This window comes from Pongo abelii, chromosome 3 (assembly GCF_028885655.2).
Source record: "Pongo abelii isolate AG06213 chromosome 3, NHGRI_mPonAbe1-v2.0_pri, whole genome shotgun sequence".
Lineage (NCBI taxonomy): Eukaryota > Metazoa > Chordata > Mammalia > Primates > Hominidae > Pongo > Pongo abelii.
Window position 1 is genome coordinate 54,192,805 of NC_071988.2, and position 72,089 is coordinate 54,264,893.

Here is a 72,089-nt window from a genome sequence, read left to right on the forward strand (position 1 = left end):
TCTGGAAGAAAAAACACATCTTATCAAATGTAATATAATAAAAGTTATGCAAAACATACACTTAGAACACAATGGAATTATAGTATAAATCAATAACAGGAAAAGAGCTGAAAAATTCATGTATTTGGAACATAAATAATACATTGCAAAAAAAATTCATAATGAAAAAAGAGTCTCAAAAAAATCTAAAAATTGTTTGAACTAAATGAAAATTAAACTACAACTGATCAAAGTTTCCAGGAAAATTAATAGCTTTAAATCCATATATTAGAAAAAAAGAATGATATATTTACTATTAATTAAATATGCTTCTGCCACAGGAAACTAAAAAAGAAGAGGAGTAGGAGCAGAAATCAATAAAATTGAAAGCTAATATAGTTTGGGTGTGTTCCCACCCAAATCTCACCTTGAATTGTAGTTCCCATAATTCCCACATGTCATGGGAGGGAGCTGGTGGGAGGTAATTGAATCATGGAGGTGGTTTCTCCCACGCTGTTCTTATGATAGTAAGTGAGTTATGATGAAATCTGATGATTTTATAAATGCCTGGCATTTTCCCTGCTGGCACTCATTCTCTCTCTTGCTGGCCTGTGAAGAGGTGCGTTCTGCCATGATTGTAAGTTATCTGAAACTTCCCCAGCCATGCAGAACTGTGAGCCATTTAAACCTTTATTTTTAAAAATTACCCAGTCTCAGATATTTCTTTATAGCAGTATGAGAATGGACTAATACAGTAAATTAGTACCAAAGAGTGAGGCACTGCTATAAGGATACCTGAAAATGTGGAAGTGACTATGGAACTGGGTAGCAGAGGCTGGAACAGTTTGGAGTGCTCAGAAGAAGACAAGGAAAGATTTGGGAAAAGTCTCAGAAGAAGACAAAGAAGAAATATGGGAAAGTCTGGAGCCTCCTAGATACTTAGAGGGAACAGAAGACAGGAAGATTTGGGGTGTTTGGAACTCCCTAGGGACTTGTTGAATGGCTTGACCAAAATGCTTATAGTGATATGGAAATGAGGTACAGGCTGAGGTGGTCTCAGATGGAGATGGGGAACTTGTTGGAAACTGGAGTAAAGGTCACTCTTGTTATGCAAAGAGACTGGTGGCATTTTGTCCCTACCCTAGAGATCTGTGGAACATTGAACTTGAGAGAGATGATTTAGGGTATCTGGCAGAAGTAATTTCTAAGTGGCAAAGCATTCAAGAAGACACAAAGCATAAAAGTTTTGAAAATTTGCAGCCTGATAATGCAACAGAAAAGAAAACCAATTTTCTGAAGAGAAATTCAAGCCACTCCAGAAATTTGCATAAGTAACAAGAAGCCCAATGCTAATCACCAAGACAATAGGGAAATGTCTCTAGGGCATGTCAGAGACCTTCATGGTAGCCCCTCTCATCACAGGCCTGGAGGCCTAGAAGGAAAAAATGGTTTCCTGGGCCAAGTCCTGGCCTCCCTGCTGTGGGCAGCTTGGACTTGGTGCCCTGCATCCCAGCTGCTCCAGCCATGGCTAAAAGGAGCCAAGGTACAGTTCAGGTCTACTTCAGAGGGTACAAGCCACAAGTCTTGGCAGCTTCCACATGATGTTGGGCCTGCAGGTGCACAGAAGACAAGAATTGAGGTTAGGAACTTCCACCTAGATTTCAGAGGATGTATGGGAAAACCTGGATGTCCAGACAGAAATTTGCTGCAGAGTTGGAGCCCTCATGGAGAACCTCTGCTAGACCAGTGCAGAAGGGAAATGTGGAGTTGTAGCCCCCACACAGAGTGTCCACTGGGGCACTGCCTAGTGGAGCTGTGAGAAGAGGGCCACCATCCTCCAGCCCCCAGAATGGTAGATCCACTGACACCTTGCACCATGCACCTGGAAAAGCCACATACACTCAATTACAGCTGTGAAACCAGCAGGTCAGGGGGCTGTGCCTTGCAAAGCCATGAGGGCAGAGCTGTCCAAGATCCTGGGAGTCCGCCTCTTGCAATTGTGTGCCCTGGATGTGAGACATGGATTCAAAGAGATCATTTTGGAACTTTAACCTTTAATGACTGCCCTATTAGATTTCAGAACTGCATGGGGCCTGTGGCCACTTTGTTTCACCCAATTTCTTCCATTTGGAATGGTTGTAGTTGTCCAATGCCTGTACCCCTGTTGTATCTAGAAAATAACTAAGTTTCTTTTGATTTCACAGGCTCATATGTGCAAGTGACTTGTCTTATCTCAGATGCGACCCTGGACTTGGACTTTTGGGTTAAAACTGGAATGAATTTACACTTTGGGGGACTGTTGGGAAGGCATGATCGTGTTTTGAAATATGAGGACATGAGAATTAGAAGGGGCCAGGGGTGGAATAATATGATTTGTCTGAGTCCCCACCCAAATCTCATCTTTCATTGTAATTTTCATAATCCCCATTTATCATGGGATCTGGAGGGAGGTGGTTGAATCATGAAGGTGGTTTCCCCCATGCTGTTCTCATGATAGTGAGTGAATTCTCAGGAGATTGGATGGTTTTTTAAGCATCTAGCATTTCCCCTGCTGGCACTCATTCTCTCTCTTGCTGACCTATGAGGAGGTTACTTCCACCATGATTGTAAGTTACCTGAGGCCTCCCTGGCTATGCAGAACTGTGAGTCAATTAAACCTCTACCCTTTATAAATTATCCAGTCACAGGTATTTCTTCATAGCAGCATGAGAATGGACTAATACAAAAGCAGTAAAGCAATAGAAAAAGATAATGAAACTAAGAGTTGGTTCTTTGAAAAGATCAAAATTGACAAATCTGTGGCCAAGCTAATCAAGAAAAAATGAGAAAACACAAATTATAAATATTACAAATGAATAGCCATTATCACTACGTATCTCATAAACATCAAAAGATAATAAAAAATGCTATGAACATTTATATGCCTATATTATGTAACTTAGATAACAACTAACCAATTCTTTTAAAGAAACCAACTACCAAAACTCACACAATTAAAATAATCTGAAAAGTCCAATAGTTGTTTAAGATTGACTCAATAATTAAATTAATAAGCTTTTCTCAAAAAAAACAAAAAATGCTAGGCCCAAAGGATTTCATTGATGAATTTCATCAAGCATTTAAGGAAGAAATAATATGCATGTTGTTTAATCTCTTTTCTAAAATAGAAGCAGAGGAAATATTTCCTAATTCAATCTATATTGAATATTTCCTAATTCAATCTATATTGACAGCAATATAGATTGCTGTCAATAAAACCAAATAAAGATACTACAAGAATGGAAAAGTAGAAACTAATATCTCTTATAAACATAGACGCAAAAATTTCCAACAAAATATTAGCAAATAAAATCTAACAACAAATTTAAAAATTATATAGCATGACCAAACAGTATTGATTCCAGATATTCAGACAAATTTGGCATTCAAACATTTAGTGTTATAATTCACCACATCAACAGGCTAAAGGAAAAAAAACATATAACCATGTCAGTTGATGAAGACAAAAGCCTTTAACAAAACCCCACACCCATTCATGACATTATGTACTTTACAAAACTCACTGAAATTTTCAACACAAATGGTTAAACTTGACGTGTACAGATTTATTCTCTATATATAAATGAATATGAATTTGGTGGATCCCAGAAAGAAATACACACTGTGATGTGAGAATCTAACTGTATTGCAACTATGAAGCTACCTCATTGAAGGGAATGGAGGGAAAAATTGTTGACCTAAATACTTTTGGAAATGAGATCAGTCTGTAAGACTAAAGGCAAAAGGAGCTGAGCGATATAGTCTACTTGGAAAAGTTGTTTTCCAAGAGGTACAGGGATATGAATTAATAATTCTGTGACAGCTGTACATGTACACTGGAATTAAACAATCAATAAATGAACAGTGGATTGTGGAAGCCATATTTCTTACTGTTGGAGAATAGAAACAGATAACCAAGGGGAAGAGGATGGAATTAACCATGTGGTAATTGACTAGATTTGGCAAGATCAGTATCAAGTAACGTTTCGGCTTAGTTCAATATAAATGCTTACATATAGAAATGTACATATGTGTATATACACATGTTAGTATATACATATATTGTCTTCCTTTGTCAGATGAGAGTGTCTGAAAGAAACAACATCCCAGTAGCAATAATTAAAATCTGGCACCCAGGTCTTTGTTTCTAATACCATTCTCCGACAAAAAATTTAGAGCTCTTTGGAGAAAAGGTTAATTCTAGGGCTGGGCTGGGAACTATACAAAATAAACCTCAACTATGTTGTAGTGCCAGAGAGTAAGGAAATGATAAAAAAAAACAATTTGTAGGGGGATGTCAAAGGAACACTGGGGTCAACTGAAAATGTTTCCAGTGGCCAAAGAGAGAACAATTTAAGCAAAATGAAAAAGAAAAAAAGAAAGAAGAAAGAAGGAAAAGAAGGAAGGAGTGAGGGAAGGAAGAGAGGAAGGGAGAGAGGAAGGAAGCAAGAGAAATTTATATTATAACCCAAAGTACAAAACAAATATCCATCAGTTCATACCAATATAAATAAATGATTTAGTAAATTAATAAATGGGAAGAAACAAATGTCCCATGTTAATAATTTAAATAAATTATATCCACTCCTCCATAAATGAGGAAGAATATAACTACTCTCTCTTTAAGTGTGAGCTACAGTGATTTTCTTCCAAAGATTGCAACATGGAAAGAAAAAATAACTTTACTCAAGCTTTGTAACTAAAATTAACTTTACCTTGAAAAACCTGAAAAGCACAACTTTACCCAGGTATTAAAGTCAATGTCAGTAGTCATAAATCATATTAACAATATGTGCTCTTGATATGATGTGTTGAAAATGGCTTTTTACCTCAGTGGTCTTGTTCCCCTAAACCTATAACCTCAGTCTAATTATAAGAAACTTCAGAAAAATTTCAATATAAAGGTAACCTATAAAACATCGAAATAGTAAAGCTTAAAATTGCCAAGGGCAACAAAACCAACAAAACCAACAAAACTTTTGAGAAATGTTGCAGCCCAGAAAAGCCTAAGTAGACATGACAACTAAATGTAATTGCTTCTTTGGATGGAATTCCTGTATAGAAAAGGACATTAGGTAAAAGCTAAAGAAATCTGAAGAAAAATATGGACTTTAATTAATAATAATGCTTCAATATGAGTTTATTACCTGTAAGAACGCACATAGTAATATATTGTGGTAACAATAGGAAAACTGAATGTAGTTTATATAGGATCTCTCTATACTATTTTCTAAAATTTCCTTTGTATTTGAAACTAAAAAATAAAGGCCATTAAAAATGAAATTGTGTGTAATAAGAATTTACCTATTTATTCATTTAAAATTCAAGATAGGTTAACTTATTTCATAAGGTAACACAAAGAGTTAAGTATTAAGAAGTATATTAATGTAATAAACACATAGGGCTATTGCCATAACTATTATTATGTCTGCTGTTTTATCTTTTTCACAGTTAATTTCAAATTAGACCATCCTCTATTTCATAATCACTTCAGTAACATAATCCATATAGGTGCAAAACACAATATAGAATGTCATGGAAATAACATTCAATATGCAGTGACACAGACATGACTTAAATTCTACCTCTTTATTAGTTGTCACATCATTTAGTAACATCATCTGGTGTATCTAGCCCTTTGTTTTGTAAAATGCTTCCATGTCCTATTGTTCCTATTATGTATTAAATGCAATCAGAATACTTGCCTTAAATAATATTTGAATTTTGTAGTGTGAAAGAAAAATAGAATCTCAAGACCTGAAATTCACTATACCAAAGGGAAAGTTAAATTTGGGAACTGAATCATGGCCAAACTGCCTTCCTTTTGTTTCCAGATAGCTGTAATTTCACATCCTTACTTTATCTTGTATAAAATGTATATTTACTGAGCAAAGATGAATGCATAATTTGCTTTCCCTTCTACTCCTTTTCACAGGTAAAATACAGATTCACTGAATGCTAATCAAAGCCTCACAAGAATGTAACTATTTGCCTTATTGCCTACCCACATACCTTTTTCCTTCCCCTCCTGTCTGCTCTTTTCCCTTTCAGTACTGAATTTCCCAAAACCCTATTTGGAAAAATCACAGTCCATAGATTTTACTGTAACTTGTATTTCTTTTTCCCAGGCATCTCCTCAACCTTGGCAAAATAATTGAGATCTGCTTCAGTCATTTTTTGATTTATGTACAAATGTAAAGCAAAATTTTACATTTGTATTAGATAGATACATAATAAAATTTTTTACTTTCATCTCATTTTCCATTTGCCCTAAGAATGCTCACTGGCAGCACTTGCAGCTGCAGCATTTACCCCAAGATAACTTTGTCATGAACTATCTCGCTTTTATTCTTATTTTTGCATTGGTCTAGTATATCAACTTTGGAAACAGAAGACATCATTCTATTTATAGCGTTATGTTTTCAATAGTGGTATTTTCATTAAAATATAGTAATTCTCAATTGCTGAAAATGTTAAATCCTAAAAAACATAGCATTCTTATGCGTGGTGTTAACATTGTTCTCCAATAGTAGTTGGCTGAAGAGAAATTTGATTAATTTGATTTTTCCAAAATAGAAGATTCTGATGATTCAGACAATTCTGATGTTAGTTCTGTTTAGACATAACTCCAAGAACAGTTTGTATATTTTATTTTCACATTGAAAGACAGATTTGCTTCAGACAGATTTCCTTCAGCCTCAAAGAGCATATTTATGTAAAATTAAATGAGCACTGGCAGTGAGCTGCATTTTTTTTTTCTAAATGGGAAAGAGGTTAAAATAATGTTTTAGTTATTTTTATGATATATTGAATTCACAATGACATGAAAATATGGCAAATATTTTCATTTAAATGTATAATCATGCTATTGTATTAGTGAAAGAAAAACATAATATATAACTTATTAAAGTTACAAAGGGAATAATAGAGCATTAAAATTGTTTGACAATATGATGTTAAAATTATATTTTATAAAGCAAAATCAGTAAAATGATTATATTTGGATCTTTTCTACACAGGTCCATTGACTTTTCTTCTTAAAATGACTGGCTAATAGATGAATGACTCCATCAAATTACTAGTTATATTAATTTGCCAAAGAATTGTCTGATTGCTTAATTCAAATTGCCAATTGCTTTTATGTTATAGTAATGTCATATAACTTATAGTAATGTAATATTATATTAAGATATATGTATATGTAATCTTAATATATTAAGACATCTAAGTTTATTTTATGCAGCATAGACAGACAGAACATGTATACTTTTCTGGACTTTAAATATAGATTTCTAATATTAAAAAATTAACAAAATAATTAAATTTCTTAATAAAGAGAAACATTCACAAGAAAGATGCTAAGAAATCAACTCTGAACAATATTAGTATCAGATAATGTTAAATACAATGTTTTGAAAATATTTATAAGCGATTAAAATTATATTTATATCAATAAAATGTAAAATTCAAAAAACAAGTCAACAAGCACTTATCAACCTAGAAATTTGGCTCTAAAAATACAGAACATGATTTTAGAGTAACATAGCTAACATTTATTATCATATACTTTTATTAATCCTCAATGAATTATATTATACATTTATTATATATACACATCTGTATTTATATGTATAAACACTAGATACAGATGTGAATACAGATATCTTCATATAGATAACCTCTTCATTAATAGAAACTCCCTTCTCCAGTGCTCAGAACAACTGTATCGCATCAGCACTATTAATATTACCATTTTATATATGGAAACTGAGAAACACAGAGGTAAGTTTCATAGAATTTTTAAGATAGAATATACAGTAGCCAGACTACAGAGGCTTTGAAATTAACCACTACATTAATGTGTCTGAAAAAGTAATAAAATAAAGTATAAGAAATCTTTCAGAAACTAATAGATCAAGGTTAAAACAAATAAGTCTTTCCGGAATTTGTACACCAAAATTAACTAATTTCATTCAACGAGAGAGAATGACAATTTGTACCCAAGAAACAAATTACATATATTTTTCAAAATACAGGGAAAATGACTTAAATGTTTATGGGTTAGGCATTAATGAAAGTTTCAAGGAATTCTGTAATGTAGAAATCATTCAGATCATGGCCTCAATGAGGAGGTGCTGTTCATGTTATGGGAAGAAAGGAGTTGTTCACTCAAGAGCTGCAAGTCCCCGTTAGTATGCGCCAGCTGGAATCAGCAGGACGCGCCTGGGGCTTTAGAATGGAAAGAGCGGGTAAGGTGTCAGAATATAAGACAGAAGACCATACACAGAGCTTTCTTTAAAAAAAAATCTAGAGGACACTCTCAAAAATCAGGATTTAATAACCTGGCAAGGTCATCTTCTGTCAGTTCTAATATGCTACTAGAATAGTTCTTCAGAACTTAGGAAAAAAATACAAATTACATGGAGATTCTGGAAGTTCCTTGCTACAGAACAAACCATTTTAAAAGTTCAGGCAGATTGGCATGTTAAGTGGTAAAACCAAAAATAACACCATCTGACTATGTTTCTAAGGAAAGCAGAGATCACACCCACTTCACTACAATGATAGGAATATGGTAATGAGGAGAGCAAAAGCATTCTTGAAAATCTTGTCCTCCGTGAACCAGTATTGATTATAGGCGAAACTGCTATGAAATTTGGCTCCCGTACTGGAGAAAACAGGATTTGTAGAGTCTTGGTGGACTCATGTGACATGGGGTTTTGTGTCAGTGGTTAATAGACTACTGTCTCTCGAAATGAGATATTAATAGATAGGATGGGATTAAGTATGTTTCTTAACGTTTATAAGCAAAATATTAAGAGTGATTAGACAGAGGCAATGTCAATTGTAGCAGTGGAAAAATAAACTGTAGCTTAGTTTCCAGACAAAGGCAAATTCTCCAAGACAATAGCTATTGAGATATAAAAAATTTAAAAAAATATTTCCCTCACTTCCAGGAAAAGACTGACAGCCTTATAGCCAGTGAATATTAAAAATGGTTTTAATAAGTAAGCACCAGGATGGGTAAACTGGTGTGATCAATGACAACTTGCTTCCACAAGCATACTAGCCAATTAGCATACTAGCCAATTAGTACACTGAACTAATAGTAGCCTCACACTGAACACCAGCCAGAGTGCAGACACTCCAGGGAACACACTTTCTAGACTGAATGTCAGCCTACTCTTGCTTTAAACCAACATTAAACATACTTTTCTAGACAACATAAATCATGAGTTTTTGACTGATTTCAACCACTGTAATATTCATAACCAACACAATCCAAAATAATTTTCCCCAAAACCTTATGCAAGATCAGTTTATTTTTCTTAATGAATTCACATCTGACCAGCTCTCTTGTATTTAAGTAAGCAGTAAATCCATCTTCATGATTTTATGTATTGAGAGACGTTCTCATTCCTTGACAATTTTGGCTATTCAGTCAATATTATATTAAATAAACTTGCTTGGTATCATTTGATGGTAACCTCAGGTGAACAAAAAATAGACATATTAACAGCACCCTGTACTCAAATTCCTTTTGTCTTTACAGTTTACTGTCAAGTAACTTGATCTCAGACATAATCTAAACTCTGGTTTGATACGTAGAGTTCGTGGTATTTAGTTTATTTTGTTATGCTGGAAACTATTACTAATTAGCATATTTTAAAAATTGCTTTTGTTAAAATGGTCTGACTTTTCCTTTGGAGGTACATCACAGTTAAATAATTAGATCTGGGTCTTTATACGAGGTTATTAGAACTTTATATTTGTTGGTATAATGTTTGGTAAATATTTCTGTATTAACCTGATTAGTCAAACATTGTTGATCTAGATCTTGATTTTGCATGACTATTTGTACAGTCTTCCTGTGCTTTAGTCTTGCCTTAAATTTTTGTTGTCTAGAATTTTTTTTCTTGAGTGCCTTTGTTCTATAGAGAACAGACAGAGGCCTAAAATCATAACATCTGTAATTCAAGCTGGCCCTGAGAACTAATACTTGAAGGTCCACTAGACTAGCAAACAATTCATGCGAAGGTGCTAAGTCAATTTTGGCTTTGAGTCCCTTACATACTATCGTAAAGATATTCCTATTTAACAAATTTTGAAAGAATATGGCTTTATTTAATCCACCTTTCAGAATCAACAATATCTAGGTCAACTATCACATTGCTCTTTTTGAGATTTTCTTTGGTGAGGGAATCTGAAAGAATCTTCACAATCATCAATTTTGACAGACACTAGTGTCCTCTTTCCTTTTCGTTAAACGTTTTTTCTATGTCAAATCTGCATTTCACTCCTAGCATAAATCTTTATTTCTAGACAAATTTTTAATAAAATAAAATTCTTGCACTTATCTTGGAAAATGTCAAAGTTACATTTTATTTGAATAGCAATGATCCTCTGGAAAAAGGTTGATAAGTCAAAATTAACATATTTTTAAAATATTATAAGAATCTGGAAAAATCATTTTAAAAAATTAGTTGTGTCTAAAACTATCAGTAATCTGAATTGTTGGAATGATGAGCATACACTTTTTTGTCTAATTAGTGATTTTAGGTTGAAACATTCAGTTTTTCTTTATTAAATGTGTTTTTATCTGTAGGAATTTTCATAGATGCTGTTTATCAAGTTGAGGAAGGTTCTGTTTCTAGTTTTCTGAGAGTGTTTATCAAGAATGGATGTTGGATTTTATCATTTTTTCTGCTTCATTTGTTGTGATCATATCTTTTTTTATTCTTTACACTTGATATGTTGGGTTAAACTGGCTAACTTTTAAATGTTGAATCAACCTCATATACTTGCCACTTGATAACAGATCATAGCTCTTTTTTTTTCCGTGATTATTATGACTTTATTGGCCCTACCATGGATGTACAGTAAGTATGACCTTGTGCCTGGTTTCTCCATGTGTAAATAACGAAGATAGATGCTTCCCATCTTCCTAGCATAGTGAGAGTTTGAAAAGAAGCAAAGATAAGAAAGAGACAAGGAAGAACAATGCCTCGGACACCCAGTTTGCTTCTATTATTACTATGATTACCATGATCATTGTTTGGCTCTTGTGCTACTTCTATAGCTGAGTCCTGCCCTGAGAGTCCGCCGTGTACTCTGGCCCTTGATCCTGCAGCAGGCTCTCAGGTATACTAGGGGAACGTGAGATGGCGCTTGCTGCCTGCTTCTGCAGCCCTTAGCACTCACAGAAATTCAGGCTTACCTGCACTGCCCAGCCTCCAGCAGCACAAATAGTAGTGGAGGGGAGGCCAAGAAAGCCGAGTGAGTTGATCTTATACCTTCCCACCCCCATCCCTGCATGGCCCTGGTCCCCTAACAATGGAGAGGGAACACTTTTATCTCTCTGATAATGTGAGATAAATAAGATGGGCCGGGGATGATGGAGAGGGATCATAGCTCTTTTTATAAATGGTTGGATCTGTTTGCTCATATTTTGTTGAGAAATTTTGCCTGTAAATTTGAGAAATACTGATCAGTTTTCTTTCTTTTCTTGTACTAAGCTTGATTTTGATATTAGTATATTACTATTCTTATAAAATAAATTGAGAATATTTTCTGGAAGATAAAGTGTAATGTTTTTAAATATTTAGTAGAATTTTCCAGTGAAATTTGGGCATGGAGATTTATTTCTTGAGAGCTTTTAAGTTATTTACTCAGTTTCTTTAGTGATATAATTCTTTCTAGATTGTCTATTTAACTAAATTGAGTTTTGATACTGTATTAGTTCTCTATTGCTAATGTAACAAATTATCTCAAAATTAGTGGCTTCAAAATACCACAAATTTGTTATATTTAAAGTTCTGGATGTCAGAAGTCCTAAATGCAAGACACCAGCAAGGCATCATTCCTTTGGGAAACTCTAGGGAAGAGTCCTTTTCTTTGCCTTTTCCAGCTTTTAGAAGTCATCTAAATTCCTAGGTTCATGGCCTCTTCCACTTTCTTCAATGTCAGCAGTATAGTATCTTTAAATCTCTCTTTCTATGACTTCTGCTTCTGCTGTCACATATTTTCTGAATTTCACACTCCTACCTTCTTCTTGTAATCCTTTGTGATTGCATTGTTCCTACTGAAATAATCCAGTGTAATACTCCTTATCTCAAGAGTCTTAATTTAATCAGATCTGCTAATTTCCTTTTACTATATAAGGTAACATATTGACAGGCTTCAGGTATTAGAAGAAAGATAAACTGGGGAAGGGGTATTTTTCTGCCCACCGCGGGTAGTTTGTGGTTTTCAATGAATTTATTTATTTTTACAAAATTGTCAATTTTATGGACATAAAGTTGTTTGTAGATCTCTTTATTATCCTCTTAATGACTGCAGGATCTGCAGTGATATCATCTTTTTATTCCTGATATTGGTGATTTGTATCTTTTGATTTTTGCCAGTCTCACCAGAAATTTGTCTATTTTAACAGTTTTTAAGGAACTTTTTGTATCACCGATTTGTCTACTCTTTTTCTGATTTAATTTCTTCAATTTCTGCTCTTGTCTTTATTTTTCTTTGTTTTTAATTGCTCTTTGCTAGTTTCTTGAGGCAGGAATTTTAGATTATTGACCTGAGATATTTCTTCTTTTCTAATGAAAGCATGCCTTTCTCTCAGTACTGCTTTATCTCTGCCTCATGTAATTTGATGTGTTGCATTTTTATTTTCATTTATTTCTGTATATTTCTTTGATATTTCCTCTTTGACCTATGAATTATTTATAAGTGTGTTGTTTAATTTTTTCATGTCTGGAGATTTTCCTGTTATATTTTTCTTATTTATTTCTAGATTGATTTTATTCTGGTCCATTATGGTATTATTATATTCTCTTAATTTTTGACATCTCCTTCATGGTTCCATATACAGTTTATCTTTGTAGAAGATGAACATAAAAAAAATTCTAAGGCCTGAAAGATTGGTGAAATGCTTAGAGGTCTAGTGGTCTGAGTCATACTAAGATATCCTTTCTAAGAGAGAGAACAATTTATTGTGCCTTGCACCTACCATTTTTTAGAAAAGTGGTGCAACTTTTGGTTGGCATATTAAGATTTTGACCACAGTGCATACCACACCTGAGTCTGTTCTTCTAACCATATTTACCAGGAGACTCACAAGGCTACCAATTTTAGTGTGGGTCATTATATCCAATGACTGTTCAGAGGGTTTAGGCTGTAATATAAATAGCCCTGCTCTTGGGCCATGAGACCTGGTAGATTCAATAGTGCTATAGATTTCTTTACTGGATGAAAACACACTGTGAAGAATACTCAGAGGAGCAATTAAGCTTATACCTATTGGGTTTTAGAATAAGTTCTTACCTTCTGCAGAAAAGAAATATTCAGCACTCAAAAAGCTGCTCCTGAATGCCATTGCACCATATTGGAAACTAAGCATTAGATCATGGGCTATGATATAACTACGTAACCAGTGCTGCACTCAAAATCTGCATCATGTGAACCCCACAAATCATTATTTGGGGCAGACACAATAGTAATCTATCATACAACAGAATCTGGTCTTAGTACACACAGAAGGGAGATATAGTACATACATGCATTTCTGAACAATAGCAAATACCTTAGGTAGTTGGTAGAAGGTCTGTAGGCGGTAAGTAAGAAGTGTGGAGACAAAGAACTTTAGAAATAGGAATGGACTGGGTACTAAACTATCCATATCTTTGTATCTTATATCAGAATCCATAAAAGGACATGCACTGCTAAGGACACATAGATTAACCAAATTAAAAAATATATATATAAAAAAAACAAGCCTCTCTTTTTACTGACTCAGGTGTTTACACAATTAGTTTGTACAGCTATTTCGGTAGGAATGGACACATATAATGAGGCCATTAGTAGCTATTTTGATAAGAATGGACACATAACATGAGGCCAATAGTAAGAAGACTATTTCACCAGGGCTGATTTATCTACTGCTGAGACTAAATGTTCAACCCGTTAGCAGCACAGCAAAGACTAAAGCAATAATCACAGCCAAGATTATGCTACCATGGTAATGCTGTTGTATTTTGGCTCATGATTATACCATGGGAGTTGTCAGTAGTACTGAAATAATATAACTTAAAGATTATTACTCAAGTATACCACCCTCTCTCCCAAATATGCCTGGCCCTCCTAGGTGGTTATGTGGTGCTCAGAATGTGATGCTTCACAGAGAAGTTGCATATATTTCTTCAGCAAATCATAATGACATGAATCTGTCTCACAAATAGTATTTCAGTAGTCCTGGTATGTTGCTAATTTTTTGGCATGACACTTGTGGATGCCACTATAGTAATTTTTTTTATTTGCAACTATATAAAGTCCTAACTGATACAGATGACCTAATATAAGATCAAGGCATAATATGAACTCCTATCTTATAAAACAGCAATATCTAATTAACAAATATAATTTATACATACTGGTTTACAATAACAATTTAAAATCAAAACATTTACAAAGAATAAAATTAATCAAATGTTTGACATCTGGTTAAAGTATGGCCTATGAAATTTTATTAGACTTAACATATTTGTATGTGTATATACGTGTTTGTGTTTATATTCTTATCTTTTAAAGAATTAAATCTACTGAAATGAACCTATAAATGGAATGAAATTCTTTCAAATGACATTATGTTTTATGTAACTTGGTAGAAGATCCTCAGGTTCATTTGAAAGAGACTGTTTGAAGAGCAGACACTGTTTTTTAGAGAATTATATTTTCACTTAGCAAAGCTTAGTATTTAGCCAGAATGGTACTAGCATAAAAATGGAAACTATTTAGATCTATATAAAAGTTTACAGGATCTAGAAACTGATCCTATGTCAATTTAAAAATATACTGTCCTATCCTATAAAATATTTTTCTATAAGGATGGCATTTAGCTCAGTAGAAAATGAAGATTTTTTTATTAATTGCTTGGAGACAATTGTCATTCTATGTGGAAATAATAAAGTCTCAATTTACACCTCACACTCTTTAGAAATAACGAATTATAAGTAGATTGAAAACTCAATATTATAAAAAACAAACTACAAAATTGCGGCAGTACATATTTTATAAATTGAGTTTGGCCTTCCTACAAAAGACAGAAAGTGAAAAAGTTATTAAAGATAGATGACAGATAGATGAACAGATGGGCAATCATACGCATATATGTGTACAGACATAAATAGATACAGTGGTCATTCTGATACCATATATTACATATGTTCCTAAACAGCCTTGAATTCCAAAAACTCATACATTAAATTTCAGGGCTTAAGAGAAATCACACACACACACACACACACACACGTGAATTTATATATACATATACACATACACACACACACAACCCAAATACTATGCAATTTTATAACAAAAGTGATGCAAAAATGCTTATGCTTACTTTAAAAAAAATAAAAAAATAGCAATAGTATTTGAGAAGATAATTGGACTACCCAAGAAAGCGGGAAACTGCCACTGTAGGTGTTGAAAATAAAACAGTAGAGTGAATATTCTTACCATCCTTTAACTCAAGCAGGGTAGATTCTAAGGCAAGACTGGTAGGGCTGACCCCTAAAACAGTGGGGTCATCTTTAAGGTAGGCAAGGCTGGCGTCATAATTTCCCATGAATCCAAAGCTTTTTGTGTCTTCATATAAATGTCTATGAGGGAGGATTTCTGGAGACAGGCATGTGTTTGTAATTTTATTTAAATGTAGCACAACAGTCTGTACCACCAGTGCAGCAGTCAAGCTGTTTTTTGTTTGTTTGCTTGCTTGTTTTTATTTTCTATAGAATAGTATAATGCAATTTCTGCTATTCTGGCAGCGATTGCCCATGAAAAAGCACATATGGAAAATAGTAACTCTGCTTATATGACATGTTTTTCATATTTTCTAATCACATGTGAGCTAATTCACATTGCAGAGGTATCTATTGTATATGGAAAAGACTGAGAAAAGCAGTAAAGATACAGACATAGAGATAAAGAAAGAGACAGAGGCCGTGTACAGTGGCTCACGCCTGTAATCCTAAATTTTTGGGAGGCTAAGGTGGGTGGATCATTTTGAGGTCAGGAGTTCAAGACCAGCATGGCCAACATGGTGAAACCCCATCTCTATTTAAAATACAAAAATTAGCTGGGCATGCTGGCAGGCACCTGTAGTCTCAGCTACTCGGGAGGCTGATGCCGGAGAATTGCTTGAACCTGGGAGGTGGAGGTTTTAGTGAGCCAAGATCATATCACTGCACTCCAGCCTGGGTGACAGAGCGAGACCCTGTCTGAGAAAAAAAAAATTGAATATAAATAGGTGTAGGTGTGTAATCTACTTATGTAAGAGTCCCTGCAGGGAACAGATGACACAACAGAATGGTGTAATTGAGGATAACATAATTGAAAGACCATTTTTAAAAATATAGGAAGATTTGGGGAAAGGACAAAAAAGGGGACAGTAACATGGTCACTAAGAGATTTTCCCATTAGAACTCTTAAAAAGAACAATATACAAAGAGGAAATCATCACAAAAATCATGGAGATTTTCACAGAGGGAATGAGGCAAATCTTGTCCACCCAGCAGAGAAGGAGCAGGGAATATAAAACTCACCTCACCCTCTTTCTACTCTCTGATAGCCAGTAGCAGAATGCCAGTAACTGATATAATTTATGTCACTCTCATGGGTTAGAGAACAGAGTGTAGACAGATGAACAGGCCATCATATTTGTAAGGAAAATATCAACATGTATGGGGAGTGTGTGCATGTGTGTGTGATAAAATTCTTTAAGGGTAACAGTTATATATTTGAATCTGAGAGAGTTCACTTGCAAAAGAGAACTTTGCCTCTATACTCTCTATTGCATTGCATAATTGAAATTTTTATTAAAAAAGTAAATTTGTTCAACATTTAAATATATGAATGGCTCTTTAAAAAACAACTTGCATAGTGCTACTGAAATATTTTATATATTCTTGTCGTTATTTCTTCGTATTGCAGTTTTTAGGGTTCGTTAACTCTTAAAGAATAAACCATCTTTACACTAAGGCCTTTAGGAAAAAGCCTTTAAATAGAACAGGGAAAAGTTTTATATACATTATCTGAATTTGCTTTCCAAAGCTAGGAGAGAAATAATTGCATTTTTTAAGAGAGGAAGTTACTGTCTTTGTATGGTTTTACAGCTACTTGAATGAAAAAGAAAATCTGTAATTTTACTGTTTATATTTTCAGGAGTAAATGCACATTGAAGAAACTCTTTCAGTAGAAAGGGAAGCTATAAAAATCTGTCTTACATCAGAGAAATACAGTATGTACATCTGCCAGACTCTGACTTTCCCCAGCTCTCAGACAATAATTGTTCTAAGCACAATTATTTCTAGTAGTGACACCAACAATAGATAAATTTGCGCCCTTTAAAATAACATCTTGGTGTTTTATTATTTCTCCAAAAGCAAAAACAGAAATACTAACTCACTATTATTCTTACAAGTCCATTTGTTATCATGATATGACAAGTCCATTTGTTCCAAAGGTGTTTACCCAGAATCACAAAGAAATTGTTTCCCACCAAATTATCAAAATTGTGCCATATTTTTAGCTATTTTATTTAAGAATACTGTGAGAGACAAAAGACATGTATATCCTGAAAAATAATTGCATTTATATGTAGTTTATTCAATCTAGTTTACAAGATGAAAAAAGTCAATTTTATGAACACAAGTTTTTATGGAATTATATTATTTAATTTATATCGCAATTTTCAGCTTTATACAACTTCTCAAGAGGATAATAATGATTACACTATTGCAATTCCTTATGGAGTACCCCTAAGCTACACACTAGCACTCATGTAGAAAATAAGAAAATATAGATTTATTTTATTTTGTGTGTGTGTGTGTGTGTGTGTTTTCTGAAACCTTTTTTAAAGTTCATGGGTACATGTGCAGGTTTGTTACATAAGTAAACTTGTGTTATGGGGTTTGTTGTACAGATTTTTCATCACCCAAGTATTAAGCCTAGTACTCATTAGATATTTTTCCTGATCCTCTCCCTCATCCCACCATCCACCCTCTAATAGGCCCCAGTGTGTGTTGTTTCCCTCTATGTGTCCATGTGTTCTCATCATTTAGCTCCCACTTATAAGTGAGAACATTTGGTACTTGGTTTTCTGTTTCTGCATTAGTTTGCTAAGAATAATTGCCTTCAGCTCCATCCATGTACCTACAAAGGACATGATCTCATTCTTTTTTATGGCTGCATAGTGTTCCATGGTGTACATATGCCACATTTTCTTTATCCAGTCTATCATTGATGGGCATTTAGGTTGATTTCGTGTCTTTGCTAGAAAATAAGCAAATGTAGTTTATGTAATAAACATGTACTAAATTTAGATAATGAAAACATCTATGAATCTACAACTACATTTTTCATTAAAACTGTCATGGACATGTTACTGCGTTCAAAAAATTCAAACTGAAACAAAAGTAAAATGTAATTTCTAAACAAATATATTGGTTTGGTGAATATTTAAAACATTTATAAAATATAGATGACGATTTTTGGAAAGAAGCACTTTAATTCATTTTCACTGAATATAATAATAGTCAAATATGAAAATAATTTTATTATATTTTAAATTTAATTTTCCTAGCACATGAGAAACTCAAATAATGAAAAAGCAACATTGTTTTATATCTAACTATAATAGGATATATTGAGGCTATTTTTAGAGTTTTATTATTATGCATGGTGTTTAATATGTATTATGTGTATATGTATATGTACATGCGAACACACTCGTATATATTGTTTATCAGAGATATTACTAGCTGTGTTATATACTAAGATTTCTTACCAAAAACTGATTGTATATTTAACAATAATTTTGGCATTTATGAAGATGTTACCTTTTGTCATTTTGACTATTAAAACTGTACATTGTGATTTGTAACCTAAATGATTTATATTGAGACATAAATGTATATAATTTGCTTATTAATACTAAAATAATATCTATAATATTGATACAGGCATTCATAATTTGCTTGATGTTTGGTCAAAAGTATACTATTTTAATATACTACTGGAGTTAATTTGCCAATCTTTTTATTACTTAAGCAGCTATAGTCAAGTGAGAAGAATCTTTTTCCATATTAATGACATTTTCATATCAAATATAAAAAATAGAAATGTGTAATCTCTGATATGGAAAATATAAAAAACATGGACTTTCTGTGAATGAATATTCTAAAAATAATTCACAAAACACTCTGAGCAAGATTATTTTTTCACAAGGTCCTCATTGCATATTAATAGGATTCTCTATTTTTTCCATGGCTATCAGTCTGGATTCCTATTGTATCTTGACTCAAATTTAATGCTTCATATTACCCAAGAAAGAAATTACTTTTACTCAGGTATTTAAATACATTAATATAAAATTGTGCAGCAATAAATTAAAATTAAGTATACAACATACATATGGCTATTTGATCTTTCTTATTTCCCTTTGAGCATATATATGTGGAATTGTTGTATTTTGTTTATGTGCTTGTCTTTTATTTAGGGCTTTTTAGCAATGTCTTGTTATCTTTATTTCTTTATCAAGTGTCTTACTGAATACTTATTGATTTTTTTAAGAAATTGCTCTAATTTCTCAATATTTAAGGGAATTTTGTTTCCATATTTATTCCTTTTCTCTGCCTTCCTTTTGTTTGAATATTGATTGGATTTGGATGAGATATTTTAATCCCTAAGGATATAATTACAAAACAGGACTTATTCTTATACCTGATCATGACTGGAGCAGATCATCACCATCTGCCCCCAAAACAGTCACAAAGGTGAGGAAAGGAACTCCCAAGAGAATATGTTTGAAGGTCAGCTAAGGAAAAATAAGATTGTTTTGTGTGTAGTCACAGAGAAAATACTCGATAAACTTCACATAATGAGGAAAAATGACATAAGACCCTTACTCTCATTGCAGTTACAGTCTGATTTTTAAAAGATAGAAAAAGATTGTTAAATTTCTGTAACATCTGATGCATGCTACGGCAGAGAAAATTCATGGTTCTAGGGCAACTCCTAAAAGTTGCATCTAATCAAAACATAAAGAGCTTGAGAAAACTTTCTGAAAGTGATATCTAAATTGAGAGCTGAAAAATAAGTCAGCATTACATAGGTAAAAAGTGACAGAAAAATAAATATATATATAAGAAAAGAAATAACACATTTCATGACAGAGAGACAACATAACGTAGTATATGTGATCAATACAAATAAGTTCCACACATTTGGAACATAGATTTTGGGTGCTGGAATTTATCTAAAGAGCTTGGAAGTGAGAGAGTCTTCAAAATTACAGTAAACACTTTGAAATCTATCATGAAGATAATTTGAAGTAAAAATTTTTTTTAATATGAGAATGTAATAGTGCTACTTTAATTTTATAATGGCCTAGAGTTAAAAGAGGAAGAGAGACGATTTAGGGTGCTGTTATAATTTAGACAAAAGTCCTCTGGATTAAGGTAGGGTCACTGGAGATGATGAGAAGTAAGTGAATTCAAAGTATTTGGAGGATTTGGTGAATTATTGGGTATAAATTGGGTAAAATAATGAAGTAGACTGTTATGGATTTAATTGCAGTCCCCTAAAGTTCATATGTTGCGATCCCAACCACCAACACCTCAGGATGTAACCTGGTTTGGCTATAGGGACATTGCAGATATAGTTAGTTAAGACAAAGTTATTACGATGGGCCTTAATCCGGTATGATTGATATCCTTATAAAAAGAAGATATTTGGACAAAGGTACCTGCACATAGGGGGAACACCATGTGACACCATAGATCAGGGGTGATGCTTCTACAAGCCAAGTAATGCCAAAGATTGCCAGTAAACCCCCAGAAACAGAAAGAGACACTGAAAAGATTCCTCCTCACAGTTCCTAGAAGGAACCAAATCTGGTGTTACTTTCATCGTGGACTTCCAGCCTCTAGAGCTGTGAGACAATAAATGCTTTTGTTTATGCCACCCAGTTCATGCTACTTTGTTATGACATCCTCGGCAAACTATTTCATACACAGAAAGCTTGAATATAATAGCCATCTTTCTGGCTTGGGAAACTGTATGAATAATGGTGCCTTTCACTTAAAGGGAATATTGAGGGGGTGAAATAAGTTCGAGGGAGGTTAAGTGTTGAGTTTGATGTGTCTGTTGGTAAATCAGTTGGAAATAACACTGTGCTTTTATATATATTGGAGAATTATCAACATGTAGATGTATACTGATTTCTTGGAAGTGGCTAAGGAGAATGTATGGAATTAAAAGGGGAGAATATTCAGGATTGATTTCTTATCAACACCAAGGAACATGTTAGGCATATAAAATAAAGAGGATTATTCTGTGAATTCCAGACAAACAGATTATAAAGGCATACATACAGGAAAATTAGACATTAAGGAAAACACTTTCAAATAAAGTTTTAAAAAATGGTTGAGGATATATATATATACACACATACACATAGTTTCAATAACATTAATAACTATACATTAAACCTTTGACCCAATAATCTTCTATGAAGAAGATTTAGATCAGCCCTGTTTTTTTAAATCACAAACACACACACACACACACACACAAATAGGTAATAATATTGCAGACCTTTTTAAAGTTACAAAATAAATTTATAAAGGGAAACTATTTATAATCATAAATCTAAGACCTCAAATCATATTTCAGTATAATTTCACAGGATATATTATATTAATAAAGTCAATATTTTTATAAAATTGGTAAAGCTCTCCATATACCGATTAATTCATAATTTTACTTTATAATTTGATTACTTTTCCAATTATTATATAAATTGGACATTATTATGATTTTTAGTTGTGTAATACTCCATTATTTGGATATTCAGAAGTTATATAATCATTCTGTGCTTATAAGGTTGAGTGCAGGTTTTACATTTTATAAAAAAAGTGATAAATATATTTTATTACCATTAATATGCAATGCTTTTTATTAAAACAAAAGTTAAAAAAGGTTTTCAAGATCAAATAATTGTGTAAGGCCTATTACATAAACACAGCAATCCACAGTCTCACCTCCCTGCACTTTTGTCCCATTCTACTGAATTAACCTGTCCCAAATCTTTTTACTGTGTTTTTGCCTTGTTTTCTTTTTAAGTGTAAGTTTAAACAACATAATGACACCGCTCCATTTTGATCTTTCATCTTGATAAATCATCTAAATATTTCTAATTTTTTTCAGGGAAATATAACTTGTAATAAGCAATCTCAAAATCTCAATGGCTTAACAATATTTTAAAGATTATTTGCTGTGTTGTGCTAAGCAGGATTTTCCAAAAAATGATCCTTGGGGCTCACTGTTGATTGGTTAGACAAAGACCCAACTGGGATTTGGGGCTCTACTCTTCTTGTTGTAGAGTACTCAACTTCTTATGGGAAGGAACACTGGCTAATTTTCCATGGTAGAACAGGCTGCAAAATCCACAGGCCTCCAAGTCTTCCCAAAATGAAGCAGCTGGATAAGAGCTTCAACTCCCAATAGGAGCTGGTATCTTAACCCAGACAGCTTGGATTCACATGGTCTATTTGTACCGCCAAATGAATGCTGTGCTCCTATACTTTTTCATAAAGAAGCTAGAGCAAAAACAAAAAAAAAAAAAAATGGAAAAAGTGAGGGAACAGGCAAAGACCCTTCACTTACCAAACATCATTCAGGTTGCCAAACCATTCTATTTCTGAGAGGCATCTTCAGCTCTAGCACACCTCTCTGTAAAATGGTATGGGTTGGGGAACTCACATCTCTTCTTGTTGACTCTTGCTTGATATATACTCATCACCACCAAAAACAAACAAACAATAATGTATTCTGTAACCCATAACATCCAAAGTATTGCAGCATATCACCTGGAGGCACACATAATCATACTCGTGCATAATCCAATCATATAATCCTAGATGAATAGGTCTCAAGGTTGATTCTCTACGAGATATGATCTTAAGCAAAAGCTTATAATCTGTTGCTAGATTGTCTATAAAGGCTGGCTAATGAGGGAAGGGAAGTGAGAGAAAGGGCCTTAAGGCATGGATATTTGTAAGGACAAGGTTGACATATGTTATTTATCACTCCAGGCCATGCTCCGATACACAGAAATAATCAAATGTCCCACTTGTAGGTATAAAAATACTATACAACTGTTGTTTAGCTATTTCCCAGAAAGTAAATGCTTGAAGATCTAGCCAGCTTCTGCGAACCACATTTGAAAAGACTGAGCACACTTATCAGTCTCTGCATATATGCACACAGATGTCAGTCACTCGCATTTTCCAGTATTTCTTATAACAAAATAATGTCAGTGATTACATCATAGCTATAAGTGGTATTTACAAATGGAATAAATAAGGATGTGTATTTGTCTCCCAGGGCTGCCATAATAAACTATCATACATTTGTTGGCTTAAAACAACAGAAACTGTATTCTCTCTCTGTTCAGGGAGTCAGTATTCTGAGTTCAAGATATCAGCAGGGGGCCGGGCACGTTGGCTCATGCCTGTAATCCCAGTACTTTGGGAGGCTGAGGCGGGCAGATCACGATGTCAGGAGATTGAGACCATCCTGGCTAACACAGTGAAACCCCTTCTCTACTAAAAATACACAAATTAGCGGGTCGTGGTGGTGGGCGCCTGTAGTCCCAGCTACTCGGGAGGCTGAGGCAAGAGAACGGGGTGAACCCAGGAGGCAGAGCTTGCAGTGAGCCAAGATCGCGCCACTGCACTGCAGCATGGGTGACAGAGAGAGACTCCGTCTCAAAAAAAATAAAAATAAAAAAAGATGTCAGCCGGGTTGCTTTTCCTCTGGAGGCTTTGAGGAAGAACCACTCCATGACTCAACCAACTTCTAGAAATTTCTGGCAATCCTTGGCATTCCTTGGCTTGTAAATGTATCTCTCCAATTTCTGCCTTCATCTTCACATCACATTCTTTTCTGTGCCTCTCTGTGTGCTGTATGTCTCTTTGTCTCCTATAAAGACATTTCCATTGGAATTAGGGCCCAGTCTGGTCCAGTGTGATCTCATCTTAATCCTTAATTACATCTGCAAAAAGCCTATTTCCAAATAAATTTTCTGAGGTTTTGAGTGGACATAAATTTTTAAGGGACAATATTCAACCCATTATAGAGATATTATTAAATTTATTTTATTATACAACTTTAATTTCTCTGAAGATAATATTGCTTTATATATTTCCTTTTAACTTTCTATGCACTCAGGAATTTAGTATACAATTTTCCAATGGTTTCTAAAACACTTCTCAATACAGTAAAACACAGGAGGGCAAAAGATCTGTTTTATATTTAGCTCTCTTTTAGAGCATCCATATCTCTGATCCAATCTGGAATGTACTTTAATCATATTGTAAAGTCACATTTCTAGAACTCTTTTCACTATATTCTAGGGAAAAGTTCTTTTGATTATTTCTCACTCTCTTCTGTACTTTCATTTTGCAGATGTGTGTCTGGGAGCAAGTATTTTTAGAATTTGAATATCTTTAAATTCCTCTGTTTACCTTCATACCTGATTGATATGCTGGCTTAATAGGGGCTTCTAGGATGAAAATCACTTTTATTTAGATTATTTAAATGTAATAAATAATCTAAACTTTGATATTAAGGTACTAACTTTGATATTAAGGTACTAACTTTCAGTGTTGGTGTTGAATTTCTGTGATTCTAGCTCCTCATTTCTTATCTCTTTCTCTCTGTCTATATATATTAATTTCTGCCAATTAATTTGGCATTTTAATTGGATTCAAATTAAATCATTGAAGGTAAATTATCATCCATTTCTGGAATTACTTATATAAACTACATTTTCATTTGTGTAATTACTGGGCAGAATCTCACTCACAATTCTTGATACCTTATTGCCACAGTACTTTTTTGAAAGACTGCAATAATACTGAGGCTATGAAGACCACTAATCACCATGAACATTGTAACTTTGAGTTATACTGTTTATTTAAATATTTTCTCATTCAACGTGACTAAAATGGTGCATAAGTTTCTTTCACCTTCTCATTGATAGCTGATTGTCATTAAAGCTGAAAATTCTTTTGTATATTCACCTTTTCATATTTCCATGTCGGTAGACATGGAGATTTCTTCTACTGGTTGCCAATTTGTATGGATTTTTGGTTATTTACATTGGGTATTTGTAAATTTCATAACAAATGTCTTTCATTTATTGTCTGCTTCTTAATTTTTAAAGTTGTTAATTGTCTGCTATTATGTGCAAAGTTGTTTTGTTTTTGTTTTGTTTGAAGTTTTCCATTTCTGCATTACCTCATGTAATAGGCTTGCTTTGTCTCCTCCTTCTGTTTTGAATCCTGCTCCTCCTCTGTGCTGAAGGGTGGCTTTTATCTCTGAGTGCTTTCTCCTAGAAAACCAGCTAGAGGCAAATGTTAGAGTCAACACTTCTAATTTGACCAGTTCCTCTACTGTGCTCTGTCAATTACTGACTATCCAAATGTTTTGATTATGGGTTCTTTAGATGGGCTCTTTTAAGATAATCAGAAGAGAAAGTTATTTTGCTTTGGGAGGGTACCTTTTTCGTAAACACTACCATCTGTTATTCAAACTTACCATATTTTATGAGTGCCTGTGTTGACTACCCTGATTAGATGAACAAGTATTCCATACGATCCTTTCTACGTTTAATTCAGTGTAACAGTTAGATTGAACTTGACATCATTTTCAAATTAGTTGTCCATGCAAGGCAATTTGAATAACTGACACATGGTGAGACTGAAAAATTGCTGCTGTTATTACCTTTAACTAAATTATATGGTCACCTTTGACAGTATCGTGCCATATCTATGAGATGAGGGATGATGAAGAAGCATCATATTTAGAATAAAAGATATTGGAATGTGAGTTTTATAATACTAGTTTTAGATGTGGGTTCTCTGTCACTTAAGAGATTATAAACATGAACAAAAACTCACCTCATCACTGAATTAAATATGGTGATATAAATCTCATAGTATTGTTTAATTAACTAATTTACCCATCCATTAATTCACGGATATTTATTAAATGTTTACTCTGTGGCAGGCACCACATTAGATAAAGATTTTACAGCAGAAACCTCTCTATCTTGATGAGTTCAATTGCTTTAATTTTTAGTTCCCACAAATGAGTGAGAACATGTGAAGCTTATCTTTCTGTACCTGACGTATTTTACTTAACATAATGATGTCCAGTTTTTTTCCATGTTGTTACAAATGACTAGATCTCATTCCTTTTTATGGCTGAACAGTACTCCATCATGCATATGTACCACATTTTCTTTATCCATTAATCTGTGATGGACACTTAGGTTGCTTTCAAATCTTAGCTATGTGCATTGTGCTGCAATAAACATGGGAGTGCAGATGTCTCTTTGAAATACTGATTACCTTTCTTTTGGGTATATATGTATCATTTTTATTATTTTATTTATTTAGAGACAGGGTCTTGCTCTGTTGCCCAGGCTGTAATGCAAGAGGCATGATCATAGCTCACTGCAGCCTTGAATGTATCAGTAGGATTGCTGGATCATATGGTAGCTCTACTTTGAGTTTTTTGAGAAACTGCTATCCTCAGCAGAACGAAAATTAATTGAATACTGAGAAGATGCTTTGCCAGATTTGGAAACAGTTCTCCATAGCAATTGCATTAATTTATATGCCCACCAACAGTGTACATAGGCTCCCTTTTCTTCACATTGTCACCAGAATTTGTTATTGCCTGTCTTGTGGATATAAGCCATTTTAATTGGAGTGAGATGATATGACATTGTATCTTTGACTTGAGTTTTGTTGATGATAAATGATGCTGAACATCTTTTCATATACCTGATTGCCATTTGTATGTCTTCCTTTCAGAAATTTCTATTCAGAACTTTTGCCCATTTTTAATTGGATCATTAGATGTTTTTTTTTTCTATTGAGTTGAGGGCTTTATATATCCTTGTCATCAATCCATTGTCAGATGGATAGTTTACAAATATTTCTCTCATTCTGTGCATTGTCTCCTCACTTCATTGGTTGTTTCCTTTGCTGTGCAGAAACCGTTTAGATTGATGTGATCCCATCTGTCCCATTTTTTGCTTTAGTTGCCTGTGCTTGTGGTGTATTACTCAAGAAATATTTACCCAGATCAATGTTCTACAGAGTTTCCCAAATAATTTCCTACAGTAGTTATATAGTTTGAGGTTTTATATTTAATTCTTTATTCAATTTTGATATGATCTTTGTTTATGGTGAGGGATAGAAGTCTAGTTTCATTATTCTGCATATGAATATTCAGTTTTCCCAGTACAATGTACTGAACAGGACAATCTACAAACTGTCCTTTCACCAATGTAAGTTCTAGGCACCTTAGTCAAAATGAGTCTATTACAGACATATGGATTTACTTTTGAGTTTTCTATGCTGCTACTGTTCTATGTGTCTGTTTTTATGCCAGCACCATGCTGTTTTGGCTACTATAGCTCTGTAGTATAATTTGAAGTTAAGTAATAAGATTCCTCCAGTTTTGTTCCTTTTGTTTAGGATAGCTTTGGCTATTCAGGGTCTTTGGTGGTTCCATACAAATTTTAAAGTTGTTTTTTCTATTTCTGTGAAAAATATCATTGGCATTTTGATAAAAATGGTATTCAGTCTGTAGATGGCTACGGACATCTTAACAATATTGATTCTTCCAATATATGAATATAAAATATATTTTATTTTCTTGTGTCTTCTTCAATTTCTTGATTCCATATTTTATAGTTTTCATTGTTTATGTATTTCATAGAAATTTTTCACTTTATTGGTTAAGTTTATTCCAAGATATTTTATTTCACTTGTAGCTATTTAAAATGGGATTGCTTCCTTGAATTCTTTTTCAGATTGTTCACTGCTGACACATAAAATTGCTACTAATTTTTGTATGTTGCTTTTGTATCCTGCAATTTTACTGAATTTATCAATTCTATTAGTTTTTTGGTGGAGTTTTTAGGTTTTTCCAAATATAATATTATATCATCTGCAAACAAGGATAATTTTATTTATTCATTTCCAATTTGGATTCCTTTTATTTGCCTATCTTTTCTAATTGCTCTAACTAGAACTTCCAGTACTATGTTAAATAGTAGTGATAAAAGTGTTCATCCCTGTCTTGTTTTGGATTTCAGAGGAAAGGTTTTCAGTTATTTTCCACTGTGGGTCTATCATATATGGCTTTTGTTGTATTGAGGTATGTTCCTTCTATACCCTTTTTTTTTTTTTTTTGAAGTGTTTACCAAGAAGGGATATTGAATTTTATCAAATGCAATGGGATCTAAACTAAAGAGCTTCTGCACAGTAAAATAAACTATCAACAGAGTAAACAGAAAACCTACAGAATAGGAGAAAATTTTTGCAAACTGCACAGCTTACAAAGATCTAATATCCAGCATCTATAAGGAACTTAAACAAATGTACAAGAAAAAAAAAACTCCATTGAAAAGTAGGCAAAGGACATGAACAGACACTCAAAGAAGATTTATGGACAAAAAAAAGGAAAATGCTATACAGAAAATGGAAGTGAGGTACACAAACAGCCAGATTGGTTTTAGCTTAGTGTGCTTGGTGTTTGCCTTATTTGAACATGGTTTGAAAAGTTGGACACCTTTGATTGGCCAAAACTTGGTGATTGGCACAAAAGTAGACTACAGTCTGTATAGAACTCTGTTCAGATTATATCTCACTATGTAAAGAAAAACCTTTAGGCTAAAGTTATAATATGTGAGGAGACAGCTTTAGGCTAAACTTGATTTAACAATTCCCCCAGTTTGGTCATCCTCTCAATTTTGAGAGATTGACCAAAACTTTAGTCATTGATGTCACTATCACCATTGTAAATGCACTCATTTTGTCTTGAAATCCATTGGGAAGTAGCAGAATCGTGTTTTTTTGTAGTGTGGGAACAATGACTTCAGGTTATTATTATTATTTCTTTTTGTAAGAGTTAGAGCAGAGAGTACTTCCTTATGCAGGAACGTCCTGCTTACAGGAGAAAAAACAAATCTGATCTGGTCTAGGATCTATGTGTTTCCTTAATGTCTTAGTTTGATTATGTCACATTCAGCACAACTGACTCCATTTTAATTTGCTCTGGTTTGTTGGGGCCTAGTGCATGAGTTCAGTCCTAAAACAATGACCTCTCATAACTTTGTTTAAAATTTTCCCCATTTTGGCCAGGCTCTCACTTAGGTAAAAGCATGACCAAAGCTTAGGGCTTTAGTGCCACTCTTAGTTACCATGATTTTGGGTTTCCAATCTCAGCAAGTCATTCATAAGTTGTGGTGTCCTCATGATCACACATTTCTTTCAGCTCTTCTCATTCCAGTTGAAAAGAGACCATTGGACAATTCTACAGATGGCTGCATGCCAAAATTTAAAACTTTTAAAAGAATACAGTGCAATAGGGAGATTACTATTATAACTATCAGGAAGATAATACCAAGAGTTTGGAGTATGCTGCTTAGCCAGGGTACCCACAAACCAAACCAACTAAAATAAAATAGATCAAAGAATGAGCTAGATGAAGAGTCTACTCACCTTAAGAAGTCTCTTTGTTAATTCCCTAAAACTGAATATCTGTAATACCTGATGTGATGTATTTCTCCATGGGCAGCAAGTACCAGCTGCTGCACAGATACTTCTCTGTTTAGCCAGTAAGTAATGTAGAGCAATTATATTATTTCACCTAACTTCCAAAAGAAATTTAAATCTTTTGTGTAACAATAGTCTTTATAGTAGAATCTGCAATAGAGCCTATTATGAGGGATAAATTTCTAATTATTGCTTTATTTACTCCAAACAATAAACAAAAGGACCTAACATATTATGTCCTTCTAGAAGAGTTTAGATCTTCTGGCAATATTCTCTTTAACCCATGATGTATGTAAAGAGGAGTGAACCAATGTTCTGTTTCTGACTGATTATGAGGCAACATATACACCATTAAAATTTCTCACCTATGTTGGGCCTTTATCTTCCATCTATCAAGGCCTCCTTATCCATGTATAAGGCTGGCTTCAAAACCTTTAAAAATAAAAGTGTGTTCCATGAGTGCACACAGCAGACAACCTTTTCACTTCTATTGTTTATAGAGGCATAAACAAGGTAAAAAATCAAAGATAAGAGTCTCCTGACAGTAGAGAAGTTTTGATTTGTGATTTTGGATAAAAAAGCTGTCCACATCAAGGATGCCATCTCTTTTTGGGGATAAAGTTCCCTGGTTAGCTTTATCTTAAGGTTCCTTATAGGTGTACAGTTCCAAGAGTATAGAGGGACCCTTCTGATTTGTGAGATTATGAACCCAAAGTTCAAACTTGAAGTTTTGCTGCAGTGTGGATGGCAAGCCAGTCTTTCTCTGATGTTCTCGGAAGATCCAATCTTCCAGTTCTAGATTGTGAAGCGGCTGCTTGTCCTCAGTCAGTAAATCATGAAAAGCTTTCTTTACCTGGTGGAAATGCACTATGGCATAATGAGCTACTTTAATAATATCAGCCCTTTCGCATGGGAGAGCATTTATAAAACCAGAAAACATTCATTGAAAATGACAATTGAATGAAATCTCTCTATAAATGTTTAAATGGCCCATCAGCTAGTAGAATTTACCTGAAGTTCTTATTGTCTTCCCAAGAATATGAGTTTGACAAAGCAAACATTAGCCATAAACTATCTTAGCAATTTAGAAGCACCACAAGAATATATATACTTAATTTGGATAACTTTTAATAACAGAAGCTTTAAGGACTCAGGAAGGACAAGGCGGCCTTCCTGGTTCTCCGTGAATCCCTGCTTAATGTTAGACTAATGTCCTCTTGAATACCAATTGTTTCTCCAATTTAGAGGCATAGCATTGATAGCTGATGGGTTATGATAGGTAGTTTGACGTAGACCATAGAGTTCATTTAAATTGTAAAACTAAAAAAATTTCAATATTGGCTGATTTAGCATGAAAATCTGGCAAAGTATCTTCTCGGTATTCAATTAATTTTTGTTCTGCTCAGGTTAGCAGTTTTATACACCCTGTATACAAAATTGCTTCTCTCAACTTCAGTAGTTTTCAACTCTTAGTAACCCTGATTTCTAGTGAAAAGCCTATGAAGTGATTTTGAAGTGTATATGTCGGTATTTATAGACAAAACCATTTTATAATTTTTAGAAAAGTAGTCTTTTAAATTATTGGTTAACAGGTCTAAATATATTTGGCTTTTCTATACCATATAAAAATAACATGTCAAGATACAGAGACTTAAATTCATGTTTGATAATTTTTTTTAGTATCTTAACTTATAGATGACTTGGACATTTCATGATTATTTATTACTTTATTTAATATAACATGACTCTAAGATTTTGAGTTGCTGAAAATAATTTTGAAACTATGACCCACATAGCTTCCTTAATATCTTTTCCCAGTAATCCTAGGTCACAAATAAGCATGCATCACCCAGGAGGACTGTGAAGGTCAGAGTCTTTATCACTCCATCAGGGCAGAAGACAGAGCTTTGAAGACTCCACCTGGAGGACCTAACTGCTCCCAAAATAGCCGGGAGGCAAAACGGAAGGCACAGGAAGAAGAGGCCATATTGAGCTTGATTCTGGCTTGTAGTCTTTGGTCTAGGCACTAAGAACATGTCTCCAGACCTCATCATGGTCACCGATCTAGAACCTTGAATCCGGATACTCTAAATAAAAGATATACTCTCAGGCAATTCAAGCGTGTGTCTAATTATATTTAACTGATAATTTTGAAACCATTTCTATTTTACCAACAATTTCTAAACTAGCTTTATTTACCAAATATTACATACACACACATATAGACAAACAAACACATAGAAGCAGATCTGATAGCTCTCATAAAGGATTTTCATTTGCTGCCTTTTAAATAGTTTTTCTTTTCCCCTTTCAGTCTATCGATCTTCCAATTACTGGTTTCATTGCCCCAAGCAATTGTTAACTAGGCAATTTGCATTTCCTAAAGGAACAACTCTTAGGTAGAACAAAAAAATATATTTCATAAGCACAGAACTAAAAAAATAGGTCTAAATACTATATCCTTCTTCTATCATCATTTGCTCAAACCAAGGGGGAAAAAACTGCTGAAATAAAAGTTCACTTAAGACAAGATGGCCAGAAAAGCACCTTAAACAAGAGGTATGACTTATTATGTAAGTTTAAAAGAACAATAAGCTTTTCTAATGTACATAGGTGGATATCCTTAAAAATAGAGATTCCCTTTATATGTGATTTTTTTTTTAAAAAGATGTTCAATATAGCCAATTTAATTTCAGAAAGGTGCATTTTAGTTCAATAGAGTGTTCTTTTTAACTTAGCTACTGTTTCTAAGCTAAAATTGCTAAATTCAGTGTAATGGGAGGAGCCCATTAAGGAACGGGCAAGAAAGCATTGTATGCCGAGACTCAGCATGGACGGATCTGAAAAACAAGCAAGCCTCTTTTACCTGAGAGCCTATCTTTTATAAACATCTTATCTAAGATAGCTTTCCACTTTTTGGATGGGATAGTAATTAAGCCAAAAGGTTAGCAGATTTAATTTTCTTTTAATCAGTTAGTCACTTAAGCTTTTTACTTGCCTTTCATAAAGTCTGCAAATAAAAATATTGAAATATTTTTAGAAGCTTCTTCAGTGTTTTTAATTTAGAATGTTCTACTCTAACTCTAATCTTTAGTAAGATTTTGCAGTTTCCGTAAGACTTTGCTGCTTCCAGGGCCTAATATTTATGCATGTATAAGCCAGAAGGAGCTCAGTTCTTCACCAATTAAGGATCCCATTTTACTTCATATATTGGCTTTGGCTCTTAGGTTCCCTTGATCAATTTAGCCAATGATTTGTTTTCTATACCTAAGTCCGCAAGAAAAATGAAACAAAGGGGGTAGAATACAAAACTCCTTGCAAATTTCCAAAAGCCAAATTTTACAACCTTTGCAATATTGCCATTTATTACTGGTTCTTTCTGACCCAGTCAGATGTAAGAGGCCTCTAATTGAATCCAAGCCAGTAAATTATCAGATCCAATCCAATCCTGTACCTAGTCCAGTTTTGGTCATGGCTTCCAAACCCAGTTTGGATCAGAAATGTTCAGAGAGCTCAAAACCCAAATCTGTGGAGTTTCATAATCTTAGAGAGAACTTACCACAGTCCCCAGCTGCTCCTAGAGAGCAATGGGCACAATGGGTCCAGCAGGTACCTGACTTGGTCCCTCAGCGCTCCTGGGGGTCGCTGGAAGCTCTACGTCAGATCTCATTTCTAATGCCATCTTAAAAAAAATAGCCAAATTAAATTTAAATGAGTTTAGTTGAGCAAAGAATAATTCAAAAATTCATTAATAATGAGCTAGAGTCATCTCAGAGACTCCAGTACAGCCACATGGTGGAAGATTTATGGACAGAAAAAGGAAAGTGTCAAACAGAAAGTGACAATGAGGCACAGAAACAGCTGGATTGGTTATAGCTTGGTGTTTGCCTTATTTGAACAAGGTTTGAACAGTTGGCCACCTTTGATTGCCCAAACCTTGGTGATTGGCCCAAGAAAAGACTATAGTCCTTAGGCTATAGTTCATGATGTACAGAGAAACCTTTAGGCCAAACATAAAATATATGAGTACACAGCTTTAGACTAAACTTGATTTAACAATACTTATTGGTTTCTACTGAAGAATCTAGAATTATATCTGTAAGAAACAATGATCACATTTCAAGAAAGACAAGATATGACTTAGGTAAAAAAAAATAATGTGCAGTATGTTGCTTTTAATATGCGTTTTTATTATATATGTATATGTGTTTGTGTGGATTTTTATAAATAATTTCTCAAGTATTTTTAGACAAAGAATTATCATAAAAAATTCCCATTTGATTGAGCTAAAATCTTTGAAATTAACATTGAATAACCTTTTCTTTCACTCTGTATAGCTAATTCATCAGAAAAGTCTGTTGTGCCTGTCATAGGAAACTTAAAACTTTTTCTCTGAAGGTTGAGTGTAAGTCTGTTGAAATGAATTGCAAAAAAGACAAATTAAGTGGAAAAAAGGCATATAAATTCATTAATGTGTACATGAACATGAGAGTCCCATAAATATGAGATTCGAAGGAAAGTCAGATGACTGAAGTGTTTATATTGTACAGAAGAGAAGAGAGGTGTGGAAGATGAAGACAGGTTAGGGACAGGGGAAGCAAAGAAAGGTGGGGTGAGAAAATGCTGCCTTGTTATGCAGATAAAATCTCCCAGGTAATCTTAAAGATGCCCTGAGGAAAAAAAAAAATAGATGGCAGCCGATAATAAAAATTTCTTTGTCATACCTTTAAAAGTGTCAGACTTTCAGTCCCTTTTTGCTGTGAGTTAATCTTTCCTAGATCCACATAAGGCAGATATGGGAAACTCAGAGAAAGCCTATTGTATCTGCTATTTACCTTACTAATATAAATTTTCTCTACAGATTCAGATCTTCCTGACAAATGAGAGCTTTTCAGAGCTATTCTTGTGGTCTGCAACCCCTCTAAATTCCCATATCAAAATATCCCAAGGAAGTATATTCTGGGGTGAAATATCCTGATTTCCATTACTATCTTCAAAATCAATCTTAAATCTGATACTTTCTCAGCAGCTCCACTTTTCCCACCATCATCTCTCACCTTGATCATTCCAACTATGTCCTGCTAAAACAGTTATCACTCACAGACTATTATCCAAAAAGTAGCCAAAATGAACATTTTAAATATAAATCTGATTTATGACAACCTTCTCATTCTTCACAGGCTTAGTATGTTGTATATAATCTGGTTTCTGCCTACATATCCAAACTCACCTCCTAGGATTTTCCTCCAGCTTTCAACCTGGCTTCTTTGCCTTGAACACACAAGCATATTGCTTGGGAGTAGAGAACGTTAAAGGTTTTTCTTTTTGCCAAAGTCATTTTCACTGGGATAGCTACATGACTATTTCATTTATTCAATCGTGGTCTTTGTTCAAATATTATTTCCTCTGAGAAAACAGCATTAAGCAGACTCCTTGTCATTTTCCAGCTCCTCACTGTAGTTTTTCTTTGTCTTTGTTTTATTTCATTGACAGTACATGTTCCTGCCTCATTTACATAGCTAAGTTTGTCAATCTACCTACCTTTTTGCAGTTTTTCTTAGTTGCCTTTCTTGTCCAGTGGAACACCAGTATCAGGAAAATAGGAAGTTTATCTCTTCTGTTTATTGTTATATCTCTAGTGTCTAGAATGAAGCTTGACACACAGCCACTACTCAGTTTATATTTCTTGGATGAATAAGAAAATAAGTACAAATTGTAAATGTCTGCTCAAACATCAAACAGATATCAGAGATACACATTACAACGCCATCATAATGATTAGAAGTTATCCTAAAACTTGTGCCATTTATATTCAGGACAGTAACAGAAGGGTCGTATTCATAAAGTGTGACAATATATGGAACTTATTTTAGATAGAATAAAAATAGAAATGTGAATAACATGCTTTCTAGCATTTATATATAGTGCTACTGTTTGTTAGATTATTCATTATTTCCTAACTCCTAGTTTTATATACAGTTTGCTTTTGATACTGCACTTTCTGTTTGCACACAGCATGCACCCTTGGGATTCACCTTACATGCAGTGTTTTGCCTGAAGAGCTGACGTTGTGGAAAAACATTCAACTTTTCTCTCCTCTGATAAGCTGTATATTCCCAGTAACCTCTGTGATCCTCATTCATCAATGAACAGATAGATCTGAAGCACTGCAGGATTCAGTGCTACAGCATTGGAGCTGAGAAAACATTACCTGCATTTCCAAAAAAGGACCACTTTGTTAAGGAGTGCTTTAGGGAAACAAAAAGCATGCCCCAAACTATTAACAGATTTGTGGTATTAATGACCTAATAAAATACTTTTTAAATATAACATTCCCTGTTTTGAAACATAACTATATCTTTAAAAAAATCAACAGTACAAGGAAGTATAATTTAGTGCAATTTTAAATTTATTTATTGAGTGCTTGCTGGAGGCATTGTTCTATATGCTATATATTCTGGCCTTATACTGGATTAGTTAAAAATGTGAATTGTCATTTTTACATATTTCTGGTATCTTATATTATTAAGTATCTCCAAACAAAGTTGGTACAGATAAATTTTATATTATGATTCATTAGATTTTTTTTAGTTTAATAATAGCTACTTTTTCTTATGTTGGACATCTTGCTGTAACTATATTATTAAAAAATAGGGAAAATAAATATTTAGATGACATGGTAATTTAATTTATTTAAAATGTACTAACTAAAGACTTAAAATATTGAAGAGACTATGCTGGTTGTATAAGATAAAATGAAAAGCATGAAACAAGATTCCTCTCATGAAGTTTGCAGTTTAAAAGAATGATAGATACTAATTAAATAATCCATAACGAGAGAAATCTAAATAAAAATAAGTGCAATGAGGAAGCTTGCAAGGTACTACAAATAGATTAATAGGCATCTTGCCTTAAATTGCAGCATGTGGAATGAATTGTGAATGAAATGTTGTTTTTAAATATGAAGGCTAATTGGAAATTAATTACCTGAAAAAATTGAGGGAGATGGACACAGTTTCAGGTACTGAGAGAGCACTTGGAAAGCCTAAGATTTTGGAATAAGTGCTGACATTTAAAAAGTTCAAATATTGTTCTTACTGCATTATTAATGGAACATAGAGTGTTCCATAGAGAGAGGCATAGAGTGAACTGAAATGGGTCTGGAGTGATAGGCACATGCTGAGATGTGGAAGATTATACTACCTAGGCTAATCTTATTGAGAGCCCTTATTAAGTACTCTGGTGTTTTTATCTTAAAGAAGCAGAAAGACATTAAAAGACTTCTAGGAGAAAAATGACATAATCATTTCTAAAAGATCATTTTGGACCTAATGTGAAAAATGTCTTTGAGTAGAAAATTATTAATATAGTGAGGGCATTTAAAAGGCTATTTCAGTAGTTTAGACAATCAATAACCTCACAAATTTTATGTAATATAATTATTAAAACTCAGAAATGAAGAAGGCATAGAGAATTCGTGTGTATATAGTCCTATTTTGACTTAACATTAGACATAAGAAGGAAAATATGGCAGGACTGATCAATAAAGTAAAACCATTGAACAAACCATGAGACTTTCAGATTATTTAGTGAGAATAAAAGACTTGCAATTTGTTTTAAGAGTCAAAATGATGGATACAATTTCATAGATCTCTTTCATACATTTCATTAATAAAATGGAGATGCTAAGTTCTAATAATTTCATAAGGATATTGGATTTCTAAATCAACTTTATATTACCAAATTATGACAGGCATTTATAGCCAATAATATAATGAATACTTTGGAAGCTAGAATCAAGGAACTGACAAAAAAAATTGATTGATTAATTCTTTTTTTTTGAGACGGAGTCCACTCTGTCATCCAGGCTGGAGTGCAGTGGCACGATCTTGGCTCCCTGTAGCCTCCAACTCCGGTGTTCAGGCAGTTTTCCTTCCTCAGCCCCCCGGGTAGCTGGGATTACAGGTGGATGCCGCCATGCCTGGCTAATTTTTGTATTTTTAGTAGAGATTGGGTTTCACCATGTTGTCCAGGCTGGCCTTGAATTTCTGACCTCAGGTGATCTGCCCGCCTCAGCCTCTCAAAATTCTGGGATTACAGGTGTAAGCAACCATGCCCGCTTGATTGATTGATTATTTTACTGTAAAATAAAAAGTCTCAGTAGTTTTTAAATAATCATTTTTGTTGAATGATACCTATAGTAGAAAACTAAACCAAATGTTGAAATAATTAAAGATATTTTCAATGAGAAAAATAACTGATTAATGATGTTTTGACAGTAGGCTACAAAAAATGGAATATATATTAAAGAGTGGTAAACTGTATTTCAGAAGAATTATGAAAATATTTTTACACATATAATAATATTCTGCTGAGAAAAGTATATCTAGTATATGGTCATTCTGAAGCAAAGTATTAAGAGATGAGAAACATATAAAATGAGAAAAAATATTTAAATTCATTAGGGTTTACACACATTATGAAAAAGTGTTTGAAAAATACTTGTTCTGAACAAGATAGACATTCTAATTATAAAATATTTAAATAGCAATTAGCAAAAATCATCATTCTCCACAGCCCATTTCTAAAATTTATCTATTGTATGTCAAGATCAATGAGGCCGACTGTCTGCACCTAATACACACTGCATGAATTAAGATTTTGCACTACATGTACAAAGAATGTAAAGATAAGTTGGTGATTTCTAATGAGGTTTTCTTTTAAAAAAAATTGGCCAGCTGAGCAGACTGTTTGATAATTTATCACAACAGATATAAGCATACTAAACACATAACTAGGCAAACAAGAAATTTAATTACATTGTGAATGAATATAAGTTAAGTAGAAGAATATATCAGAATCCATATGTTGTAAAACTTAGAATTAGAAACTGTTTTGTCCCTTTTTCCTTTTGTTCTATTTCATGGTAAGTGCTCATTCTGGAAAATAACTACTTACAGAGAATTTAAGGACTTGCTATCTAAAGTTTACGGTTCTGTGTAAGAATGTCTATTGACTCCACTCTTCCTTATCCTTCCTAATTAAAGGAGCATTTTATTTCACCTGCTGTCAGAAGCTATTCCCAAGAACAGGTCCTGACAGTTCTCAAAAGTACCCTCTGCATCTCCATTTATTGCTTCATTTCTATTGATTCTTCAGTACAAGCCACTATCAACTGTTAGCTAGATTGCTACTAGAGTTTCTGAGTTTTGTTTCTCTATAATCCAATTTCCATTTAGCATCAATAATGAAATTTTATGAGGGTATGTTGAGATATAACACTCTATGTTGCACAAATATTAAGAATAAAGCTGTCATTTGGTCAATATCTAGAACACGGATAGCCACTCAAAGGGCTTTCATTAGTCATATCCTTGTCCAGCACTCCCAGAAGTAACCACAACACTGACTTCTATCACCATAGGTAAATATTCCTTGTTCTTAAAATCTGTATAAATAGAATTATGTGTCACATGTGCCTTTTGCATTTTGTTTCATTTGCCCAATATTAGGTATATAAAGTCTACCTATGTTTTGTGTAGTTTTTAGTTTTCATTGCAATATAGTCTTCCAATAAATATGCCACAATTAATTTATCTATTCTATTGTAAATGAACATTTGGGTTTTTTCTGGTTCAGGACTATTAGAAGTAAAGATGCTATGATCATTCTTTAGCATATTTGTTGGTGGCTTGAAAGTCACTCATTTTGTGGAGTTCATATCTAGGAGAAGAATTGCTAAATGACAGAATAGGGATTGGTGTGACTTTAGTGGATAACACCAAACACTTTTCCAAAATTGTCCATTTATATTCCCATTAGCAAAGTAAGACAGTTCTGATTGCTTTGCACTTTTACCAGTGCCTTGATATATCTAATGATATTAATTTTGCATATTTTATTAATTTCAGTGATTAAATTCAATGATTGGTACCTTATTGTGGTTTCATTTACACACTATAATAACTCGATGTTGAACACCTTTTCATGTGCTTATTGGCTATTTGTAAAAATGTTACTCTGAAGTGATCGCCTGAGATTTTTCCCCATTTTTTCTGTCTTCTTATCAATCAACAGATACTCTTTATGTATTCTGAATAGAACTCATTTGTTGATGTAGACAGAAAATATATACACATAAATATATCTACATACATATATGTATAGCAAATACATACATCTGTATATTAATACATTTGGCAAATATGTGTTCTCAGTGTATACCTTGAATTATCATTCTTCTTATATTTCTTTTGTGAAAAAAATTTCATTAAAAAATTCAATTTTTATACTTAATTGAAAACATAATTTATATCCTAATATTTTCTTTTTTCTTCTAGGAGTTTATTATCTTTCACATGTTGGGCTATGAAGCTTTTTGATTGAATTTGAGGTTTTAGTGTGGAGTTTATGATTCATTCTTTTTCCATTAGATAATTATTTGAACTAGCTTCATTATGTAAACAAAAATCACAATTTTCCCATTGAGATAAAAAGACTTTTTAAAATTAATCATGTGGCCCATAGAAGTGTGAGTCTGTTTCCAGACTACGTATTATGTTTCAATGGTCTCTCTGTTTATCCTTGTGTATACATTTTACTTGTCTAGGACATCAAGTAAAATACTTAAAAGTGCTGATATTACAATCTTGTCTACTTCCGATGTATTAAATATGATATTAACTGAAAGATTTTCTAAGATACCCTTTAAGAGATTCCAGATTCTCTCTTCTATTTCTAATTAACTGAACATTTTATTTTTTATGAGAAAAGGGTATTTGATGTTGTCAAATGTTTTCTTGTGTTATCAGTTAAGACAATCATATAGTTTACCTTATTTAAATGTTAATTAACAAAATTACATTAAGTGATTTTCAAACATTAATCCAAACTTGTATTGCTAAAATAAAACCCACAATGTTATTAATTCATTTAAATTTCTAGATTTACTTTGTACATGTTTGTTTAGAATTTTTTTGTTATGGTAAAAGAGACATTTAATATTCCCTTCTTATGACTTGGTCCAGTGGTGCTGTGCTTACACTGACCTCGTAAAATGAGTCAAAAACAATTTTCTAGTTTTTAACAGATTTGATTTTTTGTTTAATATTGGAGAGAATGTATTAGTAAAACTACCAGGATAAAAATATTTCTTTCTTATTTTTAATTTTTTTAAATTTTTAATTGACAAAAATAATTTTATAGGTTTATGGGATAGAATGCTATGTTTTATGTATGTTCATATCATTGAATAATTATATCAAGCAGATTAACATATCCAGCACATCCCATACTTAATCTATTTTTGTGACGAGAACATTTAAAACTTAATCTTTCAGCAATTTTGAGGTATACAGTGGATTATTATTAATTATAGTCAATATTCTGTGCAATAAATCATTAAAACTTAATCTTCCTGTCTAGCTGAAATTTTTTACCCCTTGATCAAAATCTCTCATTTTCCCATTCACCCTTCTCCCTCAGTCTTGGGTAACCATCATTTTAGTCTCCACTTTTATGAGCTCAACTTTTTTAGATTCCCCATATAAGTAAGATCATGCAGTATTTGTTTATTTGCCTGGTTTATTTCATGTTATATAATGTCTTCCAAGTTCATCCACGTTGCAAATGATAGAATTTCCTTTTCTTTCAAAGCTGAATTGCATAGCTCAGTGTGTGTGTGTGTGTGTGTGTGTGCGTGTAAGTGTGTATGTGTGTGTTGATAGGTTGATTCCATATCATGGCTATTGTGAATAGTTCTGCAACGTACATGGAAGTGCAGCTATCCTTTTAACATACTGATATCAAATCCTTTGTATCTATACCCCAAAGTGGGATTCCTAGGTCATATGGTAGCTCTATTTTTAATTGTTTGAGAAACGTTTATACTATTTTTCATAGTTGACATACTAATTTGCATTCCCATCAATGGTGTACAAGGGATCCCCTTTCTCCACATTTTTGCCAACATTTATCATTTATCTTTTTTAATAAAAGCAATTTTAACATGTGTGAGGTGATATTGTTTTAATACAAATTAATTTAAATGTTTTAATTCACATTTTCCTAATGATTAGTGGTATTGAACATCTTTTCAGGTATCTGTTGCACATTTGCATGTCTTCTTTTGAGAAAAGTTTGTTCAATATCTTTGCCTATGTTTTATTAGGTTGCTTTATTTCTATAGAATTGAGTTGATTATGCATTTTGGAAATTAGCCCCTGATCAGATATACGATTTGCAAATATTGTCTCCCAATTCCTGAGTTTTCTCTTCACTCTATTATTGTTTCCTTTGCTGTGCTAAAGTTTTTTTTTAGTTTGATGTAATCTTATCTGTTTATTTTTGTTTTTGTTTAATTTCAGGATCACATTTAAGAAATACTTTCCCAGAACAATATTGTGGAACTTTCCCCTGTGTTTTCTTGTAGTAATTTTATATTTTGAGATCCTATGCTAAGTCTTCATAAATTTTGAGTAGATTTTTGTATATGCTTTGAGATAAGGGTTCCATTGGTTAATGTGTCCTATTTTTATGCCAGTATCATGTTGTTTCTTTTACTATAGCTTTGTAATAGATTTTGAAATCAGGTAGTGTGATGCCTTCAGCTTTATTCTTTTTGTTCATTATTTCTTTGGCTATTCAGGGTGTTTTGTGGATCTACATGAATTTTAGGAGCATATTTTCTATTTTTTGAAAAATTACATTGGGATTTTTGTAGGGGTTACATTGACTTTGTAGGTCACTTTGGGTTTTATGGAAGTTTTAACAGTATTAATTCTTCCAGTATGTGAACACAGGATATCATTACACTTGTTTACATGATCTTCACTTTTTATCAATATTGTATAGTTTTCAGTATAAAAGCCTTTCCTTTCCTTGATTAAATTTATTTTTAAGTATTTTAATGCTATTATAAATGGGATTAATTTCTCAATTTTTTTCTGAGAGTTTATTCTCAGTGTAAAGAAACATTATTGATTTTTGTGTGTTGACTTTGTATTGGAAATGGTTAAGAGTGAGCAGTCTTGTTTTGTTCCTAATCCTAGAGGAAAAGCTTTCAAGTTTTCACCTTTGAGTATGAGGTTAGTGTTAGGTTTTTTAATACATGTCCTTTATTGTGTTGAGGTACGTTTCTCCTAGGCCTAATGCATTTAGTAGTTTTTTTCATGAAAAGAGATTAAAGTTTGTTAAAGTCTTTTTCTGCATCTTTTGAATTGATCACCTGCTTTTTGTTCTTCATTCTGTTAATGTGGTTTATCACATTTTTTGGTTTGCATATGTGGAATCTTTCTTGCATTCCAGGGCTAAATCCCCATTGATCATGGTAAATGATATTTTCAGTGTGCTGTTAAATTTAATTTGCTAGTATTTTGTTAAGCATTTTTGTATCTATGTTTATTAGGAATATTGGCCAGATTTTCTTTTTTAGAGGAATTGTCTGACTTTTGTATCATAGTAATGCTTGCATCGTAAAATTAGTTTGGAAGTATTTTCTCTTTAATTTTTTAGAAGAGTTTGAGGATGATTGGTATTAGTTCTTTAAATCTTTGCTACAATTCTGCTGTGAAGCCATCAGTTCCCGGGCTTTTCTAAGATAGGAGATTTTTAATTATTAATTCAACCTCCTTACTCAGTATTGGTCTGCTTAGATTCTCTATTTCTTTATGATTTCATCTTGGTAGGTAAGTTTTTAGAAATTTATCCATTTCTTCCAGGTTATCCAATTTGTTTGTGTACATAGTTGTCTTTTATGATTCTATATATTTCTGTAGCATCAATTGCAATATCTCCTCTTTCATTTCCTATTTTATTTGAATCTTCTTTCTCTCTCTCTTTTTTTTTAGTCTGGTTAAAGACTTGTTGATTTCAGTTATATTTTCAAAGAACAAACTATCTTTCTTTTGATCTTTTTTATTGTCTTTCTAGTATTTATTCCATTTAGTTCTGTTTCTTTTTTTAATTATTATTTCTGTCCTTCTACTGATATTCAACTTGGTTTGTTCTTCTTTTTCTAGTTTTTTGGAGGGTAGTGTTAGGTTGTTTATATATAGGCATTTATTGCCATAAACCTAGCTCTTAGAACTGCTTTTGCTACATCCTTTAAGTTTTGACATGTTGTGTTTTTTTTTTCATTTATCTCCAGATATTTTTCAATTTCCCTTTTAATTTTCTCTTCGACCGATAAGCTGGTCAACAGCACCTTAATTTTCAAACATCTGTGATTTTTCCAAAATTCTTCTTGCTATCGATGTTCAGATTTATTCCGTTGTGGTTAAAAAAAGATACTTTATATGATTTTGACCTTCTTAAATTTGTTGAGACTTGTTTTGCGGCCTAATATATAATTTATCCTAAAGAATTTTTCCTGTGCACTTAAGAATGTGCATTATGCTGCTGTTTGATTAAATGCTTTGTAAATGTCTGCTACGTCCATTTGCACTGAAGTGTAGTTCAAGTCCAATGTCTTATTAATTATCTGTCTAGATAATTTGCCTATTGTTGAAAGTGGAGCATTTAAATATCCTGTTATTGTATTGCAGTCTATCTTGTTCTTCAGATCTATTAAGATTTGCTGTATATAGTTAGTTGCTCCAGTGTTGGATGTACATAAATTTAAAATGTTATATCCTCTTGATATATGTAACCCTTTATCATTATATAATGAGGTTATTTGTTACTTTTTAGTTTGTTACTAAAGTCCATTTTTTATATAAGTATTTATGGGGGTTTTCTCTTATTTTTTTGATCAGTGTTAAGAGTTTTTTGGTTTTATTTATTCTTCTAAAAACAACTAAAATTTTACTTTGTTGACCTAAACTTGCTTTCTAGTTTACTAATTTCAGTTCTTATTTTCATTTTTCCCTGTTTCTACTTTCTTTGGCTTCCCCTGGGTATATGTTGAAGATTTTTGAAAAAACTTAGATATTTCACTTTTAGATGTTAAACATTTTTATTTCTCTAATATATTCATTAAAAATATGCATTTTCTGTAAGCACTACTTTAGTTTACTTCTGCATCATACTTTAATTTTTATTCATTTCAATGTTTGCTTTTCTAATTGCTATTACTATTTTTATTTTTCTTCCTGGATGATTTACAACAATATTGCTTAATTTTTAAATATTTGTGGATTTAAAAATTATATTTATGTCATTAACATTTAGTTTATTTCAAATATAATCTGGATATTGTTCATTTAAACTTGTTTTATGGCTAGCATATGACTGACTATAGTAAAAAGTGCTCTTTTGGATAATTATTTTGCATTTTTAAGGTCTAGGATTATGAAATGTCAGGTTGATTTTGTTGATATGGTTATTCCAATCTTCATATACATACCATTTTTTTTGGTGGTGGGGCATCTGCTTGTTCTCTGTCAAAATCTTTATGTCTATGGATTTGCTTTTAATTTTAGTTCTGCTTTTTTTTCTGTGTATAACTTAAAACTATGTCATACAAGTTTAAAATTTCCATTAGGGTAGACTTTTTGGATCACAAATTTTTCTTTTGACATTTAGTAATACATATTGCCTAAGAATCTATTTTGATATTAATATGTTCACTCCAACTATTTTGTTTTTTAGTAGTGACTGCGTGATATGTTTTTTTCGAGGAAGGAGAATGACCTTGGGTGACTCAGCTCTTGAATCTGAAGCAATCTCTGAAATGCTGAAAGCTGAAGGCTGTGGCCCAGTGGCACTCAGCAGTTGAAGCAATAAAGATTTCAGTTAGGGATAGAAATTATCCGTTCCAAATATATCAAACTCACCCTAAAACTCTAAGGGCCTAGAGCATCTTATTGAGATATTTGGATGAGGGGGATTTTGATAACTTTCCATTTTTAGTTGGTGTAAGTCTCATTAGGTATGTATCTTCTTTGAAAATTGGCATTTTATTCTTTTAAGTAAATCTATCTATAGAGTTTTTAATGTATAGGTAACTAAATTTACTTTAAGTGAAAAATCTCTGTACTCCAAAGGAATTTTTGAAAAGCAAAAAATAATAGAATTCTTCTCACAATATCTTTATTTCCTATCAGGGAGTAAAAGGAAAAAAACAAAAAAAGCTGAGCTCCTGCCCCTCTGTAAACTGTGAAGAACTGGAAAGGGTCTTTTCCTTCCTTCCTTCCTTCCTTTCTTCCTTCCTTCTTCTCTCCCTTCCTTCCCTCCTTCCTTCCTTTCCTTTCTTTCTTCCTCTATTCCTTCCTTCCTCTTTCTTTCTCTCTCTCTCTCCCTTCCTTCCTTCCTTCTTCCTTCCTCCCTCCCTTAACTTCTTCTTCCTTTTAGTCCTTCCTTTCTTGCCTATTTTCTTCCTTTTCTCTTTCCATCCTTTCATCCTTTCTTCTTTTTGTTGTTTCTACATTCCCTTTGTTTTTTTGCTCTAAAATTATGAATGAAGACATTTAATATAAAGAAGTTTCTTTCAGATATTTTTGCTTTCCTCAAGAAACTAGAGATCATGGAACAAAAGAAAATAGATATTTCTTCTTCAGAAAACAGTATACTGTATTTTATTTGTGATTTTATACTTTAAATTTATTTTCTTATAGAGCATTACCCCATAATGTAGATAAAACCCTTCAACCAGGGTATATAAAAATAATTATAGCTCCCCATCAAGCTACCAATGACTTTCTTCACAGAATTGGAAAAAACTACTTTAAAGTTCATATGGAACCAAAAAAGAACCCATATTGCCAAGTCAATCCTAAGCCAAAAAAACAAACCTGGAGGCATCACGCTACCTGACTTCACACTATACTACAAGGCTACAGCAACCAAAACAGCATGGTACTGCTACCAAAACAGAGATATAGAGCAATGGAACAGAACAGAGCCCTCAGAAATAATGCCACATATCTACAACCATCTGATCTTTGACAAACCTGACAAAAACAAGAAATGGGGAAAGGATTCCCTATTTAATAAATGGTGCTGGGAAAACTGGCTAGCCATATGTAGAAAGCTGAAACTGGATCCCTTCCTTACACCTGATACAAAAATCAATTCAAGATGGATTAAAGACTTAAATGTTAGACTTAAAACCATAAAAACCCTAGTAGAAAACCAAGGCATTACCATTCAGGACATAGGCATGGGCAAGGACTTCATGTCTAAAACACCAAAAGCAATGGCAACAAAAGCCAAAATTGACAAATGGGATCTCATTAAACTAAAGAGCTTCTGCACAGCAAAAGAAACTACCATCAGAGTGAACAGGCAACCTACAAAATGGGAGAAAATTTTCGCAACCTACTCATCTGACAAAGGGCTAATATTCGAATATACAATTAACTCAAACAAATTTACAAGAAAAAATCAACAACCCCATCAAAAAGTGGGCAAAGGATATGAACAGACACTTCTCAAAATAAGACATTTATGCAGCCAAAAGACACATGAAAAAATGTTCATCATCACTGGCCATCAGAGAAATGCAAATCAAAACCACAATGAGATACGATTTCACACCAGTTAGAATGGCGATCATTAAAAAGTCAGGAAACAACAGGTGCTGGAGAGGATGTGGAGAAATAGGAACACTTTTACACTGCTGGTGGGACTGTAAACTAGTTCAACCATTGTGGAAGTCAGTGTGGTTATTCCTCAGGAATCTAGAACTAGAAATACCATTTGACCCAGCCATCCCATTACTGGGTATATACCCAAAGGACTATAAATCATGCTGCTATAAAGACACACGCACATGTATGTTTATTGTGGCACTATTCACAATAGCAAAGACTTGGAACCAACCCAAATGTCCAACAATGATAGACTGGATTAAGAAAATGTGGCACATATACACCATGGAATACTATGCAGCCATAAAAAAGGATGAGTTCATGTCCTTTGTAGGGACATGGATGAAACTGGAAACCATCATTCTCAGCAAACTATTGCAAGGACAAAAAAGAAACACTGCATGTTCTCACTCATAGGTGGGAACTGAACAATGAGAACACATGGACACAGGAAGGGGAACATCACACACCAGGGCCTGTTGTGGGGTGGGGGGAGGGGGGAGGGATAGCCTTAGGAGATATACCTAATGTTAAATGATGAGTTAATGGGTGCAGCACACCAGCATGGCACATGTATACATATGTAACTAACCTGCACATTGTGCACATGTACCCTAAAACTTAAAGTAAAAAAAAAAAATTATAAAAAATTTAATTTTTATATAAAATATTTTTTCAAAATTGTATGAGTACATATTAATGAAAATTGAGATGTGTTTTTCTATGTTATTTTCACTGCAATAATTGAAGAAACTTGCATATTTATAGGTAATTAATTGCTATCTTAAGCCGGTGATAAAATAATTATGAACCTTATGTAAGTTCACAGTTGTACCAAAATTACTGTGCTTTTTACATATTCCAACGTCATTGATTAAAAATTATTTTCTAGTGTAATTGTTATAGAAACAATGGGCAACTTCAGTGCCTTTGAATACCTATTGGGCTTATAACATTTCACTTTTGTCATTTAAAGTGAAGAGGTTTACTGTTAGTAGATAACGATAGTCAGATATTTGACAAATATACAGGTATTTCTAAAGAAGAATGTTATTTTGAAAATCAATACTATGATATTTTAAAACACAAAGGGCCACAGTTTTTATGAAGAACTTTTTGCAATTTATCAAAATGTACTTATTGTTATTTCTGCAATGCTTTATCAAGCAATTTATGTTTTGCATACTTTTGTAGGGTTTAAATTCTGGAAATAGGAGATACTTTTAAGAACTCTGCTGAATACTTTGATAACATTTAATCATTACTGAATTTTAAGGCATTGTCTTTAATCTGGGTAAATATTTATACATTATACTAGCTTTTAAAAATGTGCACACTTACAGTAAGTATACCTATGATTAACTAACTCTTACTTCATTAAACTTTTCCTCAAACTTCTTTGTTAAATACAACACTTTTTATTCGTTTAATTACTCTTAACAGTAATCAAAAGCACATGAAGATACTAAGCAGTTGGCTTTATTTAACATTGTATATTAAGGTAATATCTTTTTAATTGGGAATTTGTAGACATTTTAAGCTGATAATATTTTCTTTAGGAAGTAAAGACACATGTTTACATATAGAGAAACATGAATTTTAATATTCATGTGATTCCTGATATTGTTTTGCAACTTATCCTTGAAGGAAATAATATCGTATCCACTTCTTAGAAATGTGCCTGATATTTAAGAAAAGCTCTTTTCCAGCATATTAGAGTCACACATTGGTGAAAAACTGGTATTTCAATTATGAAACACAGAATATTTACTCATCCGTGAATTTATCTTTATATATAAATGTCACTTTTATAGTATTTGCTAAATATAACTGTCAAAAAATATATAGTTCAGTTCCAAGCTCTTGCCCTTCAAGAATCTATAGGAGTTGTAGGCAAATTAAGAAAGACAGGTGGCCGGGTGCGGTGACTCACACCTGTAATCCCAGCACTTTGCGAGGTGTAGGCAGGCAAATCATGAGGTCAGGAGTTCAAGACCAGCCTGGACAACATGGTGAAACCTCATCTCTACTAAAAATACAAAAATTAGTCCGGGGTGGTGACAGCATGCGCCTGTAATCCCATCTACTCAGGAGGCTGAGGAAGGAGAATTGCTTGAACCCGGGAGGCAGAAGTTGCAGTGAGCCAAGATGGTGCCACTGCACTCCAGCCTGGGTGACAGAGTGAGACTCCATCTCAAAAAAAAAGAAAAAAGAAAAAAAAAGAAAGGCCCAGATAGCTCTCCTGGAAGAGAAAAGTAGCAGACATGAGGTGGAAGTATGAGACAGCCATCTTCATTTCTGGAAGTTGACGCATATTAAAAACTCAATAGCATTTAATAATTGAGTTTGTAAAGTTTAAATATAATAAAGTATTATAGGTATGATAGTCAAAGAATGCATTTAGTACAGTTGATACCTAAGATTAAGTTAAATATTATTAAAATGGCTATTATTATTAATTAGCTATTATATCTCCATTTGACAATAATTAGCTATTATAGTTGCAGTTGATAAAGTAGACTCACATATCCAGGTTATTTCAAACACATTTAAATGTTTTCAAATTGCTGGATAAAATAGGTATAAAAGCTTAGGTTTAAATTAACTAAAATAAATAAAATTGAAAATTCAATTTTGCCACTGTTCCAGCCACACTAAGAGCTAGTCATATGGTTACATGGTTAGTAACTACCATGTAAGACAGTGTAGGTTTAGAGAATATCCAGGAAAAAAAAATGTTTAAAAGAATACAGCTCCATGGCTTACTTTTGTAGAAATTATTTCCATCTCACACTAAATGACAACATAACTCTAACTTACTATTGTTAAGATAGCAATACTCTCCAGATTGACCTACAGATTCAAGACATTTCTATCAATATTCCAGATGGCTTTTTGCAGAAATTGACAATTGCATACTAAATTTATGTGGAAATGCAGGGGACTAGAATAGCCAAAGAATCTTAAAAAAGAGTTACAAAATTGGAGAAATCGCATCTCCTCATTTCAAACCCTAGTATAAAACTAAATATTCAAGACAATGTAGTATTGACATAAGAATAGATATACAGATCAATAACACATAATTTGGAGTTCAGAATTAAGCCTTTACATTTATGGTTAATTGATTTTCAATAAGCATGTCAAGACAATTCAGTGGGGAAAAAATCGTCTTTTTAACATATGGTACTGAGGCAAATAGATACAAGCAAAGGAATAGTTTGACTTTTACCTTACACAATACATACAAATTACTCAAAATAGATCACAGACCCAAATATAAGAGATTAAAATTATAATACTCTTAGGAGAAAAGTTACAATAATTTTTTGTGACCTTGAGTTAGACACTGAATTCTGAAATAAGACACCAGAAGCACAAAAGACAAAAGAGAAAATGAAATAGGTAAAATGAATTAGTTGATATAATAAAAACAAATTTTATGCTGTAAACAATACCATCACAAAAGTGAAAAAGCAACCAACAGAATGGGAGAAAATATTTGCAAATCCTATATCTGATAAGGGACTTGTATTCAGAATATATAAAATACTCATAATTCAGTAATAAAAATAATACAAACATGGACAAATTATATGAACAGCCATTCATCCAAAGGAGGTAAACAAATGATCAACAACCAGTTGAAAGAATGCTGAGCAATATTAGTCAATAAGAAAACATAAATATAAATTGTGGTGGGTGATCTTCACACCCACTAGAATAGCTAAATAATAATACATAAACTTTGAAAAAATTACGCTAAGTGAAAGAAGCTAGTCACAAAACACCATATAGTGTATGATTCCATTTCATTTACATGAAATGTCCAGAACAGGTAGATTTTTAGACACAAAGTTAATAAGTGGATGGGAATAGGGAATATTGAGGGAGGGAATGTAATAGATGTAAGTTTCCTTTTAGAGAGCACAAAATTATGTCAAATCAGATTGTGCCATCATTTTCAGAACTTGCAGACATACTACAATACACTGAATTAATAATTTAAATCAGTGAATTATATGGCGTATGAATTATATCTCAGTAAAGCTGCTCAAAACAACAAAAGCACAGAACTTGCACATAACATGGTTTTCTTTAAGTCATCTTACATAACCACAGCATTGTATTAAAGCTAAGAAATTAACCTTAGTCTGATATTTTTAACAAGTTTTCAAAAGGTATTTGAATTTCCAAGTTTTTGCGCTAATGCTTTTCTCTCTCACTCTCTTCCCGGAGTTCCCACTGAGTTTAATTTTCTTCCAATCTGTGACAGTTCCCCAATATGTTCTTGTCCTTTATAACTTTGACAATTTTAAAGAGTACCACTGAGTTATTTTATAGAATGCTTTCTATTTGGGTTTGTCTAATGTTTTCCTATGACTGGATTAAGTTATTGATTATGAGGAAGGATATCACTTGGATGATGTGCCCTTCTCATTTCATTATACTGAGCGGCACATTATATCAACTTGCCTGGTTATGTTCACTTTTATCACCAGGCTAATGTGGGCCTGCCTGTATTACACAAGACAAAATTATCACTTTGCCACTTGTAAATATCAAATATTTGGGGGAAGAGAAGTCTTTGATATACGTAAATATCCTATTTCTGTTTCAACTTTTTCCCAGTAATCTTAGGATCCTAGAAGAATTTTGCTTGCAAAAATTATTATTTTAACTTAGTTGTGAAGTTCTATTTCCCTTAATTCTTCCATATGTATTAATTGGTTTTTTTGTAAGAAAAAGTTGACACTTTCTCCTTTAACCTATGTATTCACTTATGTATATACATGTGAACTAAGGGTTATTTATTTTTGTGGGGATTATAATCCAATATTGTATTTATTTAGTTAGTTCAAGTTGTTCTAACTTTGGCTGTTGGGGGAATGTTCAGGTGGATTATATGCCCTTTTGATATGCTCTCTTTATTTATTTTCTATTTGTATTTTGTGTTCTCTGTTACTTTCTGGCATTAAGGATACCCCAAGTTCATCTTTTAATTCCCCTATTTCAGTCCATCACTCAACAAGTTATCCAAGGAGCCTGGCTTTTTTATACTGGGGAATTTTGATATTGATTTCTGCAACTATCTTCCAACATCATACTTTTTATTCTAGTTATCTCTTTTCCTTATAACTCACCTTCATTCTTCAACAGTGAGAAATCTGGCTTTCACTGTCTACAATATAGGATTTATTATTTATTCAACTCATTAATATGATTAGTTTTTAATTTCTAACTCATACTCTGTAAAAACAAATTGACAATAAACTAGGTTGCAAGGTATATGAATAGTTCTTTTTGCCTTTAATTTTACAATATTCAACTAAAATGAAATTTTACAAAGTCATGTAGATCAGCTCTTACATTTCTCTTCCTTTTTATTTGAAACACAGATTCATTTGTAACAATCTGCATTCCTTCTCTCCCCTTATACACAGCTGATATTTTTAGACATGTACATCGAGTAAAATCCAGGTATTTTGTGATGTACTCTTCTATGGGTCATAAAGAATGCACTGAATTGTGTAGCTACCACCACAATTTCTTACAGTTCCATCACATCCAGTGATCTTTTCATTATATCCTTTTATAGACAACCTCTCTCTTACTCCCAGTAAATCACATTTTTTAAATTTTTTATTAATTAATGATCAATTAGCTTGTTATGAATAAAGTTGCTTGATATTTGTATACACTTCTTTGTAAAGCTATTAATTTTTCATCTAATAGCTGTGGTATTAAATATGTGTAATTATTTAATTACATAGGTTTAGAATCTGAGTCTGTTGTAGATGGATGTTTGTCTCTGTAAGAAAAGTGTAAAACTATTTTCCAAAGTTGTTGTTCCATTTTATGAGAATTCCTGTTGTTCTTCATTCTCATGGGCACTTGATAGTAACCTTTTTAACATTTTAATATGTGTGAAGTCAAATGTTTTTGTGTTTTTAATTCAAATTTTCATAAAGATTAATAATGTTCAATATATACCCATAGGTTTATTTGCCATTTCTTTATCTTCTTTGGTGAAATAGCTATTCATATCCTTTTTGTTCATTTTAATTGGGTATGAATGAATCTTAATTTTCTTCTTCTAAAGGACAGAAGTAAACCACTGTATGAGAAGTAAACTCATATGTTACTATCAGGAGTGCAGAAAATATATTCTGTAAAATAAGATCTAGCATATTTTTAAAAAGTATATATGCATTTAACCTTTGAAACACTGATCTCTTTTCTAGAAATTAACTGTGGTAATACATTCTGCCAATACACACACACACACATACACACACATAAAAATACAAACACACATGTACACATACACACATAAAAATACAAACACAAAAACTTAGTGCAAAGTCACCAATGAAAGTGTTATCTGTAATAATATAATACTGTATTAGTAATACAGTAATTACACTAGTAGTAATATAAATAATACTCTTTTTTAGATGGAATCTCACTCTGTCACCCAGGTTGGAGTGCAGTGGTGCAATCTCAGCTCACTGCAACCTCCATCTCCCAGGTTCAAGTGATTCTCCTGCCTCAGCCTCCCAAGTAGCTGAGACTATAGGCATGTGCCCTCATGCCTGGCTATTTTTTAAAAAAAAATTTTAGTAGAGACAGGGTTTCACTATGTTAGCCAAGCTGGTCTTTAACTCTTGACCTCGTGATCTGCCTTCCTCAGCCTCCCAAAGTGCTGGGATTACAGGTGTAAGCCACCACACCTGGCCATAAATACTCTCAATACTCATCTTAATACTCACAATACCCCGATACTCACAATACTCTTAATATTCATCTATATGATGGTGGTGTGAGGCAGACAGATTCCTAGATGGGAAGGGGAAGGCAACCAGTAAGGCCCAACTTTCAAGTCAAGCATGGCCTGAAGCCTGGGGGAAGGGCTGCCAGTTCTCGGTGCAGTCCACCACTGGAGTGGAAACTTCCTTGATTCATTTTGGTCAGTTGGGCAGTGCTTTTTCTGGGCCCTCCCATAGACCAATCAGCATGTACTTCCTCCATTCTGAGCTCATAAAAACCCCAGACTCAGCCGGACTCAGACAAAGGTTAGGAGTATGTGTCTGCAGCTAGGACATATCCACTTTGTTTCTCCTCTCCACTGATAGCTGTTCTGCCACTCAATAGAACTCTTCTTCATCTTGCTTATCCTCCAGTTGTCTGTGTAACATCATTCTTCCTGGATGCAGGAGAAGAACTCAAGACCCGCCAAACCACAAGCATGAAAAGGACTGTAATACTTTTCTGGCTGGCTTGCCTAGCTGTGGACAGTGACATGCTTCCATTCACTGAACTATGGAAGTGAAGAGCCATGGCTCTTCTGGGGGCCCAGACCTTGAGATTCCCCAAGCCAGAGCTATAACGCTATAGCCCTCACACCCTCTGCCAGAGTCAGGCAGCTGCCACACATTACAGGAAGCAATGGTAGGGCCAGGCCAGCTCACAAGTGAGGCTGGGGGACTGAATGAACCGTAACACAAAGGGGTTGAAACAGTCTCCAACATATTTGCTGTGCTGTGGATAGTGGGAAGGAGACAGTGGTAACACACCTGCCACCCCCACCCCTTGGGGCTCTGCAGTTGCTGGCATCTTCAAGATTTTGGGCACCACCCTGTTCCTCTTGTCCAGATGCTGGCGCTCACAGCAGAACACCCTTGTGGTATGCTTGGTCCAATAGCAGCCAGCCCCTGTGATGGTGCCTGGAGCTGCCTGCTCCAACACAGCAGCCAGTGCACCTGGTTATGTGCAGTGGCCAGACCCTGTGCTCTCTCACTGACACACTCTCACCACTCTGTGCCTGGTTTGCCCTTGGAGAGCATGGGATCCAGGCTGGTAACATAAGCCAAGCACAGCCTACTAGGCCGAGTGTTCAGAACAAGTACAGCCAATGTGAGAAAAACTCAAGCAGAAGTGCCACCAGCCACAGAGGTTTCTGGCTGGCAAAGCAGCATGTAAAGGATACTGTCACACATAGAATGCTTGTTAATTAAACCATGGAACAGCTACACAATGGAGAAACATGCAGCTATGACAAAGAATGAGAAATATTGGTTAAGTGTATATAGATTAGGCAGCACAGAACCTTTTGTTTAATAATGTAGAACAAATATCACGCCTGTAATCCCAGTACTTTGGGAGGCCGAGGCAGGCAGATCACAAGGTCAAGAGATCAAGACCATCCTGATCAACACAGTGAAACCCCATCTCTACTAAAAATATACAAATTAGCTGGGTGTGGTGGTGCATGCCTGTAGTCCCAGTTACTTGGGAGGCTGAGGTACAAGAATCATTTGAGCCCAGGAGGCTGAGGTTGCAGTGAGCCAAGATTGCGTCACTGCACTCCAGCCTGGTGACAGAGTGAGGCTCTGCCTCAAAAAATAAAAAAGGTATAACAAATAATATATTTGCATGTTTTGAAGAGTAAACATAGGAAAGATAAATCAGAAGCAAACAGAAATACTGAGCCATAAAGAATGATAGGGAATGGACAGGTATGATAGAGATATCTATAATTTTAATGTGATTTACACTTTTATATAGTTTTTTCTTGAATATAATAAAATTACACAAAAGTCATCAGCAACAACTCTAAAATTGTATTCAATAGTAAAAAAATATATATTTATATTAAATTGATAATATAACCATGCATACATGCACACACACATGCACTTCCTGAAAAAAAACAGCATAAATCAAGTAAAATTTGAACCCAGCCAACATATCCTATATGTGAATCTATCCTAATGAAAAAAAAAAGGCAACATATCTTGAATGTTAATTTTTTTTCTATTGGACATGCTATTGCTGTACTGATTTTGAAATTATTTTGTGTGTATTATAGGATAGAGCAGATGAGTAAATATACTAATGTTGGTGGAAGCAGTGTTCTTACTCTGAGAAAATAAAATTACAGCAATGGGAGTGGGAAGAAAGGGGAAAATGCTATGATTTATTTACATGAATTGGAAGTAGAGGTACGAATTAATCATATTTTAGAAATACATGTCATCTTTGTACTCTGAAAGGATTTAAAAGCTACACTACTCCAGTAGCAAAGCTCTCATATTACCTCTATATTTGCTGTGTATAAGTCTTGACTAAAAGGAATCAAGACTTTTTGAATAAGTTGAAAATTTTAGGTCAGCAACAGGGAAAACAAGGTAAGTCTGGAATACTTTATTTTGCCAGAAAGCAAGGACAAGTTAGAAGACTAAGAAAAACATGTGAACAGGACACAGGGCTCCCTTGAACTGCTTGGCCTGGCTCTTGAATTTGAAAGTATTTCAACAACCAGAAAAAAGAAAAAGTGAAATGCAAATCATATCAAATTTTTAAAATGCACATATTCTATTGACATTTGAAAAGTAGGAAAAGGGAAGGCTCTTCATAGAAGAATGTTAGCTACTAAACATAAAAGAACAGTAAACCTAGAAAATCATTATTGTAAATTCTCAAAATTATTACCCCTTGAATTACCTATAAATAATAAAAGAAAATAAAAGTAAGGTACTCTTACAAGAGAGAGCTCTGGTGAATACTCATTTAATCAAGGAATCAAATTTAGCCTCACCAATAAGATGAAATGACTGTGTCTTCTAGTATGATGCAATGGAAAGTAAATTGTATTTACTTATTATAGTATAATAATAATTATATATTATCCATTACTTCAGTAGTATTGTTAGAAAAAATGTTTAACTGGAATCTAATAATGAGCAAAGACTCACTCAGATTCAGATTGTGACTTTCTATAAAACAGCCTCAACTCTTCAAATATTCATGTTAAACACAAACATACACACACACATACACATACACATAGTGAGACAGTGCAGACTAATCTGTATAGAAGGGTATGAAGGAGAAGTGACAAACAATTAGTTATTTAGGTGGATACTGGATGTGAAAAAAAAACAAGCACATTGATATTTTAGAATAATTAAACTTAAATGAATTATAATATATAGGACAATTAGAGACAATTTAATAGGGCTGGGTGCAGTGGCTCCATGCCTATAAACCCGGCACCCTGGGAGGCCTAAGTGAGCAGATCACCTGAGGTCAGGAGTTCAAGAGCAGCCTGGCCAACATGGTGAAAATCCATCTCTACTAAAAATACAAGAATTAGCTGGGCATGGTGGTGGGCACCTATAATCCCAGCTACTCGGGAGGCTTAGGAGGAGAATCTCTTGAACTTGTGAGGTGGAGGTTGGGCAGAGGTTGCAGTGAGCCAAGACGGTGCCACTGCACTCCAGCCTGGGCAATACAGTGAGACTCCATCTCAAAAAATAATAATAATAATTAAATAAAGATGTGCTATGCCAGAGATTATGCCATACAAGAATAATATAAATTAGTCTAAAATATCTAATTCAAAGTATTTTTTAATCAAGCAGATGATGATACATGTTTCTAAAAGATTTCAGGAGTTTGGTCTGTTGATTTCTATGTTGGTCTCCTTTTAGCATATGTCTATTGGAAATGAAATAAAATTATTTTATTGAAGTTTTCATAACGTTGCATTTGTTTCTAAATTGCTTGTGAGTGCTTTTGAAATTTAATAACATAATAACTAGACTTATATGTATTTTCATGAACTAGTCAAGATACGGAAATTTTTAGACTCATTCCCTTGTAGGAAAAATAAAAATGAAAATATGTGCTCTAAAGGGTAACAAAGAAGCAGAAATCAGAGAAGACAATTACAATTCACTTGATTATATTGGAAAGTGAGAATATTGTCTACAAAAGAAAGACCTTTTTCCCTCTTAAATGCGTATATTTAAATATAAAAAATTCAGTGTCTTCATCTTGAGTAATATTACACTCTATAATAGTTAGAGAATAACAAAGCAAATGATCATGTGCCAGGTATTGGCAACAAAATTAAAAGATTTATCAATGTTACTTTATATTAATAAAATAAAATGACATTTTTCAGAATTAATATATATCATTCATTGCTCTCTATTGCAAAATATATGTTAGAAATAAAAAGAAAAACTCAGGGCTGTATATAGAAAGAGAAAGTTAAAATGGGATATTGGCTATGTTGAAATACATACAAATAAAACTAAATAAGATAGAAAAGCTTTTATTTTCAAATATGCCATATTTTATTTCTCAAAAACTTCTATTTAATGTGAAATAGTGCCAAGAGAAGCATAAATAAATATTGAATCTAATATTCAAAATGCCAATTTAGATGCAATATAGTATGCTATTGGTGATTGAGGATTTTAAATCCACTGCAGCTCAAAATAAAATATAATTTTCACTTGGAATATTGGAAACAGATTTTCAAATATATTTATTATTAAATAAGAATATATGAAAGTATTTGCATGTGTATCTGTGTAATTTTATGGCACCTCATTTTCAAGTGGCCTGAGCTATGCCAAGTGCTAGGAATATCTCTCTAAAAATGTTTATTTCTTTTTGTCTGTCTGGAGAGTTGCAACTCACTCATATGGCTCTAATATCTGCCTGTCTCTAATGTCTTTTGTGGTTCATTTAGAAAAAAAAGATTATGCTCACTCTTGAACTCTCATAATATTTTGAACATATTCTTATTATATCATTTAATACTGTATTATAATAATTGCTTGTTTCAGCTAAGTGACCAGAGAAGTAATCTATGCATTTTCAGTGAACAATGACAATTTACTGAAAAGATGCACATGTTTTGTGAGGTGACATTTGCAAATCATCATAGGCCAAGAACTCCCGCATCTGGACATATCATTAATGTGGATCCTCAATACAGTGAGTCAAACACACAGTCTTTGGGGTTCTAGTCAATGTATTTTCTAGAGGTACAAATGCCTTTGATTAGCCAATTTACAGGCCAGTAAATTCTAAATAAAATACTCTTCTAAGCAGAACAAATTATTTATTGCATACCAGAAAGACATTATAAAGTATTGCTTTCAGTTCAACATTGCTTTCTATTCCTCCTGTACTAAGAGTTACTAAAAAGTTCTCAGTCAAATATCCACAGCAGCTCTTAGGGGACCCCAGTGAATCAACAAGGATGTATGTGGATGGAGATTCTTGTTGTCCAAACTTAGTATTTGACTATAGCATAGAAGTGGAGTATATCTGTATGTACATATGGTCTGTTTGTATGCACATGCTTGTATGCACATCTGTTAAGCATTAAGGAGGGCTTTGACAAAAATCAGTGACATTATAATATATACTTTTCTTCCCAATTATTCCATGAAAGTTTTAAAAAGTAGAAACCACAGATTCTCCATTTTATATCCATTTATATCCATATATACTTTTTTATTGCGCCTAATAGTAATAGGTATAACAATTTAGTGAATGAATGAATATTTTTCAGGCTCACTAACATTCTAGGTAGCCGAGAATATTACAAAGGAGTAAAGTGGTTCTAGAGAGAGATGGCTCAACTAATATTGTGATATATTTCACGAAAGAGAGATACATCTGAATGTGTTAATTATTTCTTCTAAACTCTCCTCTAAAATTTGGCTATCTAATAAATGTTTATGGCCAACAAGACACTAGAGATAATTAACATTAAAACCAATACCTAAATGTATTCAATTTGATTATACTAAGATCCATAATATTTAAAAATGTTTAAAGATATATGGGTTAAAGATTGTCAAATTAGATTTGTCACATAGATCTTTTTTTGCTGCAATCCTTTAAGCTCAAGAAAGAGCATATTCAGTCCATCTGGTTAAAATTAATGTATTAGAAAATAACAGATAAAAGTAGCTACCCTATTGATAGGTATAAAAGTTAATTGCTAAGGCTAACAAATTAACAACATCAACCATTACAGAATTAAAAGTTAAGTTTATATAGTGGAGACAAAAGCATAAATACACAAGGGCTACATTAAAATAAGGCATGATTAATTCATACAGTATATTCTTTAAGAAGAAAGAAAATTATTCAAAAATGGCATTTCAATTATGAAAATGAAAGAAGTTTCTCTTAAGAATTATGCAGGCACAACAGGCATAAACCAATACTATATCAGAGGTAGGTCAATCAGGACATATGTTTAACAACAAACACATAATTTCTTTATAATTTAGAGATGCATACATTTTACATATGAATATCTCTTTATTTCAGATGAGTCAGAAATAGGCTGATTTTTTTTCTTAATTAGATGTTTGTTTTTAAGTTAAATAATTTTAGTTTTTGTTGACAAAGAGATAAGCATCATCCTTGGTAGAATCAACTCTTTTGTTTAAAATAACATATTTCAGTTAATTATTAGTTATACAAAAAAAATGCCAAAATTTTATCCCTAAATATAAAATTCGATATATTGAAAAATTCCTCTTTGTGCTACAGTATAAGAGTTTTCATATTGCAAACTTTCATATTTTAAACTTATTTTTTGCAGAGATTATTAGGTTGACTTACTGCTTGGTTACCAGTCCTAAGGCTTTTGATTAGTAATAGTTGCTGTTATGTTTTAAGTATTATTCACTGGTCTCCAGAAACAAATGTATTGAGAATTCAGTAAAGATGACATATATGTATGCATATTATTTCTATGCTATACTTCCTACTACCTTCACCAAATGCTTTCATTGCCAAAAGAAAAAACCCTTTCTACAGAAATCTACACATAGGAATGAATAAGGCCACTTACAACTAAAAAAAAGAGACTGAAAATGTTCTGTGTTTAGTTTCTAAATGAGCTGCTCTTTGTAGAGACAGACCAAAAAAAATTAGATTTAAAAAGCATTTTATTTTTCTTCTCAGCAACCAGATACATGACTGAAGCCTTGGGAAGGTGTTAAAATTACTGAGGGATAATGAGTCCTGGAGAGCTTCAGACAGAAAATTTGGATCTGCCAATGACATCAAAGTATCCTGTGAAAACTGCCCATTGCGGGCGTTTGGGGGCAGTTACTCTTTATGGGTCAAAATGTGTACAGCTCTTCATCAGCCTATGTGAACAAACCCTGTCTAAAGAAATAGAATACCAGAAATCTTGGACCCTAGAAAAAATCATGAAAGACTGGTCTTTTTGCTTTATCTTGTTATCTTGTTATCTTGAATAACTTATAGGGAGATTCTGTGCAGCGATATTTTGGCTTCTTAACCTAGATGAAACTGTAAGGTATTTCACAGAAATTGTAAACTCAAAAAGCCAATGGAGTGTTGAAGTGCTTCACAGAATGGCAGAGGAATCGAGCATATATTAGTGTCATTGTTTTTAATTTATAAACTTAAATGAATGCATAGAATAGAATGAGTACATACTATTAATATTTTCAAGTAGAAGAGAGTATCATGGAAGAAATTTAAATTTCTACGAGACTCGCGAACATGAAATGATGATTATAGATTGTAAAATCAGGGTGTGATTAACTTTGGAGAAAACTTTATTTGAATTTAAATGATGGATAAGAAATGAAATTATAGTTGTGTGGGGCAGGGTGGGAATATTGCATGAATCATCATCTACTGAACAGACATTCTTTCCTCCTTTTTCTTTTTTTTCTTTTTGAGAAGGAGTCTCGCTCTGTAGCCCAGGCTGGAGTGCGATGGTGCAATCTCGGCTCACTGCAAGCTCTGCCTCCCAGGTTCAAGTGAATCTCCTGCCTCAGCCTCCTGAGTAGCTGGGATTACAGGCATGCGACACCATGCTTGGCTAATTTTTGTATTTTTAGTAGAGACGGGGTTTCATCACGTTGGTCAGGCTGGTCTCAAATTCCTGACCTCATGATCCACCCACCTCAACCTCCCAAAGTGCTGTGACTAAAGGCATGAGCCACCGCACCTGGCCCTTTCCTCCTTTCTTAATAAGAGATACTTTTTTTTTTTCTTTGTCAGTGGGTGGTGGCAGCAGTGGACATTTAAAATAGGTACCACCTAAATGTCTTTAAGAGAAGGTGCCAGCTGGGTTTCTTGGGTCGAGCAGGGGCTCAGAAAGCTGTGAAACTCACTCATTTCCTGCATCAGGACTTACTTCAGTCCTGGATGAATAATATTGAAGATATACCCTTAAAATATTCCTAACTCCAGGATCTGTGCATATATTTTCTTCTCCAAGAAAGCTATAAACAGCGAAAATTTTGCTCTAAGTTTCCCTGTGTCCTCTCTCCCTTCCCCCTCCCCGGAAACTAAAGTTAAAGGAATGTTAACTGCCTGTTTTTCTGTGAACAGCAGACCTTATCTACACTCCCAATTCCAATTCCTTGTAAACACACTTTGTAAAGTCCTATAAGATCCTTTCTCCTTTGCCATGCCGCTGCAAGGTCACAAAGTAGATAAAACCTAAGTTGCAATTCTGATTTTCCTCAAAATGTAAAACATGTCACAAAACAATTCACTGCCATTGTTTCTCACTCTGCTAACATCTTCCTGCCTCATGTATTTCCCGCCTTAAAGAGCTTAAAAGGCAGTCACCCAAAACCAGCAGTGGCAACCCACTTGGGACCCCTTCCACGCTGTGGAAGCTTTGTACCCTTGCTCTGCTCAATAAAACCTACTGCTCGCTCTCTCTCAGTCCAAGTCTCTGTCACTTCCTGCGGTCAGCCACCGCACCAATTCTTTGGCGTGGCTAGGCCTTAGGTGTTACATCTTTACACCAAGGGTTGCATATAGGAACTAACTCTGAATGGATTTCTGGGAATTCTCCTGAATAGCAGTTCTGGGAAATTTATTACATTTTTCATAAAAGACACAAACACAACTAATTTTGTGTCCAGAATTGGTGGGTTCTTGGTCTCGCTGACTTCAAGAGTGAAGCCTCGGACCCTCGTGGTGAGTGTTACAGCTCTTAAGGTGGCGCGTCTGGGGTTGGTTCCTTCTGACGTTCAGATATGCTCGGAGTTTCTTCCTTCTGGTGGGTTCATGGTCTCGCTGGCTCAGGAGTGAAGCTGCAGACCTTCGCGCTGAGTGTTACAGCTCTTAAGGTGGCGCGTCTGGAGTTGTTCATTCCTCCCGGTGGGCTCATGGTCTCATTGGCTCACGAGTGAAGCTGCAGACCTTCACAGTGAGTGTTACAGCTCAGGAAACCAGTGTGGACCCAAAGAGTGAGCAGTAGCAAGATTTATGGCAAAGAGTGAAAGAACAAAGCTTCCACAGTGTGGAAAGGGACCGGAGCAGGTTGCCACTGCTGGCTCGGGCAGCCTGCTTTTATTCTCTTATCTGGCCCCACCCACATCCTGCTGATTGGTAGAGCCAAGTGGTCTGTTTTGACAGGGTGCTGATTGGTGTGTTTACAATCCCTGAGCTAGATATAAAGGTTCTCCACGTCCCCATCAGATTAGTCAGATACAAAGTATCCACACAAAGGTTCTCCAAGGCCCCACCAGAGCAGCTAGATACAGAGTGTGGATTGGTGCATTCACAAACCTTGAGCTAAACACAGGGTGCTGATTGGTGTGTTTACAAACCTTGAGCTAGATACAGAGTGCTGATTGGTGTGCTTACAATCCCTGAGCTAGACATAAAGGTTCTCCAAGGCCCCACCAGAGCAGCTAGATACAGAGTGCCGATTGGTGCACTCACAAACCCTGAGCTAGACACAGGGTGCTGATTGGTGTGTTTACAATCCCTGAGCTAGACATAGTGACTCTCCACCTCCTCACCAGACTCAGGAGCCCAGCTGGCTTCACCCAGTGGATCCCGCACCGGGGCTGCAGGTGGAGCTGCCTGCCAGTTCCGCGCCATGCACTCGCACTCCTCAGCCCTTGGGCGGTGGATGGGACTGGGCACCATGGAGCAGGGGGTGGCATTCATCAGGGAGGCTGGGGCTGCACAGGAACCCACGGAGGTGGGGGAAGGCTCAGGCATGGCGGGCTGCAGTCCGGGGGCCTGCCCTGAGGGAAGGCAGCTAAGGCCCCGGGAGAAATAGAGTGCAACGCCAGTGGGCTGGCACTGCTAGGGGACCCAGTACACCCTCCGCAGCCACTGGCCTGGGTGCTAAGCCCCTCACTGCCCGGGGCAGGCAGGGCTGGCTGGTGGCTCGGAGTGCAGGGCCGTCAAGCCCACGCCCACCCAGAACTCCAGCTGGCCCGCAAGCGCTGCGCGCAGCCCTGGTTCCCACTGGGGCCTCTCCCTCCACACCTCCCCACAAGCTGAGGGAGCCAGCTCTGGCCTTGGCCAGCCCAGAAAGGGGCTCCCACAGTGCAGCGGTGGGCTGAAGGGCTCCTCAAGTGAGAGCCCATGCAGAGGCAGCGCCGACAGTGAGCGAGGGCTGTGAGGACTGCCAGCACGCTATCACCTCTCTGTCTATTTCTCTGTGTTTTTTTCCTAGAGTGAGATATGATTGATGGAGGCACCACCTTCCAAACTTGAGAATAGTAACCATCAATCAAGAATACAGAGTGAATTGTGGGAGAATTAAAGAGCAGGATCTTGGATCAGGCACGGTGGCTCATGCTGGTAATCCCAGCACTTTGGGAGGCCAAGGCGGGTGGATCACTAGGTCAGGAGTTTGCGACCAGCCTGGCTAAGACAGTGAAACCCCCTCTCTAATAAAAATTAAAAAAAATTAGCTGGGTGTGGTGTTGGCTGCCTGTAATCCCAGCTACTCAGGAGGCTGAGGAAGGAGAATTGCTTGAACCCAGGAGACGGAGGTTGCAGTGAGCTGATACAGTGCCACTGAACTCCAGCCTGGGTGACAGAGTGTGACTCCATCTCAAAAAAAAAAGCAGATCTCTGTTGAGTTTCTCAAGCACTAATACAAGCCCAATACTATTACCCTTAAAACATCTTGTTAAATGAGTAAAATGAAACTTCTATTGTTGTTAAGACTGTAGTCAAGTACCTAGTACCAGCTGTTTGAACCCATTCTTAACAAACACAGGGCACAAGTTACGATATTCCAAAAAAGGAAAGAGCATGAAAAATCTATGATGGAAATTAGAATTACATAACACATACATTAATGGGGAAGTGTTTTAGTAAATGATATGTAAACAAAGAGTATGCAAAATCACTTCATAACATTATATTTTGAGATTACAACTGAGTCCTAAAATTCCATAGGTTTACATTTTATTCTGTAGGCCACTGGAGCTCTCGAATGATATGATCAGAGCTGTGTTATAGGAAGATAATCTTGCAGGATTTTCAAGGATAACTTCTTGATGAAAAAGACTGCTGAGATTACATTGAGATATTGAGAGCTGGGATTTTGGTACTGGCCAGGAGAAGGGACATGTAAGACATGATGCATAAAATATATGGGCAATAAGTTGGATGGAGTGTGAGGTGCTGGGGAGGAAGAAAAACTAAGGTGTTAAGAACAACACTGGGAGTATTATCTTATTATGAAGGGAAGCAGAGGTCAAAGGGTAAAACAAACTTAGAAATTAAGGTAAGCTCATTAGTTAAAGGTTTGAATGTTTAAGTAATGAAACATCAACTATGTTTTGAAATAGTAATAAATAACAGTCTATTTGATTAATAAAAATAAATTACATGCAATGCTAAGTTGACAAGATAAAGTTACTGGCAGGTGTTTGCTCCCAGAGCTCCCAAGATGGCAGCAAGCCTTTGTTCTCTGACCTGGGATTCTTGGCCTCACAGATTCCAAGAAATGGAACCTTGGGTCATGCAGTGAGTGTTATAGCTCTATTAGAAGCCATGGGTCACGGAAGAGAACTGTGGAACCCAGCGACTAGTGTTCAGCTCAATTAGGATAAACCCAGACACTTAGCCATGCAGGAACAAGGGTGAGACTTTAGCCCAATCGGGAGTGGCGATGGGCACCTCGCTGGATCAGAAGTGCAGCAGACACCCTGCTGGATCTGGAGGGGTGGAAGTCTGTGGTGGTCTGCGAAGGCAGTGATCAGCAGTGGTGGACAGTGAGCAAAAGCTCAGCTTGAGCTGGAACAAACATGGACCAGAAGAGTGTGGAGTTGTAATATTTACTAGAGTGAAAACAGAGCTCCCCTACAATGGGAGGAGACCCTAAGGGGGCTGCCACTGCTGGCACAAATGTCTGGGTTTATATCCTGATAATTGTCCCTCCCCTGTGCTCTCAGGTGATAGATGATTGACTATTTCTTTACCTCCTGTTTTTAGCCTAATTGATATTTTAGTGATATTTGCCCAGCCTTTCCCTTTTCCAGAGCCTCCAAAGTCCGCTTGCCTGAGGGCCATGACTAAAGTGGTGGCCTTTTTTTTCATTCCATTTGTCCCGTTCCGCCTGCTCCTCCTGATCTTTATTATAAAAAACTGAGGTTGCCAATTTCAGTAGGGTTTCTAAGTTTTGCTCTGGGCCTAAGGCAGACTTTTGAAGTTTTTTTCTAATGTCTGCAGCTGACTGAGTGATAAACTTATCTTTAAGATTAGTTGGCCTTCAATAGATTCAGGTGACAGAGAGATATGCTTCCTCAATGCCTCCCTTAGTCTCTCCAGAAAGGCAGTAGGAATTTTTTCCTTTCCCTGTGTTATAGTGGACATCATTGAATAATTAATAGGCTTCCTCCTAGTTTTCCTTAGTCCTTCTAGCATGCAAGTTAGAAATGTCTGTGGCACGAATCTCCATGTTCTGATTCTGTGTCCCAATGAGGGTCTACACTAGGAACTGTCTGCTGGCCTGTGGGGACTTGTTTTCTTTCTTCTGTTGTCATCCTATCATTGACCTGACTGAGATACCAGAGATCACCAAACTCACAGGCTGCAGTTATGGTGGCACTTCTCTCATTTGGGGTTAGTGTCTGATCTAGCAGTAACATTATATCTCTCCAGAATACATCTTAGGGGTGTTTTGCTTTGGGGGAAAGTTTTCCATCTGAAAAAAGAACATAGGGATGCCAGCACCCCTAGTCATTTTTTGATGAGCATTAGTCCTAGAGCATCCTCTTTGGTCCTAATGCTTATTCCTTTCCATAATGACCCATGGACCTCTGCTCATCGGATTAGTTATGCTCACCGATGTAGCAGTCCTGCATCTGTTTTGCCACCTTTCTTGACCACAAAGAAAGGGGTCAGGGCCAGTGATGGTGAGCATTTTTTCATGTGTTTTTTAGCTGCATAAATGTCTTCTTTTGAGAAGTGTCTGTTCATGTCCTTCACCCACTTTTTGATGGGGTTATTTGTTTTTTTCTTGTAAATTTGTTTGAGTTCATTGTAGATTCTGGATATTAGCCCTTTGTCAGATGAGTAGGTTGTGAAAATTTTCTCCCATTTTGTAGGTTGCCTGTTCACTCTGATGGTAGTTTCTTTTGCTGTGCAGAAGCTCTTTAGTTTAATTAGATCCCATTTGTCAATTTTGGCTTTTGTTGCCATTGCTTTTGGTGTTTTAGACATGAAGTCCTTGCCCATGCCTATGTACTGAATGGTAATGCCTTGGTTTTCTTCTAGGGTTTTTATGGTTTTAGGTCTAATGTTTAAGTCTTTAATCCATCTTGAATTGATTTTTGTATAAGGTGTAAGGAAGGGATCCAGTTTCAGCTTTCTACATATGGCTAGCCAGTTTTCCCAGCACCATTTATTAAGTAGGGAATCCTTTCCCCATTGCTTGTTTTTCTTAGGTTTGTCAAAGATCAGATAGTTGTAGATATGCGGCGTTATTTCTGAGGGCTCTGTTCTGTTCCATTGATCTGTATCTCTGTCATCAGAGAAATGCAAATCAAAACCACAATGAGATACCATCTCACACCAGTTAGAATGGCAATCATTAAAAAGTCAGGAAACAACAGGTGCTGGAGAGGATGTGGAGAAATAGGAACACTTTTACACTGTTGGTGGGACTGTAAACTAGTTCAACCATTGTGGAACTCAGTGTGGCAATTCCTCAGGGATCTAGAACTAGAAATACCATTTGACCCAGCCATCCCATTACTAGGTATATACCCAAAGGACTATAAATCATGCTGCTATAAAGACACATGCACACGTATGTTTATTGTGGCATTATTCACAATAGCAAAGACTTGGAACCAACCCAAATGTCCAACAATGATAGACTGGATTAAGAAAATGTGGCACATATACACCATGGAATACTATGCAGCCATAAAAAATGATGAGTTCACGTCCTTTGTAGGGACATGGATGAAATTGGAAATCATCATTCTCAGTAAACTATCACGAGAACAAAAAACCAAACATGGCATATTCTCATTCATAGATGGGAATTGAACATTGAGGACACATGGACACAGGAAGGGGAACATCACACTCTGGGGACTGTTGTGGGGTGGGGGGAGGGATAGCATTAGGAGATATACCTAATGCTAGATGATGAGTTAGTGGGTGCAGTGCACCAGCATGGCACATGTATACATATGTAACTAACCTGCACATTGTGCACGTGTACCCTAAAACTTAAAGTATAATAATAATAATAAAAAAAGAAAGGGGTCAGGGCTGCTGGATTCTAGTGGTCCTTTACCAGCATGCCCAACATTGCCTTTGCACTCAGGGGTGAGTTCTAGAGCTGGGCTGGGTTCCTGAGTATTTCATAACAACCCAGTTGCCCCATCAAGATGCATTCCCATAAACAACAGTTCTTATGCAAATTCACTTCAGAGAGAGTGTAGGTAACCTTTTGAGTCAGAATTGAGATAGAGTTTTTTTTTTGAAGATGATAACCATCTTCACAAAGTGAACTTCCTTTGTGTCTGTGGACTAGACGGTCTAAATGTAACGCCAAAGGTTCTTGACTTAGCCACGCAAAAGAATTAGTGTGGCAGCAGCCCAAGGTGCAAGAGAGACATGGATTGGATTAAGAGGAAAAAAGAGCTGTAGGCTTTATTGAGCAGAGTGACAATACAAAGCTTCCACAGTGTGGAAGGGGTCCTGAGCGGGTAGCCAGTGTTGGATTTTTAGATCACCTTTTAAACTGTTTAAGGTGGGAAATACATGCAGCAGGAAGATGTTACCAGAGGGAGAAACAAAGACAATTAACATGTCTCAGATCTTGAGAAAAAACTGGAATTGCAACTTAAGTTTTATCTACTTTATGACTTTGCAGCAGCATGGCAAAGGAGACAGGAACTCACAGGATTTTTCAAATTATGTTTACAAGGAATTGGTATTGGGAACATAGATAAAGTATGCTGGTCACAGAAAAATGGGCTTTTAACATTCCTTTTAGTTTCAGGGAAGGGAGAAAAGAGAGACGGAGAGAGGACACAGGAAAGATTACAGCAAAATTTTGGCTGTTTACAGCTTTATTGGGGAAGAAAACACATGCACAAATTCTGATGTTAGGAATATTTTAAGCATATATCTTCAATATCATTCATCCAAGACCAGAGTAAATCTTGATGCAGGAAATGAGTGAGTTTCACAGCTTTCTGAGCCCCTACTCGACCCAGGAAACCCAGCTGCCACCTCCTCTCATAAGGCCACAAGATTAGAAGTTAGGATAATACAGGTTACACTGTTAACTTGAAGCAAACTTTGCTTTTGTTGAAAACCTTGTAAGTTTGGGATTTCAATTATCCTTTGCTATTAATAAGACCTTGTTTAGTCCAAATTAACTTAGAATTGGTATAGATGTTTTTTTTGATTCTGCAAGTACTTCAAGGCTTGGCTAAGTGCAAACAGCTCACAAGTTTGAGCAGACCAATTATTAGGCAATTTTCCTCTCTGCTTTTATAAGAGTTTCCCTATCACTTACTGAATACCCATTGTGCTTTTTTTTCTTAATCACCCGGGAGGAACCATCTATCTTCCTGTCCTGAAGGGGGTTCCTCCTAGGTCTGGTCAGACCTTTGTATGGTAATTAAGATTTAAATCCCCTGTTAGAAAATCTGCTGGGTTAAGGGAATTTTCAGTAGTTAATGTTAAATCATCTTTTTCTAACAGAATAGCCCCATGCTTTAAGATTTTTGAGTTAGTAAGCTACCTTTTTGCTTTTTTGACTTAGGATAGTTCTGAACTGGTGAGGTGTGCTTACAATGAGATTTCCTCTAAAAGTTATTTTTCTACTTTCTTTGCTAGCAAAGCAGTTCCTGCTACTGGGTTAAGGATTTTTGATAGGAAGGCTATGGGTTGTCAGTGATCTCAGTGCTTTCGGGCTATACCCTTGTTTGCACTGACAACAAGGTGGTATTGTAGTGTTATAGGGTCATGGAGAAGACCTTCTATTATCAATTATAGGTTTTAAATTTACTCTGGCTTTTAAAGGAATAGGGTACACTGTTTTTTCTTTACTACTTCTATCTCTTTCTTTCTCTCTTTGACTTTCTCTCTCTTCCCCTATCTCTCTTTCCTCTCTCTCTCTCTGCCTTTTGGTAGATGGATTTTGGGAACACAGCAGAAGTATGTTCACTTGTTGCCCCCATTTGCCAGTATAGGAATATGTGCCTCCCTTTAATTTACTCAATTCACTTTCATCCTGATCTATTATGTTGTTGTATACCCAGTTCCAGTTGTTAAAGTACTGGGTCATCAGTTCTAAGGCCCTGGCCAAGGAACTGAGGCTTAGAGATTGTATTGCAGGGGAGTAAGCTGGGTAGAAATTGGGGGAGGAGAGCATTTTACACAATAAGAGAGCAATCCTCTTAGCCATTTACAAACTTTGGGCTCTGGCAAGGGTGGTACGGAATGGGTCCCACATAACTGCCCATGTTGAGAGCTGTATACCTAAATTGGGAGGGACACCAGGAGCAAGACTCCCTGGGTTCACAGCCAAGGTACCTAAGGACACAGCATAGAGCTTCCTTAGATCCCTTTGGAAATACAGCTTGCTCTAATACTTGGGAGAGGAAGTGAAAGTCTGTAGCATTAGTACCTAGGAGGCAGAGATCAGAGGAAGTAGATTCAGAGGTAAGGAGAATTTGGGGGCTACACTTTCAAGAAAGTCATGGTCAGAACCCAGGAGGTATGGATCAGAAGGAGAGGTAGGGGTGCACGCATGGGAGACTGTTGAGTGGAGACTTCTGGCTGTGCCATGATCTTGACTGGCCAATGCTGGGAGTTTGGGATGAGCTTTCTGCCTCTAGTCGGCCCTCAGCTTCCTCCAGGAATAGTGTGAAAGCAGAAGCTGGTTCTAGGCAGACCAATGCTCTCAACCCAGAAGGGGTGAAGGTTGTCAGAAAGCATTTTCCCAGAAAGCCTCACATCTGGGTCTTAAGTCCAGTGGCCACGCTAATTGTTTTTAACCAGCTGACAGGTGCCCGGTATTTTCCTCCAATTCTAAGGAAGGATAGGACAGAATAGCAAGCAACAGTGGTCTGATATTACTCACCACTTTGGAGAATCCCTGTGCAGGCCACCAGGGATTACCAGCGGGTATTCGCTCCCAGAGCTCCCAAGATGGTGGCAGGCTCCTCCCAAGATGGCAGCAAGCCTTTTGTTCTCTGATCTGGGGTTCTTGGTCTCATGGCTTCCAGGGAATGGAAACTTGGGCCATGCAGTGTTATAGCTCTATTAGAAGCTGTGGGTCATGGAAGAGACCTGTGGAACCCAGTGACTAGTGCTCAGCTCAATTAGGATGAACCCAGGCACTTAGCTGTGCAGGAACAATGGCAAGGCTTTAGCCCAAACAGGAGCAGCAATAGGCACCTCACTACATCAGAAGTGTAGCAGACACCCTGCCAGATCCAGAGGGCTAGAAGTCAATGGTGGTTCTGCAATGGCAGTGATCACCAGTGATGGACAGTGAGCAAAAGCTCAGCTTGAGCCGGAACAAACACAGAGCAGAAAAGTATGCAGCTGCAAGATTTAATAGAGTGACAACAGAGCTCCCATACAATGGGAGGGGACCCAAAGAGGGCTGCCACTGCTGGCATGAATGCCTGGGTTTATATCCCAATCATAGTCCCTCCCCCTGTGCTCTCAGGTGATAGATGATTGACTATTTCTTTACCTCCTGCTTTTAGCCTCATTGGTATTTTAG

General features: G+C 34.9%; 1 long non-coding RNA gene across 1 annotated transcript; it reads right to left on the reverse strand.

Annotated features, from left to right (window-relative positions):
- Positions 1 to 23,426: 23,426 nt before the first annotated feature.
- Positions 23,427 to 35,399, reverse strand: LOC129058975 (uncharacterized). Its single transcript, XR_008524496.1, has 5 exons — positions 35,256 to 35,399; positions 33,274 to 33,396; positions 30,080 to 30,146; positions 25,378 to 25,483; positions 23,427 to 24,057 (listed from the first exon to the last, which is right to left on the reverse strand). It is a non-coding gene; the product is annotated as an uncharacterized LOC129058975 (long non-coding RNA).
- Positions 35,400 to 72,089: the final 36,690 nt, after the last annotated feature.